We start from the raw sequence: 72,089 nt of genomic DNA on the forward strand, positions 1-72,089 counted from the left end.
GATGACACTCTTCTTTTCCTTAACGACGCTGGGGCGTCCCTGGAGGAGATGCTGAAGATAGTGGAATCCTTTGGGACCTTCTCTGGCCTACTCGTTAACTGGGGGAAATCCAGTATTCTCCTTTTATCCGGCAAGATTCCAGACAGACTGCCATACGCTTCCCTGCTCCAATGGGTCTGGATTACCCCTAAAATCTCTGAATTTGTACCCCTTAACATCGACGCGGTCACTAGGGAACTTAGAAATAAAATCCACCAATGGAAAAAACTCCCCCTAATTGTTACGGGCCGAATTAACCTTATCAAGATGACCATACTTCCCAAATATCTATACCTGCTCCAACACTCCCCGATCTACATACCTAAACACGTATTTATGTCCATTAATACCCTCCTCTCGTCCTTCATCTGGGCGAATAGACCATCTAGAATTGCATTTAAGACCCTAACCAAGCCCAGGGCAGACGGCGGACTGGGACTCCCGGACTTTCGAGTCTACTACCTGGCAGCCCAATTAATGCATCTCTCGGACTGGATACTGGGTAGATCTGGCTCTACATTTGAGTGCTCCTATGCCGAGTGTGTGGGGTCCCGCCTTCCTCCCCTTCAGTTTATTTTGTCCTCACCTGTTAACCCTACCCTCTCCCCTCTCTTTAGACAAGCACTACTGGTATGGCGTCAGGCACATAGGATTTGCTCCTGGGCTGGATTGAGAGACTCCTCTATGGCACAACAGGGAGTACCCTGAATTTAAACAGCTATCCTCAGATGGGTTCTGGTTGAGAATCGGTCTCGTGTCTGTTTTCCAGTTGTTCCTTGCGGGGACAATTAAAACTTTTCAGCAGCTCTCGGGAGAAATTCAAATCCCTAACAGATCCTTTTATCGCTACTTGCAGCTTAGACATGCGGCTCAGGCCCAGTTCAGGGAGACCCCCCCCCCTCTCCACCTCTGACTCCCCAATTAAAACTCTACTTCAAAACCTGGCCACTACGAAACAAGTATCCACCATATACAAAGCTGTTGTCAGCCGGATAGACACCCCAATAGCCTCGACCCCCTTAAGGCCAAATGGGAGCTCAACATTGGACCACTTGATGTGGAACAGTGGGCTGAGATCCTTGAATTGGTCAGATATGCCACCCCCTGTATGAAATACCAGCAAATCTCATACTATGTGTTGCACAGAGCCTACCGATCTCCGGTGTCCATGTTAAGAGCGGGTCTTAGAGCTGACGACACCTGCCCCAGATGCACCTCGCTCGGTGCTGACTTCTGGCATATGCTGTGGTGCTGGCCTTCTGGGAAGCAGTTTGGGCCGACATAATTGTTACTGAACCGTCTCTTCCCCCCTTTGACCCCAAGTATTGTATCTTTGCTCTCGGCCTTGAGGAGTCTCACTCGCCCCCAATATATAAATATGTTATCTGCCTGACAGCCATGGCTAAGGTCCTTATAGCCAGGAAGTGGTTTGATGTTTCCCACCCGAACATATATAACTGGAGGGCCCTTGTTAACGAGGTCACGGGGCACGAGAGATTCACCTACAGAACCAGAGGCTCACTTGCCCCCTACGTGGCCAAGTGGAGTAGATGGACATCCTCTAGGCTAGCCCTATCAGTAGATCCTCAGCGGGAATAGCCAGCACTTTAAACACCTACCTGCTGCAGCCCCGCCCGCGACTAACCACCCATTCTTTCCTAAGCATGGTCTAGCTAGACCCATCGTCTCCTATACATACAGTCTGGAAATAACACACACCTAAATGTGCTTTGCCCACATTGCATTGCGCCTTACAGCAACCACTACTGTTTATTTACTTATGTACTTATTAGCTCTCCAATTGCATGCTATTATATTTCTCTCTCTTTTCTCTTCCTTATTTTTTTTTATTTTTGTTTGTTTGTTGTATATGTTGGGGAGTGGGAGGGTGGTACTCCGTCTCGTGGGTACCAGGTTATGTTTACAAGGGAGAAAATTAACACAAAGTTATTCCATATGCATAATTGGTACTGCTGGCAAACCCATTTCAGTAAGCAATGCCAATGGACAAGCCAAGACACCGACACGGACATAACAGATTAACTCAAACTTGGTCGTTGTTAACAGATTTATTGTTTATTCTTGCTGTTAGAATGCTTAACATAATATGTGCCAAAATGTACAGTTGTGCATCAGTTTATTTTTTGTCAATAAAAATTACTCAATTTAAAAAAAAAAACTGATGGTGATCCGATGTTGGACCAATGGTAACCAATTGTCACTGGAGATTAGCTGGGAACCTAATAGGGAGCTCAGGAGGTTGACTGGAACCGATGGAGAGTTGAATTAAATGATGGTTATCCGCTGTTGGACCTATGGTGACTGATTGTCACTGGATATTAGCTAGGATAACACAGGTCCTTGGAAGGAGAAGAGTCTACTGGAGCAGTAAACCTGGAAGCAGCTCGAGACAGGGAGAGCACAATGCAGATAACAGGAGTGCTTGAAATCAGCTGGAACTGAACTGAACAGCAGGAAGCAATTAGCCAGAGTCTTGAGAGCAAATGCACAGATAGGAACTAGTCTGCAGACATCTCAGGAAACAGCTTAGCTGTAGACATTATTGAACTGGACCCTCTATGGTCTCAACCCAGTATACTTATAGCAACCAGTGGGCAGTGATTGGCTAGGCAATTAGCAGGCCAGGAGGATGTGCAGGATTAGCTGTAAACAAACAGGTGCCTGGAATGGACATGACTGCTCCCATGTCCAAGGAACAAGGGGAACAGTGTTTGTACAGCACATGGTTGTCACCTATGATAATTGCGGCAACATGGAAGGGTACTTGTTTCCTAGAACGGCGCCCACTAAGCAAATAGCTTAGTGGGCTATTCTGCGTAGGAAAATCACATCACATCGCGTACCATGTATATTGGTGTGCGATGCGATGTCCATGTTAAGTGCACAGGAGTGCTTATACAAATAAATATCGCATAGGATCGCATGGCACCAAATGGGATGCGATATTTGATTGTATAAGCACCCATGCCATGAGATGTGATGGGTGCTTACTATGCCATGTGATGCAATGAGATGTGATATGTGCATGGTATAGCATGTGATGGGTGCTTACAATTGTAATTGTAAGCACCACTGGCATTTTTTTGCATCACCCCCCAGTAATCATGCCACCCCGAAGCGTGGCGAGCGTCGGCAGAACGCGTACTCCGACCTTTTCATACCCCCACTATCCACGTTGGCGTGGAGTTGATTTTATATAGTGTGGCGAGCCACCGAGCCCGAAGCGTAGCTAGCGCATTATTCAGAGAAAGAAAAGAAATGTCTCTACGTGGTGCACCTAAAGATACAGAAATTTATTAAAAAGTAACTTTTATTTCATATTCATAAAAAACAAGGGTGCGAAATATTGACAGACAGATGACAAACATAAGACACGGACGGTGCAATAAAAAAGGATACATTTTTATCCTTACACAGTGTGGACCCAATTCCCCAAATGGCCCCTTGTAAATGTATATACGTGCTCCTATGGCACTGCTGGCAGACACAATGGGACACTTCACAAAAATGTGTGTGCAAAACACAATGGTTTCAAGTGTCTGTCAGCCACTGTTAGTGTGTTTCAATAGGCTTGTTCACTGCTGGCTCATAGTATCATGTGGGCTCCGCTCTAATGGTGCTGCTAATTTCCCCGGAGCAGGGTAACTGGGGACGTGGTGTGACTAGCCCTCCCTGATCCTGCCAGGGGGGAATATATACCAAAGTACACCCTATGAGTATAAATACAATCACAAATGTATGGTCACCCTTGCTGAAACATATATGGGGCTGAGCATTTACCCGGCTGGTGGAACCTGGCCAGAACTGCCACTTCTGAGCCAAGATTCTCACTGCTGCCGGGAGATGAGCCGAAGAATGAGCTGACAAGCAGCGGGGGAACGGCACGGGACTATATATAGACAGGCGGCGTGTATGTGTCACCGCCGTCTGTCTCCCGTCTGATCCCAGATAGGCGCACAGAGCTTCAGTAGGCAGCGGCGTGTACACGATAGCGCCGACTGTCTCACTGTGGCTCTGTGATTAGGGAGGCGGCGGTGCAGACGCCTAGCACCGCTGCTCCAGGTAGGCTTACGATCCCAGTGAAAACTGGCGTACGTGAGCCCTACCGTTAGGCAGCCAGAACACACAATAAATTTTCACAATGTCAATGGGGAGGGGAAGAGGGGAGTCAAACACACTGATTTAGGTCAGTGTACACTTCGCAAAACGGAGCTTCATCAGGACCAGCCTGGCAAGCCTCCGGAAGCTCCTTTTATACCTGTGGTAAGTAAGTGATCCAATTCAGGTGAGTATGAATGGGTGGGTCCAGGTACCTGCTCCCTGTCAATCACCCTTGGTATGTGGGCGTAAAAGGTCTGACTTAGTGCAAAAGTGAGCTAGGAAACTGAGTCCTATGTTTAAACATGAATTGGAGTACCACTATGGAAATGGTTTCAGGACAGATATATGTAAAAAGGAGAAGAACACCGTTATCTATACGTATGAAGAGAACCATCCTGCGATAGATCTATTTAAATCAATTACATAAAAAATATATGATAAAATATATATGAAGAAAGAAACATAAAATATATATGAAGAAAGAAAACATGTGTATATAGTGATCTATATGAATAGGGTACTACCAAATGGCGACATGAGCTCACGTGACCGCACTGTGGCCCTTATTCTGATCTGTGCGGAAATTCCCGCATTCTTACGGAGCGGTCCGCACGCCACGGTGTTTTTCCGCATGCGGCCATCGTCCGTAGAAACGCCCACGTGTCCTCCGCATTCGGACGGACTCACTCTTTAAGAACAGGGCGTGTTTACGGACGACATACAAATCATGCGTGTGCGGGAGAAACACTCCGATTCTGCACGGTATTACAGAGTATTACAGAGTATGCTCGGAAATACCGCATCCGAACGGGAGCCAAGCGGTGCTACCGCCCGTAAGCGGAGTATTTACGCCAAACAACCCACTATGAAGTATCTTCTGCAATACATCACATGACATGGTCATTGCATCACAGTGGCATTGACTGTGACATGAATATAAATAAATGTGTTTACTTTACCCAAAATGTGTGGTTTCATGAGTACATGTCGAATACACATGTGTATTGCTAGTATTAATATTCTGTCATGTCCATTGTTAGCAGTTTGAAAGTGTCTGACAAGTACAGCATATGTGGGGGACTAGTAAGGTTTCCTTGAAGCAGCAATGGTTTCAATTAAAGCACTGACAAGCGGCCTATTAGTGAGTAATGAGTAAAGGAGTAGATTCTATTGGGTTCAGGTGTTAATGGTTGTAGTCATTAGGCGTACGTTCGCCTACCGCATGAACGAGTGGTGTCCGCAAAGCAATAGTACACTTGTGGACACCGCACATTTCTGCCCTTTTTGATCGCGTGCATTCGGAGTGGTTTCCGAATGTACGCCCCCCAACATAAGTGTACTCCCCCGTGTCCGCCCATGTTTCCGCCCCGTTTTGCCCACTTTGAAACTACGCCCATGTGTCATTCCGCATGACGCCCATAATACGCCCCTATTTCCCGACTGATAGCGGCGAACAGTTTTGGACGGGATTTGGCCGAACTGGTACCGAGTCAAGGCGTGGCACATGCGCGTAGCGTTCTCCACGCATGCGCAGACGTCATAAAGACGCGATCCGTAAGTACGCGGTAAAGTCCGCATCAATCAGAATAAGGGCCTGTGTGTGGTACCCAAATGCACATATCTGGTCTGAGTTAGATGGGGTGTCATCATGTGTACCCGAAAGTACCATCGGTCTCATAAATATAATCGATCCTCATAAAAATAGAAATACATGATCTAATTTAATAGGAAATGTAAGCGTGCATTTTTATCTAGGCGTTTATATCATCTGTGTTCATGTCAGAAACTGGTGATGAAGTGATATGAAATAATAACACCACAAAGTGGTGAAGATTATGACCTGGACTATATTCCAGGACAAGTGAAAGACAGTGAAAAACATGTGAAAAAATGTGTGAAAAAGCAAACAGAATATATAAGTGCAAAAAAACAAAAGGGTGAAAGAAGGAGGGGACTGAGGAGCCTTGTGTCACGTATCCTAAGTGGGTTCTCTGATTTGAAGGGATGAGATCCCCAATAAAAAGTGCACCTAAGGGTTAATCTCAGGAAAGATTTTAGAATGAATAGTGTGAGTGCTGTGGTCAGGATGAAGTGAGAAATAAATATATAAATCAGCCGCAAACGGGTGAGTTTTTTAGTGTCTGGTTTCCTATACCTCATGAACACTATGTAGGAGGTAAAAATAGGCAGTGGATACTCTAATAGGATCACCCCAGTGTTGGAAATAGGATGATCTCCTCCCATGGGGGTACACCAACATATACGGAGTGTCTCAGATATGTGTGGAACCAAAAAGTACCCAGAAGGGGTGGCCGGCTAACAGATTATGAAGAAGGGTTTGTAAAATTATTATTATGTGACCCTTCCTGGATCACCTAGGATCATATATGGGTCACCCCAGGACTCCAAAAGATAATGATGGGAGAGCCAGAAAAATAAGAAAAATGGAATGGAAGTGACTTCCAATATGAATCAGGTACGTATAAAGTCAGACTGTGCATATAGGAAATAGGAATCTGATAGATAACATGGGTAAGTATATGTAAGAATATATAATTATATACAATTTTCAGAGTTCACTTGGACTCAAATACACACAAATCGCCTCTGCTTTCCCCAGATAAAAAAAGGGGGGGGGGGGGGAGGTTTACAGACGGCGCCAGAAAGAAGGAGGTATAATTAATGATAATACAATACATCGAAACCGGTTTAGGTGAGGCTGATACCCTCATCCATATGATTATGTGAAAAAAAGATTTATGAAGGAGATAAGGGAAAATGAGCAAGGACAACCGTGAATGGTGGAATCATAAGAACACCGTGAAATTGTTTTCCTCATTGAGTCCATGAGGTGTCATGGTATTCATTAGAAAGATGAGGCGGGTTTCCTGTTTCAAAAGTTCACGGTCCCAGTCACCTCTCCTGATCCCCATATCAATTCTTAGCATCCCAAAGGCTTTGAGACCATGGGGATTGCTGCCATGGTGTCTCAAAAAGTGCCTTGCGACTGGTGTCAAAGTTTTGAAAAGAGAGCTATCTCTAGGGGCATTCCTGATATTGAGATGGTGCTCTGACAGTCTCTTTTTCAGTGGTCGGCGGGTTTTGCCAATGTAGTGCTTTCCGCAGGGGCATTCCAAGTTATAGATAACCCCTGCGGTGTCACATGTGATGTATTGTCCTATTTTCCAATCCTTCCCATATCTGTCTATATAGGAGTGACATGTGGTCATCATGGGACACGTTTTACAGGTACCACATTTAAAAGAGCCCTTCTTGAAGATCAGTTTGCGGGTCTCTTTTTCAAGATGGCTGTGGACCAGGACGTCCCTCAAGTTATCGCTCCGTCTCCAACTGATATCGACCCTATCTCCCAAAACTCTTTCCAGATCTTTATCAGTTTTGAGGATATGAAGATGTTTATTAAGGACACTCTGAACTTCTCGCCATTCCCGGCAGAAGGTCCCAATGAACCTGATCTTTTCTGGTTGGTCATTCTTTTTGTTGCCCGGGACTAGGAGCTGTTCTCTTTTGTACCTGCAGACTTCTTTTCTGGCCTTGCGTATGGCCCTGTTGCTGTAACCCCTGTGGGTGAGTCTGCTTCCTAGCTGGTCAGCCCTTGTCTCATACGTGGTGGATTCCGAGCAGTTGCGCTTAGTTCGCAAGAATTCCCCTTTGGGAAGCCCCTTGATGACGGGAGGGAAGTGCGCACTGTTGCTGTGTAAGAGGGAATTGGTAGCCGTGCTCTTCCGAAAGATATCGGTGGTCAGGGATCCATCCCTTTCAATAGTGATACGGAGGTCCAGGTACTCCACCTCTTTCTGGCTGGTTTGGAAGGTGAGTTTGAGGTTAAGCTCGTTGGTATTGAGCTTACCAATGAATTCCATGAAGAGACCGATGTCCCCTTCCCACACAATCAGCAGATCGTCAATATAGCGTAGCCATAGTAGTATGTGTTCGGTGTAGGTCTCATGGTCCTCAATAAATACACACTCCCGTTCCCACCACCCCAGGTACAGGTTTGCATATGTGGGGGCACATGTGCTCCCCATAGCAGTCCCCTGCACCTGGAGGTAGAATCTGTCTTCACATACAAAGTAGTTTTTTGAGAGGACAAACCACAATAGTTTAATCAAAAACTCATTGAGTGGGGTGTCACGATCCATGCTCAAGAAGTACCTGGCAGCCTGTATACCGTAAGTGTGGATAATACTGGTATACAGGCTCTCTACATCGCATGTGATCAACCAGGCATTGGTGTCAAGGGTGATTCCCTGTATCTTGTTCAAGACATCCATTGTGTCTTGAACATACGAGGGGAGTGTGGTGACGTACTTTCTTAGATGGTGATCCACAAATTGTGAGGCTTTTTCAGTAAGGCCCCCCATCCCGGATACGATAGGTCTACCGGGAGGGTTCCTCTCACATTTGTGGATTTTTGGCAAAAGGTATAGTGTAGGGATTTTAACACTCTTGACTTGTAAAAAGTCATATTGTGTTTTAACGAGTGTTCCTTCTCTATATGCCTGATCTATTAATCTTTGGTATCCTTGTAGAAAGTCATCAGTGGGGTTGAAGGTGAGCCTCTTATAACATGAGGTGTCACCGAGTTGGCGTGCCAATTCTGCAGTATACTTGTCTCTACCCCACAGTACCACATTACCCCCTTTGTCAGAAGGCTTGACAATGGTATCCTTCCACCCCCTGATCTCCTTCAATGCTTCTCTCTCCGTGGGGCTGAGGTTGTCCTCATAATGATGAAAGTTTTTCTGGATCTCCAGTTGATCTAGATCTCTGCTAACCACCTCTAAAAAGATTTTGGCCTGTGGGCATATGGAATAATCTGGTGTAAAAGTGGACTTCTTTTTGAGTGTCTTATTTCCAGTGTCACTGGAGGATGTGATAGGGGTATCTGACTCCTCATTCCCATTTAATTCATCAAGAATCCGTATCATCCTAATGTCCTGGCTATCAAAAACCTGGTCAATGGATGGTTGTAATGGGTCATTGTTCAGAAGGTCATGTACCAGGGTTTCTTGGGAGCTGGAAAGATTCTCAGTTCTTTTTTGAAAGAATTTTTTGAGAAGTATTTTTCTTATATAGAGATGAAGATCTTTCTCATACTCAAAACGGTTCAGATTTTTAGAAGGTGAGAAGCTGAGGCCTTTATTGAGAAGGGAGATTTGTGCCTCATTGAGAGTGTGGTCCGTGAGGTTGATGATTTTGAGGGAGTCATTCGTTATCTCCTGTGTCTCCTCACCTCTCTGGGATCCTCTCTCCATTCCCTGTACTCTCTCTTTCCTCTTTTTCTTTCCCCGCCTGGTCCTCCTATGTCGCGTCCCAGGTTCTCTCTTAGATCCCTGGGACTGACCCCTAAAAAATCCCGCCTGGGTCTGGCTGTCTGGGATGAGCCTGGTGCATCATTCTCTGAGGAATCCACATCAGAGGTGGTGTACCCTGTGTGATTACCGCTGGTCGGTTTTTGACGGTTATTCGCTCCCCATCTATACACCCTATTCATTCTGAAGTCATTCTGGTCTCTTAAAATTTTGTTCTTTTTCCGACTTACTGTCTCCTTTTCAATGTTATCTAATTCTTGTTTTATACGGTGATACATTTTCTGGAATTTCTCCAGGGATTCAAACTTTTTCAGTTTCTCACTCAGAGTAACAATTTCTTGAGTGTGTCTAGTGAGCATTATCTCATCATGCTTTATTAGAATATTCATTAAATTCAAGGAGCAGGTTGTGAGTGTTCTCTCCCATTCTATTTTCAAAGACTCATCTGCAAGTTCAAATGACGGAAATACCCTAGGCCTGAGGCCTCTAGGGGTGATTTGTTGCTTTATATAATTTTCAAAAGTTGCCTTATTCCAGAAAGTTTTGGTTTGTCTGGCCATGGCTGATTTAAGGCTATGCATGTCATTCTGCCAATCTTCTTGTGCAGTGTCAATATGTGTAATGTCCTTATCAAACATGTTGTCAAGACATCTTTGAAAATTAGTTTGCCTATTCGTCAGCTCTTGGCTGAGGCTAAAGGCAGATGGTGTTGCCACATTAGGTGGGAGAGACATGATAATGGTATCCGGAGCTAACCGGGGGGTTGCCAGGATTATAGATATAGTAAAATATTTCTAGGTATTTAAAGTTAATGTCACAATTGTGCCGTGCTGACCAACCTGAGAAGATGACAAAGTGTCATCAAATTAAGATGCAAAAAACAGGGTGGGGGGTATGGGGGAAGGTCAGTCGCACAGGATTTATGAATTTCACACAGTCATGTGGTATTAGAGGACCCTCAGGACTTCATATAATGAGTTTTTCGTATACTAAAGTAGTATGAGGGTGTGCTACCACTGGACACAGAAGTAGGACTTTATTCAGAGAAAGAAAAGAAATGTCTCTACGTGGTGCACCCTTCTGGGTACTTTTTGGTTCCACACATATCTGAGACACTCCGTATATGTTGGTGTACCCCCATGGGAGGAGATCATCCTATTTCCAACACTGGGGTGATCCTATTAGAGTATCCACTGCCTATTTTTACCTCCTACATAGTGTTCATGAGGTATAGAAAACCAGACACTAAAAAACTCACCCGTTTGCGGCTGATTTATATATTTATTTCTCACTTCATCCTGACCACAGCACTCACACTATTCATTCTAAAATCTTTCCTGAGATTAACCCTTAGGTGCACTTTTTATTGGGGATCTCATCCCTTCAAATCAGAGAACCCACTTAGGATACGTGACACAAGGCTCCTCAGTCCCCTCCTTCTTTCACCCTTTTGTTTTTTTGCACTTATATATTCTGTTTGCTTTTTCACACATTTTTTCACATGTTTTTCACTGTCTTTCACTTGTCCTGGAATATAGTCCAGGTCATAATCTTCACCACTTTGTGGTGTTATTATTTCATATCACTTCATCACCAGTTTCTGACATGAACACGGATGGATGTCTTGAACAAGATACAGGGAATCACCCTTGACACCAATGCCTGGTTGATCACATGCGATGTAGAGAGCCTGTATACCAGTATTATCCACACTTACGGTATACAGGCTGCCAGGTACTTCTTGAGCATGGATCGTGACACCCCACTCAATGAGTTTTTGATTAAACTATTGTGGTTTGTCCTCTCAAAAAACTACTTTGTATGTGAAGACAGATTCTACCTCCAGGTGCAGGGGACTGCTATGGGGAGCACATGTGCCCCCACATATGCAAACCTGTACCTGGGGTGGTGGGAACGGGAGTGTGTATTTATTGAGGACCATGAGACCTACACCGAACACATACTACTATGGCTACGCTATATTGACGATCTGCTGATTGTGTGGGAAGGGGACATCGGTCTCTTCATGGAATTCATTGGTAAGCTCAATACCAACGAGCTTAACCTCAAACTCACCTTCCAAACCAGCCAGAAAGAGGTGGAGTACCTGGACCTCCGTATCACTATTGAAAGGGATGGATCCCTGACCACCGATATCTTTCGGAAGAGCACGGCCACCAATTCCCTCTTACACAGCAACAGTGCGCACTTCCCTCCCGTCATCAAGGGGCTTCCCAAAGGGGAATTCTTGCGAACTAAGCGCAACTGCTCGGAATCCACCACGTATGAGACAAGGGCTGACCAGCTAGGAAGCAGACTCACCCACAGGGGTTACAGCAACAGGGCCATACGCAAGGCCAGAAAAGAAGTCTGCAGGTACAAAAGAGAACAGCTCCTAGTCCCGGGCAACAAAAAGAATGACCAACCAGAAAAGATCAGGTTCATTGGGACCTTCTGCCGGGAATGGCGAGAAGTTCAGAGTGTCCTTAATAAACATCTTCATATCCTCAAAACTGATAAAGATCTGGAAAGAGTTTTGGGAGATAGGGTCGATATCAGTTGGAGACGGAGCGATAACTTGAGGGACGTCCTGGTCCACAGCCATCTTGAAAAAGAGACCCGCAAACTGATCTTCAAGAAGGGCTCTTTTAAATGTGGTACCTGTAAAACGTGTCCCATGATGACCACATGTCACTCCTATATAGACAGATATGGGAAGGATTGGAAAATAGGACAATACATCACATGTGACACCGCAGGGGTTATCTATAACTTGGAATGCCCCTGCGGAAAGCACTACATTGGCAAAACCCGCCGACCACTGAAAAAGAGACTGTCAGAGCACCATCTCAATATCAGGAATGCCCCTAGAGATAGCTCTCTTTTCAAAACTTTGACACCAGTCGCAAGGCACTTTTTGAGACACCATGGCAGCAATCCCCATGGTCTCAAAGCCTTTGGGATGCTGAAAATTGATATGGGGATCAGGAGAGGTGACTGGGACCGTGAACTTTTGAAACAGGAAACCCGCCTCATCTTTCTAATGAATACCATGACACCTCATGGACTCAATGAGGAAAACAATTTCACGGTGTTCTTATGATTCCACCATTCACGGTTGTCCTTGCTCATTTTCCCTTATCTCCTTCATAAATCTTTTTTTCACATAATCATATGGATGAGGGTATCAGCCTCACCTAAACCGGTTTCGATGTATTGTATTATCATTAATTATACCTCCTTCTTTCTGGCGCCGTCTGTAAACCTCCCCCCCCCCCTTTTTTTTATCTGGGGAAAGCAGAGTCGATTTGTGTGTATTTGAGTCCAAGTGAACTCTGAAAATTGTATATAATTATATATTCTTACATATACTTACCCATGTTATCTATCAGATTCCTATTTCCTATATGCACAGTCTGACTTTATACGTACCTGATTCATATTGGAAGTCACTTCCATTCCATTTTTCTCATTTTTCTGGCTCTCCCATCATTATCTTTTGGAGTCCAGGGGTGACCCATATATGATCCTAGGTGATCCAGGAAGGGTCACATAATAATAATTTTACAAACCCTTCTTCATAATCTGTTAGCCGGCCACCCCTTCTGGGTACTTTTTGGTTCCACACATATCTGAGACACTCCGTATATGTTGGTGTACCCCCATGGGAGGAGATCATCCTATTTCCAACACTGGGGTGATCCTATTAGAGTATCCACTGCCTATTTTTACCTCCTACATAGTGTTCATGAGGTATAGGAAACCAGACACTAAAAAACTCACCCGTTTGCGGCTGATTTATATATTCATTTCTCACTTCATCCTGACCACAGCACTCACACTATTCATTCTAAAATCTTTCCTGAGATTAACCCTTAGGTGCACTTTTTATTGGGGATCTCATCCCTTCAAATCAGAGAACCCACTTAGGATACGTGACACAAGGCTCCTCAGTCCCCTCCTTCTTTCACCCTTTTGTTTTTTTGCACTTATATATTCTGTTTGCTTTTTCACACATTTTTTCACATGTTTTTCACTGTCTTTCACTTGTCCTGGAATATAGTCCAGGTCATAATCTTCACCACTTTGTGGTGTTATTATTTCATATCACTTCATCACCAGTTTCTGACATGAACACAGATGATATAAACGCCTAGATAAAAATGCACGCTTACATTTCCTATTAAATTAGATCATGTATTTCTATTTTTATGAGGATCGATTATATTTATGAGACCGATGGTACTTTCGGGTACACATGATGACACCCCATCTAACTCAGACCAGATATGTGCATTTGGGTACCACACACAGTGTGGTCACGTGAGCTCATGTCGCCATTTGGTAGTACCCTATTCATATAGATCACTATATACACATGTTTTCTTTCTTCATATATATTTTATGTTTCTTTCTTCATATATATTTTATCATATATTTTTTATGTAATTGATTTAAATAGATCTATCGCAGGATGGTTCTCTTCATACGTATAGATAACGGTGTTCTTCTCCTTTTTACATATATCTATCCTGAAACCATTTCCATAGTGGTACTCCAATTCATGTTTAAACATAGGACTCAGTTTCCTAGCTCACTTTTGCACTAAGTCAGACCTTTTACGCCCACATACCAAGGGTGATTGACAGGGAGCAGGTACCTGGACCCACCCATTCATACTCACCTGAATTGGATCACTTACTTACCACAGGTATAAAAGGAGCTTCCGGAGGCTTGCCAGGCTGGTCCTGATGAAGCTCCGTTTTGCGAAGTGTACACTGACCTAAATCAGTGTGTTTGACTCCCCTCTTCCCCTCCCCATTGACATTGTGAAAATTTATTGTGTGTTCTGGCTGCCTAACGGTAGGGCTCACGTACGCCAGTTTTCACTGGGATCGTAAGCCTACCTGGAGCAGCGGTGCTAGGCGTCTGCACCGCCGCCTCCCTAATCACAGAGCCACAGTGAGACAGTCGGCGCTATCGTGTACACGCCGCTGCCTACTGAAGCTCTGTGCGCCTATCTGGGATCAGACGGGAGACAGACGGCGGTGACACATACACGCCGCCTGTCTATATATAGTCCCGTGCCGTTCCCCCGCTGCTTGTCAGCTCATTCTTCGGCTCATCTCCCGGCAGCAGTGAGAATCTTGGCTCAGAAGTGGCAGTTCTGGCCAGGTTCCACCAGCCGGGTAAATGCTCAGCCCCATATATGTTTCAGCAAGGGTGACCATACATTTGTGATTGTATTTATACTCATAGGGTGTACTTTGGTATATATTCCCCCCTGGCAGGATCAGGGAGGGCTAGTCACACCACGTCCCCAGTTACCCTGCTCCGGGGAAATTAGCAGCACCATTAGAGCGGAGCCCACATGATACTATGAGCCAGCAGTGAACAAGCCTATTGAAACACACTAACAGTGGCTGACAGACACTTGAAACCATTGTGTTTTGCACACACATTTTTGTGAAGTGTCCCATTGTGTCTGCCAGCAGTGCCATAGGAGCACGTATATACATTTACAAGGGGCCATTTGGGGAATTGGGTCCACACTGTGTAAGGATAAAAATTTATCCTTTTTTATTGCACCGTCCGTGTCTTATGTTTGTCATCTGTCTGTCAATATTTCGCACCCTTGTTTTTTATGAATATGAAATAAAAGTTACTTTTTAATAAATTTCTGTATCTTTAGGTGCACCACGTAGAGACATTTCTTTTCTTTCTCTGAATAAAGTCCTACTTCTGTGTCCAGTGGTAGCACACCCTCATACTACTTTAGTATACGAAAAACTCATTATATGAAGTCCTGAGGGTCCTCTAATACCACATGACTGTGTGAAATTCATAAATCCTGTGCGACTGACCTTCCCCCATACCCCCCACCCTGTTTTTTGCATCTTAATTTGATGACACTTTGTCATCTTCTCAGGTTGGTCAGCACGGCACAATTGTGACATTAACTTTAAATACCTAGAAATATTTTACTATATCTATAATCCTGGCAACCCCCCGGTTAGCTCCGGATACCATTATCATGTCTCTCCCACCTAATGTGGCAACACCATCTGCCTTTAGCCTCAGCCAAGAGCTGACGAATAGGCAAACTAATTTTCAAAGATGTCTTGACAACATGTTTGATAAGGACATTACACATATTGACACTGCACAAGAAGATTGGCAGAATGACATGCATAGCCTTAAATCAGCCATGGCCAGACAAACCAGAACTTTCTGGAATAAGGCAACTTTTGAAAATTATATAAAGCAACAAATCACCCCTAGAGGCCTCAGGCCTAGGGTATTTCCGTCATTTGAACTTGCAGATGAGTCTTTGAAAATAGAATGGGAGAGAACACTCACAACCTGCTCCTTGAATTTAATGAATATTCTAATAAAGCATGATGAGATAATGCTCACTAGACACACTCAAGAAATTGTTACTCTGAGTGAGAAACTGAAAAAGTTTGAATCCCTGGAGAAATTCCAGAAAATGTATCACCGTATAAAACAAGAATTAGATAACATTGAAAAGGAGACAGTAAGTCGGAAAAAGAACAAAATTTTAAGAGACCAGAATGACTTCAGAATGAATAGGGTGTATAGATGGGGAGCGAATAACCGTCAAAAACCGACCAGCGGTAATCACACAGGGTACACCACCTCTGATGTGGATTCCTCAGAGAATGATGCACCAGGCTCATCCCAGACAGCCAGACCCAGGCGGGATTTTTTAGGGGTCAGTCCCAGGGATCTAAGAGAGAACCTGGGACGCGACATAGGAGGACCAGGCGGGGAAAGAAAAAGAGGAAAGAGAGAGTACAGGGAATGGAGAGAGGATCCCAGAGAGGTGAGGAGACACAGGAGATAACGAATGACTCCCTCAAAATCATCAACCTCACGGACCACACTCTCAATGAGGCACAAATCTCCCTTCTCAATAAAGGCCTCAGCTTCTCACCTTCTAAAAATCTGAACCGTTTTGAGTATGAGAAAGATCTTCATCTCTATATAAGAAAAATACTTCTCAAAAAATTCTTTCAAAAAAGAACTGAGAATCTTTCCAGCTCCCAAGAAACCCTGGTACATGACCTTCTGAACAATGACCCATTACAACCATCCATTGACCAGGTTTTTGATAGCCAGGACATTAGGATGATACGGATTCTTGATGAATTAAATGGGAATGAGGAGTCAGATACCCCTATCACATCCTCCAGTGACACTGGAAATAAGACACTCAAAAAGAAGTCCACTTTTACACCAGATTATTCCATATGCCCACAGGCCAAAATCTTTTTAGAGGTGGTTAGCAGAGATCTAGATCAACTGGAGATCCAGAAAAACTTTCATCATTATGAGGACAACCTCAGCCCCACGGAGAGAGAAGCATTGAAGGAGATCAGGGGGTGGAAGGATACCATTGTCAAGCCTTCTGACAAAGGGGGTAATGTGGTACTGTGGGGTAGAGACAAGTATACTGCAGAATTGGCACGCCAACTCGGTGACACCTCATGTTATAAGAGGCTCACCTTCAACCCCACTGACGACTTTCTACAAGGATACCAAAGATTAATAGATCAGGCATATAGAGAAGGAACACTCGTTAAAACACAATATGACTTTTTACAAGTCAAGAGTGTTAAAATCCCTACACTATACCTTTTACCAAAAATCCACAAATGTGAGAGGAACCCTCCCGGTAGACCTATCGTATCCGGGATGGGGGGCCTTACTGAAAAAGCCTCACAATTTGTGGATCACCATCTAAGAAAGTACGTCACCACACTCCCCTCGTATGTTCAAGACACCATGGATGTCTTGAACAAGATACAGGGAATCACCCTTGACACCAATGCCTGGTTGATCACATGCGATGTAGAGAGCCTGTATACCAGTATTATCCACACTTACGGTATACAGGCTGCCAGGTACTTCTTGAGCATGGATCGTGACACCCCACTCAATGAGTTTTTGATTAAACTATTGTGGTTTGTCCTCTCAAAAAACTACTTTGTATGTGAAGACAGATTCTACCTCCAGGTGCAGGGGACTGCTATGGGGAGCACATGTGCCCCCACATATGCAAACCTGTACCTGGGGTGGTGGGAACGGGAGTGTGTATTTATTGAGGACCATGAGACCTACACCGAACACATACTACTATGGCTACGCTATATTGACGATCTGCTGATTGTGTGGGAAGGGGACATCGGTCTCTTCATGGAATTCATTGGTAAGCTCAATACCAACGAGCTTAACCTCAAACTCACCTTCCAAACCAGCCAGAAAGAGGTGGAGTACCTGGACCTCCGTATCACTATTGAAAGGGATGGATCCCTGACCACCGATATCTTTCGGAAGAGCACGGCCACCAATTCCCTCTTACACAGCAACAGTGCGCACTTCCCTCCCGTCATCAAGGGGCTTCCCAAAGGGGAATTCTTGCGAACTAAGCGCAACTGCTCGGAATCCACCACGTATGAGACAAGGGCTGACCAGCTAGGAAGCAGACTCACCCACAGGGGTTACAGCAACAGGGCCATACGCAAGGCCAGAAAAGAAGTCTGCAGGTACAAAAGAGAACAGCTCCTAGTCCCGGGCAACAAAAAGAATGACCAACCAGAAAAGATCAGGTTCATTGGGACCTTCTGCCGGGAATGGCGAGAAGTTCAGAGTGTCCTTAATAAACATCTTCATATCCTCAAAACTGATAAAGATCTGGAAAGAGTTTTGGGAGATAGGGTCGATATCAGTTGGAGACGGAGCGATAACTTGAGGGACGTCCTGGTCCACAGCCATCTTGAAAAAGAGACCCGCAAACTGATCTTCAAGAAGGGCTCTTTTAAATGTGGTACCTGTAAAACGTGTCCCATGATGACCACATGTCACTCCTATATAGACAGATATGGGAAGGATTGGAAAATAGGACAATACATCACATGTGACACCGCAGGGGTTATCTATAACTTGGAATGCCCCTGCGGAAAGCACTACATTGGCAAAACCCGCCGACCACTGAAAAAGAGACTGTCAGAGCACCATCTCAATATCAGGAATGCCCCTAGAGATAGCTCTCTTTTCAAAACTTTGACACCAGTCGCAAGGCACTTTTTGAGACACCATGGCAGCAATCCCCATGGTCTCAAAGCCTTTGGGATGCTGAAAATTGATATGGGGATCAGGAGAGGTGACTGGGACCGTGAACTTTTGAAACAGGAAACCCGCCTCATCTTTCTAATGAATACCATGACACCTCATGGACTCAATGAGGAAAACAATTTCACGGTGTTCTTATGATTCCACCATTCACGGTTGTCCTTGCTCATTTTCCCTTATCTCCTTCATAAATCTTTTTTTCACATAATCATATGGATGAGGGTATCAGCCTCACCTAAACCGGTTTCGATGTATTGTATTATCATTAATTATACCTCCTTCTTTCTGGCGCCGTCTGTAAACCTCCCCCCCCCCCCTTTTTTTATCTGGGGAAAGCAGAGTCGATTTGTGTGTATTTGAGTCCAAGTGAACTCTGAAAATTGTATATAATTATATATTCTTACATATACTTACCCATGTTATCTATCAGATTCCTATTTCCTATATGCACAGTCTGACTTTATACGTACCTGATTCATATTGGAAGTCACTTCCATTCCATTTTTCTCATTTTTCTGGCTCTCCCATCATTATCTTTTGGAGTCCAGGGGTGACCCATATATGATCCTAGGTGATCCAGGAAGGGTCACATAATAATAATTTTACAAACCCTTCTTCATAATCTGTTAGCCGGCCACCCCTTCTGGGTACTTTTTGGTTCCACACATATCTGAGACACTCCGTATATGTTGGTGTACCCCCATGGGAGGAGATCATCCTATTTCCAACACTGGGGTGATCCTATTAGAGTATCCACTGCCTATTTTTACCTCCTACATAGTGTTCATGAGGTATAGGAAACCAGACACTAAAAAACTCACCCGTTTGCGGCTGATTTATATATTCATTTCTCACTTCATCCTGACCACAGCACTCACACTATTCATTCTAAAATCTTTCCTGAGATTAACCCTTAGGTGCACTTTTTATTGGGGATCTCATCCCTTCAAATCAGAGAACCCACTTAGGATACGTGACACAAGGCTCCTCAGTCCCCTCCTTCTTTCACCCTTTTGTTTTTTTGCACTTATATATTCTGTTTGCTTTTTCACACATTTTTTCACATGTTTTTCACTGTCTTTCACTTGTCCTGGAATATAGTCCAGGTCATAATCTTCACCACTTTGTGGTGTTATTATTTCATATCACTTCATCACCAGTTTCTGACATGAACACAGATGATATAAACGCCTAGATAAAAATGCACGCTTACATTTCCTATTAAATTAGATCATGTATTTCTATTTTTATGAGGATCGATTATATTTATGAGACCGATGGTACTTTCGGGTACACATGATGACACCCCATCTAACTCAGACCAGATATGTGCATTTGGGTACCACACACAGTGCGGTCACGTGAGCTCATGTCGCCATTTGGTAGTACCCTATTCAAATAGATCACTATATACACATGTTTTCTTTCTTCATATATATTTTATGTTTCTTTCTTCATATATATTTTATCATATATTTTTTATGTAATTGATTTAAATAGATCTATCGCAGGATGGTTCTCTTCATACGTATAGATAACGGTGTTCTTCTCCTTTTTACATATATCTATCCTGAAACCATTTCCATAGTGGTACTCCAATTCATGTTTAAACATAGGACTCAGTTTCCTAGCTCACTTTTGCACTAAGTCAGACCTTTTACGCCCACATACCAAGGGTGATTGACAGGGAGCAGGTACCTGGACCCACCCATTCATACTCACCTGAATTGGATCACTTACTTACCACAGGTATAAAAGGAGCTTCCGGAGGCTTGCCAGGCTGGTCCTGATGAAGCTCCGTTTTGCGAAGTGTACACTGACCTAAATCAGTGTGTTTGACTCCCCTCTTCCCCTCCCCATTGACATTGTGAAAAATTATTGTGTGTTCTGGCTGCCTAACGGTAGGGCTCACGTACGCCAGTTTTCACTGGGATCGTAAGCCTACCTGGAGCAGCGGTGCTAGGCGTCTGCACCGCCGCCTCCCTAATCACAGAGCCACAGTGAGACAGTCGGCGCTATCGTGTACACGCCGCTGCCTACTGAAGCTCTGTGCGCCTATCTGGGATCAGACGGGAGACAGACGGCGGTGACACATACACGCCGCCTGTCTATATATAGTCCCGTGCCGTTCCCCCGCTGCTTGTCAGCTCATTCTTCGGCTCATCTCCCGGCAGCAGTGAGAATCTTGGCTCAGAAGTGGCAGTTCTGGCCAGGTTCCACCAGCCGGGTAAATGCTCAGCCCCATATATGTTTCAGCAAGGGTGACCATACATTTGTGATTGTATTTATACTCATAGGGTGTACTTTGGTATATATTCCCCCCTGGCAGGATCAGGGAGGGCTAGTCACACCACGTCCCCAGTTACCCTGCTCCGGGGAAATTAGCAGCACCATTAGAGCGGAGCCCACATGATACTATGAGCCAGCAGTGAACAAGCCTATTGAAACACACTAACAGTGGCTGACAGACACTTGAAACCATTGTGTTTTGCACACACATTTTTGTGAAGTGTCCCATTGTGTCTGCCAGCAGTGCCATAGGAGCACGTATATACATTTACAAGGGGCCATTTGGGGAATTGGGTCCACACTGTGTAAGGATAAAAATTTATCCTTTTTTATTGCACCGTCCGTGTCTTATGTTTGTCATCTGTCTGTCAATATTTCGCACCCTTGTTTTTTATGAATATGAAATAAAAGTTACTTTTTAATAAATTTCTGTATCTTTAGGTGCACCACGTAGAGACATTTCTTTTCTTTCTCTGAATAAAGTCCTACTTCTGTGTCCAGTGGTAGCACACCCTCATACTACTTTAGTATACGAAAAACTCATTATATGAAGTCCTGAGGGTCCTCTAATACCACATGACTGTGTGAAATTCATAAATCCTGTGCGACTGACCTTCCCCCATACCCCCCACCCTGTTTTTTGCATCTTAATTTGATGACACTTTGTCATCTTCTCAGGTTGGTCAGCACGGCACAATTGTGACATTAACTTTAAATACCTAGAAATATTTTACTATATCTATAATCCTGGCAACCCCCCGGTTAGCTCCGGATACCATTATCATGTCTCTCCCACCTAATGTGGCAACACCATCTGCCTTTAGCCTCAGCCAAGAGCTGACGAATAGGCAAACTAATTTTCAAAGATGTCTTGACAACATGTTTGATAAGGACATTACACATATTGACACTGCACAAGAAGATTGGCAGAATGACATGCATAGCCTTAAATCAGCCATGGCCAGACAAACCAGAACTTTCTGGAATAAGGCAACTTTTGAAAATTATATAAAGCAACAAATCACCCCTAGAGGCCTCAGGCCTAGGGTATTTCCGTCATTTGAACTTGCAGATGAGTCTTTGAAAATAGAATGGGAGAGAACACTCACAACCTGCTCCTTGAATTTAATGAATATTCTAATAAAGCATGATGAGATAATGCTCACTAGACACACTCAAGAAATTGTTACTCTGAGTGAGAAACTGAAAAAGTTTGAATCCCTGGAGAAATTCCAGAAAATGTATCACCGTATAAAACAAGAATTAGATAACATTGAAAAGGAGACAGTAAGTCGGAAAAAGAACAAAATTTTAAGAGACCAGAATGACTTCAGAATGAATAGGGTGTATAGATGGGGAGCGAATAACCGTCAAAAACCGACCAGCGGTAATCACACAGGGTACACCACCTCTGATGTGGATTCCTCAGAGAATGATGCACCAGGCTCATCCCAGACAGCCAGACCCAGGCGGGATTTTTTAGGGGTCAGTCCCAGGGATCTAAGAGAGAACCTGGGACGCGACATAGGAGGACCAGGCGGGGAAAGAAAAAGAGGAAAGAGAGAGTACAGGGAATGGAGAGAGGATCCCAGAGAGGTGAGGAGACACAGGAGATAACGAATGACTCCCTCAAAATCATCAACCTCACGGACCACACTCTCAATGAGGCACAAATCTCCCTTCTCAATAAAGGCCTCAGCTTCTCACCTTCTAAAAATCTGAACCGTTTTGAGTATGAGAAAGATCTTCATCTCTATATAAGAAAAATACTTCTCAAAAAATTCTTTCAAAAAAGAACTGAGAATCTTTCCAGCTCCCAAGAAACCCTGGTACATGACCTTCTGAACAATGACCCATTACAACCATCCATTGACCAGGTTTTTGATAGCCAGGACATTAGGATGATACGGATTCTTGATGAATTAAATGGGAATGAGGAGTCAGATACCCCTATCACATCCTCCAGTGACACTGGAAATAAGACACTCAAAAAGAAGTCCACTTTTACACCAGATTATTCCATATGCCCACAGGCCAAAATCTTTTTAGAGGTGGTTAGCAGAGATCTAGATCAACTGGAGATCCAGAAAAACTTTCATCATTATGAGGACAACCTCAGCCCCACGGAGAGAGAAGCATTGAAGGAGATCAGGGGGTGGAAGGATACCATTGTCAAGCCTTCTGACAAAGGGGGTAATGTGGTACTGTGGGGTAGAGACAAGTATACTGCAGAATTGGCACGCCAACTCGGTGACACCTCATGTTATAAGAGGCTCACCTTCAACCCCACTGACGACTTTCTACAAGGATACCAAAGATTAATAGATCAGGCATATAGAGAAGGAACACTCGTTAAAACACAATATGACTTTTTACAAGTCAAGAGTGTTAAAATCCCTACACTATACCTTTTACCAAAAATCCACAAATGTGAGAGGAACCCTCCCGGTAGACCTATCGTATCCGGGATGGGGGGCCTTACTGAAAAAGCCTCACAATTTGTGGATCACCATCTTAGAAAGTACGTCACCACACTCCCCTCGTATGTTCAAGACACCATGGATGTCTTGAACAAGATACAGGGAATCACCCTTGACACCAATGCCTGGTTGATCACATGCGATGTAGAGAGCCTGTATACCAGTATTATCCACACTTACGGTATACAGGCTGCCAGGTACTTCTTGAGCATGGATCGTGACACCCCACTCAATGAGTTTTTGATTAAACTATTGTGGTTTGTCCTCTCAAAAAACTACTTTGTATGTGAAGACAGATTCTACCTCCAGGTGCAGGGGACTGCTATGGGGAGCACATGTGCCCCCACATATGCAAACCTGTACCTGGGGTGGTGGGAACGGGAGTGTGTATTTATTGAGGACCATGAGACCTACACCGAACACATACTACTATGGCTACGCTATATTGACGATCTGCTGATTGTGTGGGAAGGGGACATCGGTCTCTTCATGGAATTCATTGGTAAGCTCAATACCAACGAGCTTAACCTCAAACTCACCTTCCAAACCAGCCAGAAAGAGGTGGAGTACCTGGACCTCCGTATCACTATTGAAAGGGATGGATCCCTGACCACCGATATCTTTCGGAAGAGCACGGCCACCAATTCCCTCTTACACAGCAACAGTGCGCACTTCCCTCCCGTCATCAAGGGGCTTCCCAAAGGGGAATTCTTGCGAACTAAGCGCAACTGCTCGGAATCCACCACGTATGAGACAAGGGCTGACCAGCTAGGAAGCAGACTCACCCACAGGGGTTACAGCAACAGGGCCATACGCAAGGCCAGAAAAGAAGTCTGCAGGTACAAAAGAGAACAGCTCCTAGTCCCGGGCAACAAAAAGAATGACCAACCAGAAAAGATCAGGTTCATTGGGACCTTCTGCCGGGAATGGCGAGAAGTTCAGAGTGTCCTTAATAAACATCTTCATATCCTCAAAACTGATAAAGATCTGGAAAGAGTTTTGGGAGATAGGGTCGATATCAGTTGGAGACGGAGCGATAACTTGAGGGACGTCCTGGTCCACAGCCATCTTGAAAAAGAGACCCGCAAACTGATCTTCAAGAAGGGCTCTTTTAAATGTGGTACCTGTAAAACGTGTCCCATGATGACCACATGTCACTCCTATATAGACAGATATGGGAAGGATTGGAAAATAGGACAATACATCACATGTGACACCGCAGGGGTTATCTATAACTTGGAATGCCCCTGCGGAAAGCACTACATTGGCAAAACCCGCCGACCACTGAAAAAGAGACTGTCAGAGCACCATCTCAATATCAGGAATGCCCCTAGAGATAGCTCTCTTTTCAAAACTTTGACACCAGTCGCAAGGCACTTTTTGAGACACCATGGCAGCAATCCCCATGGTCTCAAAGCCTTTGGGATGCTGAAAATTGATATGGGGATCAGGAGAGGTGACTGGGACCGTGAACTTTTGAAACAGGAAACCCGCCTCATCTTTCTAATGAATACCATGACACCTCATGGACTCAATGAGGAAAACAATTTCACGGTGTTCTTATGATTCCACCATTCACGGTTGTCCTTGCTCATTTTCCCTTATCTCCTTCATAAATCTTTTTTTCACATAATCATATGGATGAGGGTATCAGCCTCACCTAAACCGGTTTCGATGTATTGTATTATCATTAATTATACCTCCTTCTTTCTGGCGCCGTCTGTAAACCTCCCCCCCCCCCCCCTTTTTTTATCTGGGGAAAGCAGAGTCGATTTGTGTGTATTTGAGTCCAAGTGAACTCTGAAAATTGTATATAATTATATATTCTTACATATACTTACCCATGTTATCTATCAGATTCCTATTTCCTATATGCACAGTCTGACTTTATACGTACCTGATTCATATTGGAAGTCACTTCCATTCCATTTTTCTCATTTTTCTGGCTCTCCCATCATTATCTTTTGGAGTCCAGGGGTGACCCATATATGATCCTAGGTGATCCAGGAAGGGTCACATAATAATAATTTTACAAACCCTTCTTCATAATCTGTTAGCCGGCCACCCCTTCTGGGTACTTTTTGGTTCCACACATATCTGAGACACTCCGTATATGTTGGTGTACCCCCATGGGAGGAGATCATCCTATTTCCAACACTGGGGTGATCCTATTAGAGTATCCACTGCCTATTTTTACCTCCTACATAGTGTTCATGAGGTATAGGAAACCAGACACTAAAAAACTCACCCGTTTGCGGCTGATTTATATATTCATTTCTCACTTCATCCTGACCACAGCACTCACACTATTCATTCTAAAATCTTTCCTGAGATTAACCCTTAGGTGCACTTTTTATTGGGGATCTCATCCCTTCAAATCAGAGAACCCACTTAGGATACGTGACACAAGGCTCCTCAGTCCCCTCCTTCTTTCACCCTTTTGTTTTTTTGCACTTATATATTCTGTTTGCTTTTTCACACATTTTTTCACATGTTTTTCACTGTCTTTCACTTGTCCTGGAATATAGTCCAGGTCATAATCTTCACCACTTTGTGGTGTTATTATTTCATATCACTTCATCACCAGTTTCTGACATGAACACAGATGATATAAACGCCTAGATAAAAATGCACGCTTACATTTCCTATTAAATTAGATCATGTATTTCTATTTTTATGAGGATCGATTATATTTATGAGACCGATGGTACTTTCGGGTACACATGATGACACCCCATCTAACTCAGACCAGATATGTGCATTTGGGTACCACACACAGTGCGGTCACGTGAGCTCATGTCGCCATTTGGTAGTACCCTATTCATATAGATCACTATATACACATGTTTTCTTTCTTCATATATATTTTATGTTTCTTTCTTCATATATATTTTATCATATATTTTTTATGTAATTGATTTAAATAGATCTATCGCAGGATGGTTCTCTTCATACGTATAGATAACGGTGTTCTTCTCCTTTTTACATATATCTATCCTGAAACCATTTCCATAGTGGTACTCCAATTCATGTTTAAACATAGGACTCAGTTTCCTAGCTCACTTTTGCACTAAGTCAGACCTTTTACGCCCACATACCAAGGGTGATTGACAGGGAGCAGGTACCTGGACCCACCCATTCATACTCACCTGAATTGGATCACTTACTTACCACAGGTATAAAAGGAGCTTCCGGAGGCTTGCCAGGCTGGTCCTGATGAAGCTCCGTTTTGCGAAGTGTACACTGACCTAAATCAGTGTGTTTGACTCCCCTCTTCCCCTCCCCATTGACATTGTGAAAATTTATTGTGTGTTCTGGCTGCCTAACGGTAGGGCTCACGTACGCCAGTTTTCACTGGGATCGTAAGCCTACCTGGAGCAGCGGTGCTAGGCGTCTGCACCGCCGCCTCCCTAATCACAGAGCCACAGTGAGACAGTCGGCGCTATCGTGTACACGCCGCTGCCTACTGAAGCTCTGTGCGCCTATCTGGGATCAGACGGGAGACAGACGGCGGTGACACATACACGCCGCCTGTCTATATATAGTCCCGTGCCGTTCCCCCGCTGCTTGTCAGCTCATTCTTCGGCTCATCTCCCGGCAGCAGTGAGAATCTTGGCTCAGAAGTGGCAGTTCTGGCCAGGTTCCACCAGCCGGGTAAATGCTCAGCCCCATATATGTTTCAGCAAGGGTGACCATACATTTGTGATTGTATTTATACTCATAGGGTGTACTTTGGTATATATTCCCCCCTGGCAGGATCAGGGAGGGCTAGTCACACCACGTCCCCAGTTACCCTGCTCCGGGGAAATTAGCAGCACCATTAGAGCGGAGCCCACATGATACTATGAGCCAGCAGTGAACAAGCCTATTGAAACACACTAACAGTGGCTGACAGACACTTGAAACCATTGTGTTTTGCACACACATTTTTGTGAAGTGTCCCATTGTGTCTGCCAGCAGTGCCATAGGAGCACGTATATACATTTACAAGGGGCCATTTGGGGAATTGGGTCCACACTGTGTAAGGATAAAAATGTATCCTTTTTTATTGCACCGTCCGTGTCTTATGTTTGTCATCTGTCTGTCAATATTTCGCACCCTTGTTTTTTATGAATATGAAATAAAAGTTACTTTTTAATAAATTTCTGTATCTTTAGGTGCACCACGTAGAGACATTTCTTTTCTTTCTCTGAATAAAGTCCTACTTCTGTGTCCAGTGGTAGCACACCCTCATACTACTTTAGTATACGAAAAACTCATTATATGAAGTCCTGAGGGTCCTCTAATACCACATGACTGTGTGAAATTCATAAATCCTGTGCGACTGACCTTCCCCCATACCCCCCACCCTGTTTTTTGCATCTTAATTTGATGACACTTTGTCATCTTCTCAGGTTGGTCAGCACGGCACAATTGTGACATTAACTTTAAATACCTAGAAATATTTTACTATATCTATAATCCTGGCAACCCCCCGGTTAGCTCCGGATACCATTATCATGTCTCTCCCACCTAATGTGGCAACACCATCTGCCTTTAGCCTCAGCCAAGAGCTGACGAATAGGCAAACTAATTTTCAAAGATGTCTTGACAACATGTTTGATAAGGACATTACACATATTGACACTGCACAAGAAGATTGGCAGAATGACATGCATAGCCTTAAATCAGCCATGGCCAGACAAACCAGAACTTTCTGGAATAAGGCAACTTTTGAAAATTATATAAAGCAACAAATCACCCCTAGAGGCCTCAGGCCTAGGGTATTTCCGTCATTTGAACTTGCAGATGAGTCTTTGAAAATAGAATGGGAGAGAACACTCACAACCTGCTCCTTGAATTTAATGAATATTCTAATAAAGCATGATGAGATAATGCTCACTAGACACACTCAAGAAATTGTTACTCTGAGTGAGAAACTGAAAAAGTTTGAATCCCTGGAGAAATTCCAGAAAATGTATCACCGTATAAAACAAGAATTAGATAACATTGAAAAGGAGACAGTAAGTCGGAAAAAGAACAAAATTTTAAGAGACCAGAATGACTTCAGAATGAATAGGGTGTATAGATGGGGAGCGAATAACCGTCAAAAACCGACCAGCGGTAATCACACAGGGTACACCACCTCTGATGTGGATTCCTCAGAGAATGATGCACCAGGCTCATCCCAGACAGCCAGACCCAGGCGGGATTTTTTAGGGGTCAGTCCCAGGGATCTAAGAGAGAACCTGGGACGCGACATAGGAGGACCAGGCGGGGAAAGAAAAAGAGGAAAGAGAGAGTACAGGGAATGGAGAGAGGATCCCAGAGAGGTGAGGAGACACAGGAGATAACGAATGACTCCCTCAAAATCATCAACCTCACGGACCACACTCTCAATGAGGCACAAATCTCCCTTCTCAATAAAGGCCTCAGCTTCTCACCTTCTAAAAATCTGAACCGTTTTGAGTATGAGAAAGATCTTCATCTCTATATAAGAAAAATACTTCTCAAAAAATTCTTTCAAAAAAGAACTGAGAATCTTTCCAGCTCCCAAGAAACCCTGGTACATGACCTTCTGAACAATGACCCATTACAACCATCCATTGACCAGGTTTTTGATAGCCAGGACATTAGGATGATACGGATTCTTGATGAATTAAATGGGAATGAGGAGTCAGATACCCCTATCACATCCTCCAGTGACACTGGAAATAAGACACTCAAAAAGAAGTCCACTTTTACACCAGATTATTCCATATGCCCACAGGCCAAAATCTTTTTAGAGGTGGTTAGCAGAGATCTAGATCAACTGGAGATCCAGAAAAACTTTCATCATTATGAGGACAACCTCAGCCCCACGGAGAGAGAAGCATTGAAGGAGATCAGGGGGTGGAAGGATACCATTGTCAAGCCTTCTGACAAAGGGGGTAATGTGGTACTGTGGGGTAGAGACAAGTATACTGCAGAATTGGCACGCCAACTCGGTGACACCTCATGTTATAAGAGGCTCACCTTCAACCCCACTGACGACTTTCTACAAGGATACCAAAGATTAATAGATCAGGCATATAGAGAAGGAACACTCGTTAAAACACAATATGACTTTTTACAAGTCAAGAGTGTTAAAATCCCTACACTATACCTTTTACCAAAAATCCACAAATGTGAGAGGAACCCTCCCGGTAGACCTATCGTATCCGGGATGGGGGGCCTTACTGAAAAAGCCTCACAATTTGTGGATCACCATCTAAGAAAGTACGTCACCACACTCCCCTCGTATGTTCAAGACACCATGGATGTCTTGAACAAGATACAGGGAATCACCCTTGACACCAATGCCTGGTTGATCACATGCGATGTAGAGAGCCTGTATACCAGTATTATCCACACTTACGGTATACAGGCTGCCAGGTACTTCTTGAGCATGGATCGTGACACCCCACTCAATGAGTTTTTGATTAAACTATTGTGGTTTGTCCTCTCAAAAAACTACTTTGTATGTGAAGACAGATTCTACCTCCAGGTGCAGGGGACTGCTATGGGGAGCACATGTGCCCCCACATATGCAAACCTGTACCTGGGGTGGTGGGAACGGGAGTGTGTATTTATTGAGGACCATGAGACCTACACCGAACACATACTACTATGGCTACGCTATATTGACGATCTGCTGATTGTGTGGGAAGGGGACATCGGTCTCTTCATGGAATTCATTGGTAAGCTCAATACCAACGAGCTTAACCTCAAACTCACCTTCCAAACCAGCCAGAAAGAGGTGGAGTACCTGGACCTCCGTATCACTATTGAAAGGGATGGATCCCTGACCACCGATATCTTTCGGAAGAGCACGGCCACCAATTCCCTCTTACACAGCAACAGTGCGCACTTCCCTCCCGTCATCAAGGGGCTTCCCAAAGGGGAATTCTTGCGAACTAAGCGCAACTGCTCGGAATCCACCACGTATGAGACAAGGGCTGACCAGCTAGGAAGCAGACTCACCCACAGGGGTTACAGCAACAGGGCCATACGCAAGGCCAGAAAAGAAGTCTGCAGGTACAAAAGAGAACAGCTCCTAGTCCCGGGCAACAAAAAGAATGACCAACCAGAAAAGATCAGGTTCATTGGGACCTTCTGCCGGGAATGGCGAGAAGTTCAGAGTGTCCTTAATAAACATCTTCATATCCTCAAAACTGATAAAGATCTGGAAAGAGTTTTGGGAGATAGGGTCGATATCAGTTGGAGACGGAGCGATAACTTGAGGGACGTCCTGGTCCACAGCCATCTTGAAAAAGAGACCCGCAAACTGATCTTCAAGAAGGGCTCTTTTAAATGTGGTACCTGTAAAACGTGTCCCATGATGACCACATGTCACTCCTATATAGACAGATATGGGAAGGATTGGAAAATAGGACAATACATCACATGTGACACCGCAGGGGTTATCTATAACTTGGAATGCCCCTGCGGAAAGCACTACATTGGCAAAACCCGCCGACCACTGAAAAAGAGACTGTCAGAGCACCATCTCAATATCAGGAATGCCCCTAGAGATAGCTCTCTTTTCAAAACTTTGACACCAGTCGCAAGGCACTTTTTGAGACACCATGGCAGCAATCCCCATGGTCTCAAAGCCTTTGGGATGCTGAAAATTGATATGGGGATCAGGAGAGGTGACTGGGACCGTGAACTTTTGAAACAGGAAACCCGCCTCATCTTTCTAATGAATACCATGACACCTCATGGACTCAATGAGGAAAACAATTTCACGGTGTTCTTATGATTCCACCATTCACGGTTGTCCTTGCTCATTTTCCCTTATCTCCTTCATAAATCTTTTTTTCACATAATCATATGGATGAGGGTATCAGCCTCACCTAAACCGGTTTCGATGTATTGTATTATCATTAATTATACCTCCTTCTTTCTGGCGCCGTCTGTAAACCTCCCCCCCCCCCTTTTTTTATCTGGGGAAAGCAGAGTCGATTTGTGTGTATTTGAGTCCAAGTGAACTCTGAAAATTGTATATAATTATATATTCTTACATATACTTACCCATGTTATCTATCAGATTCCTATTTCCTATATGCACAGTCTGACTTTATACGTACCTGATTCATATTGGAAGTCACTTCCATTCCATTTTTCTCATTTTTCTGGCTCTCCCATCATTATCTTTTGGAGTCCAGGGGTGACCCATATATGATCCTAGGTGATCCAGGAAGGGTCACATAATAATAATTTTACAAACCCTTCTTCATAATCTGTTAGCCGGCCACCCCTTCTGGGTACTTTTTGGTTCCACACATATCTGAGACACTCCGTATATGTTGGTGTACCCCCATGGGAGGAGATCATCCTATTTCCAACACTGGGGTGATCCTATTAGAGTATCCACTGCCTATTTTTACCTCCTACATAGTGTTCATGAGGTATAGGAAACCAGACACTAAAAAACTCACCCGTTTGCGGCTGATTTATATATTCATTTCTCACTTCATCCTGACCACAGCACTCACACTATTCATTCTAAAATCTTTCCTGAGATTAACCCTTAGGTGCACTTTTTATTGGGGATCTCATCCCTTCAAATCAGAGAACCCACTTAGGATACGTGACACAAGGCTCCTCAGTCCCCTCCTTCTTTCACCCTTTTGTTTTTTTGCACTTATATATTCTGTTTGCTTTTTCACACATTTTTTCACATGTTTTTCACTGTCTTTCACTTGTCCTGGAATATAGTCCAGGTCATAATCTTCACCACTTTGTGGTGTTATTATTTCATATCACTTCATCACCAGTTTCTGACATGAACACAGATGATATAAACGCCTAGATAAAAATGCACGCTTACATTTCCTATTAAATTAGATCATGTATTTCTATTTTTATGAGGATCGATTATATTTATGAGACCGATGGTACTTTCGGGTACACATGATGACACCCCATCTAACTCAGACCAGATATGTGCATTTGGGTACCACACACAGTGCGGTCACGTGAGCTCATGTCGCCATTTGGTAGTACCCTATTCATATAGATCACTATATACACATGTTTTCTTTCTTCATATATATTTTATGTTTCTTTCTTCATATATATTTTATCATATATTTTTTATGTAATTGATTTAAATAGATCTATCGCAGGATGGTTCTCTTCATACGTATAGATAACGGTGTTCTTCTCCTTTTTACATATATCTATCCTGAAACCATTTCCATAGTGGTACTCCAATTCATGTTTAAACATAGGACTCAGTTTCCTAGCTCACTTTTGCACTAAGTCAGACCTTTTACGCCCACATACCAAGGGTGATTGACAGGGAGCAGGTACCTGGACCCACCCATTCATACTCACCTGAATTGGATCACTTACTTACCACAGGTATAAAAGGAGCTTCCGGAGGCTTGCCAGGCTGGTCCTGATGAAGCTCCGTTTTGCGAAGTGTACACTGACCTAAATCAGTGTGTTTGACTCCCCTCTTCCCCTCCCCATTGACATTGTGAAAAATTATTGTGTGTTCTGGCTGCCTAACGGTAGGGCTCACGTACGCCAGTTTTCACTGGGATCGTAAGCCTACCTGGAGCAGCGGTGCTAGGCGTCTGCACCGCCGCCTCCCTAATCACAGAGCCACAGTGAGACAGTCGGCGCTATCGTGTACACGCCGCTGCCTACTGAAGCTCTGTGCGCCTATCTGGGATCAGACGGGAGACAGACGGCGGTGACACATACACGCCGCCTGTCTATATATAGTCCCGTGCCGTTCCCCCGCTGCTTGTCAGCTCATTCTTCGGCTCATCTCTCGGCAGCAGTGAGAATCTTGGCTCAGAAGTGGCAGTTCTGGCCAGGTTCCACCAGCCGGGTAAATGCTCAGCCCCATATATGTTTCAGCAAGGGTGACCATACATTTGTGATTGTATTTATACTCATAGGGTGTACTTTGGTATATATTCCCCCCTGGCAGGATCAGGGAGGGCTAGTCACACCACGTCCCCAGTTACCCTGCTCCGGGGAAATTAGCAGCACCATTAGAGCGGAGCCCACATGATACTATGAGCCAGCAGTGAACAAGCCTATTGAAACACACTAACAGTGGCTGACAGACACTTGAAACCATTGTGTTTTGCACACACATTTTTGTGAAGTGTCCCATTGTGTCTGCCAGCAGTGCCATAGGAGCACGTATATACATTTACAAGGGGCCATTTGGGGAATTGGGTCCACACTGTGTAAGGATAAAAATTTATCCTTTTTTATTGCACCGTCCGTGTCTTATGTTTGTCATCTGTCTGTCAATATTTCGCACCCTTGTTTTTTATGAATATGAAATAAAAGTTACTTTTTAATAAATTTCTGTATCTTTAGGTGCACCACGTAGAGACATTTCTTTTCTTTCTCTGAATAAAGTCCTACTTCTGTGTCCAGTGGTAGCACACCCTCATACTACTTTAGTATACGAAAAACTCATTATATGAAGTCCTGAGGGTCCTCTAATACCACATGACTGTGTGAAATTCATAAATCCTGTGCGACTGACCTTCCCCCATACCCCCCACCCTGTTTTTTGCATCTTAATTTGATGACACTTTGTCATCTTCTCAGGTTGGTCAGCACGGCACAATTGTGACATTAACTTTAAATACCTAGAAATATTTTACTATATCTATAATCCTGGCAACCCCCCGGTTAGCTCCGGATACCATTATCATGTCTCTCCCACCTAATGTGGCAACACCATCTGCCTTTAGCCTCAGCCAAGAGCTGACGAATAGGCAAACTAATTTTCAAAGATGTCTTGACAACATGTTTGATAAGGACATTACACATATTGACACTGCACAAGAAGATTGGCAGAATGACATGCATAGCCTTAAATCAGCCATGGCCAGACAAACCAGAACTTTCTGGAATAAGGCAACTTTTGAAAATTATATAAAGCAACAAATCACCCCTAGAGGCCTCAGGCCTAGGGTATTTCCGTCATTTGAACTTGCAGATGAGTCTTTGAAAATAGAATGGGAGAGAACACTCACAACCTGCTCCTTGAATTTAATGAATATTCTAATAAAGCATGATGAGATAATGCTCACTAGACACACTCAAGAAATTGTTACTCTGAGTGAGAAACTGAAAAAGTTTGAATCCCTGGAGAAATTCCAGAAAATGTATCACCGTATAAAACAAGAATTAGATAACATTGAAAAGGAGACAGTAAGTCGGAAAAAGAACAAAATTTTAAGAGACCAGAATGACTTCAGAATGAATAGGGTGTATAGATGGGGAGCGAATAACCGTCAAAAACCGACCAGCGGTAATCACACAGGGTACACCACCTCTGATGTGGATTCCTCAGAGAATGATGCACCAGGCTCATCCCAGACAGCCAGACCCAGGCGGGATTTTTTAGGGGTCAGTCCCAGGGATCTAAGAGAGAACCTGGGACGCGACATAGGAGGACCAGGCGGGGAAAGAAAAAGAGGAAAGAGAGAGTACAGGGAATGGAGAGAGGATCCCAGAGAGGTGAGGAGACACAGGAGATAACGAATGACTCCCTCAAAATCATCAACCTCACGGACCACACTCTCAATGAGGCACAAATCTCCCTTCTCAATAAAGGCCTCAGCTTCTCACCTTCTAAAAATCTGAACCGTTTTGAGTATGAGAAAGATCTTCATCTCTATATAAGAAAAATACTTCTCAAAAAATTCTTTCAAAAAAGAACTGAGAATCTTTCCAGCTCCCAAGAAACCCTGGTACATGACCTTCTGAACAATGACCCATTACAACCATCCATTGACCAGGTTTTTGATAGCCAGGACATTAGGATGATACGGATTCTTGATGAATTAAATGGGAATGAGGAGTCAGATACCCCTATCACATCCTCCAGTGACACTGGAAATAAGACACTCAAAAAGAAGTCCACTTTTACACCAGATTATTCCATATGCCCACAGGCCAAAATCTTTTTAGAGGTGGTTAGCAGAGATCTAGATCAACTGGAGATCCAGAAAAACTTTCATCATTATGAGGACAACCTCAGCCCCACGGAGAGAGAAGCATTGAAGGAGATCAGGGGGTGGAAGGATACCATTGTCAAGCCTTCTGACAAAGGGGGTAATGTGGTACTGTGGGGTAGAGACAAGTATACTGCAGAATTGGCACGCCAACTCGGTGACACCTCATGTTATAAGAGGCTCACCTTCAACCCCACTGACGACTTTCTACAAGGATACCAAAGATTAATAGATCAGGCATATAGAGAAGGAACACTCGTTAAAACACAATATGACTTTTTACAAGTCAAGAGTGTTAAAATCCCTACACTATACCTTTTACCAAAAATCCACAAATGTGAGAGGAACCCTCCCGGTAGACCTATCGTATCCGGGATGGGGGGCCTTACTGAAAAAGCCTCACAATTTGTGGATCACCATCTTAGAAAGTACGTCACCACACTCCCCTCGTATGTTCAAGACACCATGGATGTCTTGAACAAGATACAGGGAATCACCCTTGACACCAATGCCTGGTTGATCACATGCGATGTAGAGAGCCTGTATACCAGTATTATCCACACTTACGGTATACAGGCTGCCAGGTACTTCTTGAGCATGGATCGTGACACCCCACTCAATGAGTTTTTGATTAAACTATTGTGGTTTGTCCTCTCAAAAAACTACTTTGTATGTGAAGACAGATTCTACCTCCAGGTGCAGGGGACTGCTATGGGGAGCACATGTGCCCCCACATATGCAAACCTGTACCTGGGGTGGTGGGAACGGGAGTGTGTATTTATTGAGGACCATGAGACCTACACCGAACACATACTACTATGGCTACGCTATATTGACGATCTGCTGATTGTGTGGGAAGGGGACATCGGTCTCTTCATGGAATTCATTGGTAAGCTCAATACCAACGAGCTTAACCTCAAACTCACCTTCCAAACCAGCCAGAAAGAGGTGGAGTACCTGGACCTCCGTATCACTATTGAAAGGGATGGATCCCTGACCACCGATATCTTTCGGAAGAGCACGGCCACCAATTCCCTCTTACACAGCAACAGTGCGCACTTCCCTCCCGTCATCAAGGGGCTTCCCAAAGGGGAATTCTTGCGAACTAAGCGCAACTGCTCGGAATCCACCACGTATGAGACAAGGGCTGACCAGCTAGGAAGCAGACTCACCCACAGGGGTTACAGCAACAGGGCCATACGCAAGGCCAGAAAAGAAGTCTGCAGGTACAAAAGAGAACAGCTCCTAGTCCCGGGCAACAAAAAGAATGACCAACCAGAAAAGATCAGGTTCATTGGGACCTTCTGCCGGGAATGGCGAGAAGTTCAGAGTGTCCTTAATAAACATCTTCATATCCTCAAAACTGATAAAGATCTGGAAAGAGTTTTGGGAGATAGGGTCGATATCAGTTGGAGACGGAGCGATAACTTGAGGGACGTCCTGGTCCACAGCCATCTTGAAAAAGAGACCCGCAAACTGATCTTCAAGAAGGGCTCTTTTAAATGTGGTACCTGTAAAACGTGTCCCATGATGACCACATGTCACTCCTATATAGACAGATATGGGAAGGATTGGAAAATAGGACAATACATCACATGTGACACCGCAGGGGTTATCTATAACTTGGAATGCCCCTGCGGAAAGCACTACATTGGCAAAACCCGCCGACCACTGAAAAAGAGACTGTCAGAGCACCATCTCAATATCAGGAATGCCCCTAGAGATAGCTCTCTTTTCAAAACTTTGACACCAGTCGCAAGGCACTTTTTGAGACACCATGGCAGCAATCCCCATGGTCTCAAAGCCTTTGGGATGCTGAAAATTGATATGGGGATCAGGAGAGGTGACTGGGACCGTGAACTTTTGAAACAGGAAACCCGCCTCATCTTTCTAATGAATACCATGACACCTCATGGACTCAATGAGGAAAACAATTTCACGGTGTTCTTATGATTCCACCATTCACGGTTGTCCTTGCTCATTTTCCCTTATCTCCTTCATAAATCTTTTTTTCACATAATCATATGGATGAGGGTATCAGCCTCACCTAAACCGGTTTCGATGTATTGTATTATCATTAATTATACCTCCTTCTTTCTGGCGCCGTCTGTAAACCTCCCCCCCCCCCCTTTTTTTATCTGGGGAAAGCAGAGTCGATTTGTGTGTATTTGAGTCCAAGTGAACTCTGAAAATTGTATATAATTATATATTCTTACATATACTTACCCATGTTATCTATCAGATTCCTATTTCCTATATGCACAGTCTGACTTTATACGTACCTGATTCATATTGGAAGTCACTTCCATTCCATTTTTCTCATTTTTCTGGCTCTCCCATCATTATCTTTTGGAGTCCAGGGGTGACCCATATATGATCCTAGGTGATCCAGGAAGGGTCACATAATAATAATTTTACAAACCCTTCTTCATAATCTGTTAGCCGGCCACCCCTTCTGGGTACTTTTTGGTTCCACACATATCTGAGACACTCCGTATATGTTGGTGTACCCCCATGGGAGGAGATCATCCTATTTCCAACACTGGGGTGATCCTATTAGAGTATCCACTGCCTATTTTTACCTCCTACATAGTGTTCATGAGGTATAGGAAACCAGACACTAAAAAACTCACCCGTTTGCGGCTGATTTATATATTCATTTCTCACTTCATCCTGACCACAGCACTCACACTATTCATTCTAAAATCTTTCCTGAGATTAACCCTTAGGTGCACTTTTTATTGGGGATCTCATCCCTTCAAATCAGAGAACCCACTTAGGATACGTGACACAAGGCTCCTCAGTCCCCTCCTTCTTTCACCCTTTTGTTTTTTTGCACTTATATATTCTGTTTGCTTTTTCACACATTTTTTCACATGTTTTTCACTGTCTTTCACTTGTCCTGGAATATAGTCCAGGTCATAATCTTCACCACTTTGTGGTGTTATTATTTCATATCACTTCATCACCAGTTTCTGACATGAACACAGATGATATAAACGCCTAGATAAAAATGCACGCTTACATTTCCTATTAAATTAGATCATGTATTTCTATTTTTATGAGGATCGATTATATTTATGAGACCGATGGTACTTTCGGGTACACATGATGACACCCCATCTAACTCAGACCAGATATGTGCATTTGGGTACCACACACAGTGCGGTCACGTGAGCTCATGTCGCCATTTGGTAGTACCCTATTCATATAGATCACTATATACACATGTTTTCTTTCTTCATATATATTTTATGTTTCTTTCTTCATATATATTTTATCATATATTTTTTATGTAATTGATTTAAATAGATCTATCGCAGGATGGTTCTCTTCATACGTATAGATAACGGTGTTCTTCTCCTTTTTACATATATCTATCCTGAAACCATTTCCATAGTGGTACTCCAATTCATGTTTAAACATAGGACTCAGTTTCCTAGCTCACTTTTGCACTAAGTCAGACCTTTTACGCCCACATACCAAGGGTGATTGACAGGGAGCAGGTACCTGGACCCACCCATTCATACTCACCTGAATTGGATCACTTACTTACCACAGGTATAAAAGGAGCTTCCGGAGGCTTGCCAGGCTGGTCCTGATGAAGCTCCGTTTTGCGAAGTGTACACTGACCTAAATCAGTGTGTTTGACTCCCCTCTTCCCCTCCCCATTGACATTGTGAAAATTTATTGTGTGTTCTGGCTGCCTAACGGTAGGGCTCACGTACGCCAGTTTTCACTGGGATCGTAAGCCTACCTGGAGCAGCGGTGCTAGGCGTCTGCACCGCCGCCTCCCTAATCACAGAGCCACAGTGAGACAGTCGGCGCTATCGTGTACACGCCGCTGCCTACTGAAGCTCTGTGCGCCTATCTGGGATCAGACGGGAGACAGACGGCGGTGACACATACACGCCGCCTGTCTATATATAGTCCCGTGCCGTTCCCCCGCTGCTTGTCAGCTCATTCTTCGGCTCATCTCCCGGCAGCAGTGAGAATCTTGGCTCAGAAGTGGCAGTTCTGGCCAGGTTCCACCAGCCGGGTAAATGCTCAGCCCCATATATGTTTCAGCAAGGGTGACCATACATTTGTGATTGTATTTATACTCATAGGGTGTACTTTGGTATATATTCCCCCCTGGCAGGATCAGGGAGGGCTAGTCACACCACGTCCCCAGTTACCCTGCTCCGGGGAAATTAGCAGCACCATTAGAGCGGAGCCCACATGATACTATGAGCCAGCAGTGAACAAGCCTATTGAAACACACTAACAGTGGCTGACAGACACTTGAAACCATTGTGTTTTGCACACACATTTTTGTGAAGTGTCCCATTGTGTCTGCCAGCAGTGCCATAGGAGCACGTATATACATTTACAAGGGGCCATTTGGGGAATTGGGTCCACACTGTGTAAGGATAAAAATGTATCCTTTTTTATTGCACCGTCCGTGTCTTATGTTTGTCATCTGTCTGTCAATATTTCGCACCCTTGTTTTTTATGAATATGAAATAAAAGTTACTTTTTAATAAATTTCTGTATCTTTAGGTGCACCACGTAGAGACATTTCTTTTCTTTCTCTGAATAAAGTCCTACTTCTGTGTCCAGTGGTAGCACACCCTCATACTACTTTAGTATACGAAAAACTCATTATATGAAGTCCTGAGGGTCCTCTAATACCACATGACTGTGTGAAATTCATAAATCCTGTGCGACTGACCTTCCCCCATACCCCCCACCCTGTTTTTTGCATCTTAATTTGATGACACTTTGTCATCTTCTCAGGTTGGTCAGCACGGCACAATTGTGACATTAACTTTAAATACCTAGAAATATTTTACTATATCTATAATCCTGGCAACCCCCCGGTTAGCTCCGGATACCATTATCATGTCTCTCCCACCTAATGTGGCAACACCATCTGCCTTTAGCCTCAGCCAAGAGCTGACGAATAGGCAAACTAATTTTCAAAGATGTCTTGACAACATGTTTGATAAGGACATTACACATATTGACACTGCACAAGAAGATTGGCAGAATGACATGCATAGCCTTAAATCAGCCATGGCCAGACAAACCAGAACTTTCTGGAATAAGGCAACTTTTGAAAATTATATAAAGCAACAAATCACCCCTAGAGGCCTCAGGCCTAGGGTATTTCCGTCATTTGAACTTGCAGATGAGTCTTTGAAAATAGAATGGGAGAGAACACTCACAACCTGCTCCTTGAATTTAATGAATATTCTAATAAAGCATGATGAGATAATGCTCACTAGACACACTCAAGAAATTGTTACTCTGAGTGAGAAACTGAAAAAGTTTGAATCCCTGGAGAAATTCCAGAAAATGTATCACCGTATAAAACAAGAATTAGATAACATTGAAAAGGAGACAGTAAGTCGGAAAAAGAACAAAATTTTAAGAGACCAGAATGACTTCAGAATGAATAGGGTGTATAGATGGGGAGCGAATAACCGTCAAAAACCGACCAGCGGTAATCACACAGGGTACACCACCTCTGATGTGGATTCCTCAGAGAATGATGCACCAGGCTCATCCCAGACAGCCAGACCCAGGCGGGATTTTTTAGGGGTCAGTCCCAGGGATCTAAGAGAGAACCTGGGACGCGACATAGGAGGACCAGGCGGGGAAAGAAAAAGAGGAAAGAGAGAGTACAGGGAATGGAGAGAGGATCCCAGAGAGGTGAGGAGACACAGGAGATAACGAATGACTCCCTCAAAATCATCAACCTCACGGACCACACTCTCAATGAGGCACAAATCTCCCTTCTCAATAAAGGCCTCAGCTTCTCACCTTCTAAAAATCTGAACCGTTTTGAGTATGAGAAAGATCTTCATCTCTATATAAGAAAAATACTTCTCAAAAAATTCTTTCAAAAAAGAACTGAGAATCTTTCCAGCTCCCAAGAAACCCTGGTACATGACCTTCTGAACAATGACCCATTACAACCATCCATTGACCAGGTTTTTGATAGCCAGGACATTAGGATGATACGGATTCTTGATGAATTAAATGGGAATGAGGAGTCAGATACCCCTATCACATCCTCCAGTGACACTGGAAATAAGACACTCAAAAAGAAGTCCACTTTTACACCAGATTATTCCATATGCCCACAGGCCAAAATCTTTTTAGAGGTGGTTAGCAGAGATCTAGATCAACTGGAGATCCAGAAAAACTTTCATCATTATGAGGACAACCTCAGCCCCACGGAGAGAGAAGCATTGAAGGAGATCAGGGGGTGGAAGGATACCATTGTCAAGCCTTCTGACAAAGGGGGTAATGTGGTACTGTGGGGTAGAGACAAGTATACTGCAGAATTGGCACGCCAACTCGGTGACACCTCATGTTATAAGAGGCTCACCTTCAACCCCACTGACGACTTTCTACAAGGATACCAAAGATTAATAGATCAGGCATATAGAGAAGGAACACTCGTTAAAACACAATATGACTTTTTACAAGTCAAGAGTGTTAAAATCCCTACACTATACCTTTTACCAAAAATCCACAAATGTGAGAGGAACCCTCCCGGTAGACCTATCGTATCCGGGATGGGGGGCCTTACTGAAAAAGCCTCACAATTTGTGGATCACCATCTAAGAAAGTACGTCACCACACTCCCCTCGTATGTTCAAGACACCATGGATGTCTTGAACAAGATACAGGGAATCACCCTTGACACCAATGCCTGGTTGATCACATGCGATGTAGAGAGCCTGTATACCAGTATTATCCACACTTACGGTATACAGGCTGCCAGGTACTTCTTGAGCATGGATCGTGACACCCCACTCAATGAGTTTTTGATTAAACTATTGTGGTTTGTCCTCTCAAAAAACTACTTTGTATGTGAAGACAGATTCTACCTCCAGGTGCAGGGGACTGCTATGGGGAGCACATGTGCCCCCACATATGCAAACCTGTACCTGGGGTGGTGGGAACGGGAGTGTGTATTTATTGAGGACCATGAGACCTACACCGAACACATACTACTATGGCTACGCTATATTGACGATCTGCTGATTGTGTGGGAAGGGGACATCGGTCTCTTCATGGAATTCATTGGTAAGCTCAATACCAACGAGCTTAACCTCAAACTCACCTTCCAAACCAGCCAGAAAGAGGTGGAGTACCTGGACCTCCGTATCACTATTGAAAGGGATGGATCCCTGACCACCGATATCTTTCGGAAGAGCACGGCCACCAATTCCCTCTTACACAGCAACAGTGCGCACTTCCCTCCCGTCATCAAGGGGCTTCCCAAAGGGGAATTCTTGCGAACTAAGCGCAACTGCTCGGAATCCACCACGTATGAGACAAGGGCTGACCAGCTAGGAAGCAGACTCACCCACAGGGGTTACAGCAACAGGGCCATACGCAAGGCCAGAAAAGAAGTCTGCAGGTACAAAAGAGAACAGCTCCTAGTCCCGGGCAACAAAAAGAATGACCAACCAGAAAAGATCAGGTTCATTGGGACCTTCTGCCGGGAATGGCGAGAAGTTCAGAGTGTCCTTAATAAACATCTTCATATCCTCAAAACTGATAAAGATCTGGAAAGAGTTTTGGGAGATAGGGTCGATATCAGTTGGAGACGGAGCGATAACTTGAGGGACGTCCTGGTCCACAGCCATCTTGAAAAAGAGACCCGCAAACTGATCTTCAAGAAGGGCTCTTTTAAATGTGGTACCTGTAAAACGTGTCCCATGATGACCACATGTCACTCCTATATAGACAGATATGGGAAGGATTGGAAAATAGGACAATACATCACATGTGACACCGCAGGGGTTATCTATAACTTGGAATGCCCCTGCGGAAAGCACTACATTGGCAAAACCCGCCGACCACTGAAAAAGAGACTGTCAGAGCACCATCTCAATATCAGGAATGCCCCTAGAGATAGCTCTCTTTTCAAAACTTTGACACCAGTCGCAAGGCACTTTTTGAGACACCATGGCAGCAATCCCCATGGTCTCAAAGCCTTTGGGATGCTGAAAATTGATATGGGGATCAGGAGAGGTGACTGGGACCGTGAACTTTTGAAACAGGAAACCCGCCTCATCTTTCTAATGAATACCATGACACCTCATGGACTCAATGAGGAAAACAATTTCACGGTGTTCTTATGATTCCACCATTCACGGTTGTCCTTGCTCATTTTCCCTTATCTCCTTCATAAATCTTTTTTTCACATAATCATATGGATGAGGGTATCAGCCTCACCTAAACCGGTTTCGATGTATTGTATTATCATTAATTATACCTCCTTCTTTCTGGCGCCGTCTGTAAACCTCCCCCCCCCCCCCCCTTTTTTTATCTGGGGAAAGCAGAGGCGATTTGTGTGTATTTGAGTCCAAGTGAACTCTGAAAATTGTATATAATTATATATTCTTACATATACTTACCCATGTTATCTATCAGATTCCTATTTCCTATATGCACAGTCTGACTTTATACGTACCTGATTCATATTGGAAGTCACTTCCATTCCATTTTTCTCATTTTTCTGGCTCTCCCATCATTATCTTTTGGAGTCCAGGGGTGACCCATATATGATCCTAGGTGATCCAGGAAGGGTCACATAATAATAATTTTACAAACCCTTCTTCATAATCTGTTAGCCGGCCACCCCTTCTGGGTACTTTTTGGTTCCACACATATCTGAGACACTCCGTATATGTTGGTGTACCCCCATGGGAGGAGATCATCCTATTTCCAACACTGGGGTGATCCTATTAGAGTATCCACTGCCTATTTTTACCTCCTACATAGTGTTCATGAGGTATAGGAAACCAGACACTAAAAAACTCACCCGTTTGCGGCTGATTTATATATTCATTTCTCACTTCATCCTGACCACAGCACTCACACTATTCATTCTAAAATCTTTCCTGAGATTAACCCTTAGGTGCACTTTTTATTGGGGATCTCATCCCTTCAAATCAGAGAACCCACTTAGGATACGTGACACAAGGCTCCTCAGTCCCCTCCTTCTTTCACCCTTTTGTTTTTTTGCACTTATATATTCTGTTTGCTTTTTCACACATTTTTTCACATGTTTTTCACTGTCTTTCACTTGTCCTGGAATATAGTCCAGGTCATAATCTTCACCACTTTGTGGTGTTATTATTTCATATCACTTCATCACCAGTTTCTGACATGAACACAGATGATATAAATGCCTAGATAAAAATGCACGCTTACATTTCCTATTAAATTAGATCATGTATTTCTATTTTTATGAGGATCGATTATATTTATGAGACCGATGGTACTTTCGGGTACACATGATGACACCCCATCTAACTCAGACCAGATATGTGCATTTGGGTACCACACACAGTGCGGTCACGTGAGCTCATGTCGCCATTTGGTAGTACCCTATTCATATAGATCACTATATACACATGTTTTCTTTCTTCATATATATTTTATGTTTCTTTCTTCATATATATTTTATCATATATTTTTTATGTAATTGATTTAAATAGATCTATCGCAGGATGGTTCTCTTCATACGTATAGATAACGGTGTTCTTCTCCTTTTTACATATATCTATCCTGAAACCATTTCCATAGTGGTACTCCAATTCATGTTTAAACATAGGACTCAGTTTCCTAGCTCACTTTTGCACTAAGTCAGACCTTTTACGCCCACATACCAAGGGTGATTGACAGGGAGCAGGTACCTGGACCCACCCATTCATACTCACCTGAATTGGATCACTTACTTACCACAGGTATAAAAGGAGCTTCCGGAGGCTTGCCAGGCTGGTCCTGATGAAGCTCCGTTTTGCGAAGTGTACACTGACCTAAATCAGTGTGTTTGACTCCCCTCTTCCCCTCCCCATTGACATTGTGAAAATTTATTGTGTGTTCTGGCTGCCTAACGGTAGGGCTCACGTACGCCAGTTTTCACTGGGATCGTAAGCCTACCTGGAGCAGCGGTGCTAGGCGTCTGCACCGCCGCCTCCCTAATCACAGAGCCACAGTGAGACAGTCGGCGCTATCGTGTACACGCCGCTGCCTACTGAAGCTCTGTGCGCCTATCTGGGATCAGACGGGAGACAGACGGCGGTGACACATACACGCCGCCTGTCTATATATAGTCCCGTGCCGTTCCCCCGCTGCTTGTCAGCTCATTCTTCGGCTCATCTCCCGGCAGCAGTGAGAATCTTGGCTCAGAAGTGGCAGTTCTGGCCAGGTTCCACCAGCCGGGTAAATGCTCAGCCCCATATATGTTTCAGCAAGGGTGACCATACATTTGTGATTGTATTTATACTCATAGGGTGTACTTTGGTATATATTCCCCCCTGGCAGGATCAGGGAGGGCTAGTCACACCACGTCCCCAGTTACCCTGCTCCGGGGAAATTAGCAGCACCATTAGAGCGGAGCCCACATGATACTATGAGCCAGCAGTGAACAAGCCTATTGAAACACACTAACAGTGGCTGACAGACACTTGAAACCATTGTGTTTTGCACACACATTTTTGTGAAGTGTCCCATTGTGTCTGCCAGCAGTGCCATAGGAGCACGTATATACATTTACAAGGGGCCATTTGGGGAATTGGGTCCACACTGTGTAAGGATAAAAATTTATCCTTTTTTATTGCACCGTCCGTGTCTTATGTTTGTCATCTGTCTGTCAATATTTCGCACCCTTGTTTTTTATGAATATGAAATAAAAGTTACTTTTTAATAAATTTCTGTATCTTTAGGTGCACCACGTAGAGACATTTCTTTTCTTTCTCTGAATAAAGTCCTACTTCTGTGTCCAGTGGTAGCACACCCTCATACTACTTTAGTATACGAAAAACTCATTATATGAAGTCCTGAGGGTCCTCTAATACCACATGACTGTGTGAAATTCATAAATCCTGTGCGACTGACCTTCCCCCATACCCCCCACCCTGTTTTTTGCATCTTAATTTGATGACACTTTGTCATCTTCTCAGGTTGGTCAGCACGGCACAATTGTGACATTAACTTTAAATACCTAGAAATATTTTACTATATCTATAATCCTGGCAACCCCCCGGTTAGCTCCGGATACCATTATCATGTCTCTCCCACCTAATGTGGCAACACCATCTGCCTTTAGCCTCAGCCAAGAGCTGACGAATAGGCAAACTAATTTTCAAAGATGTCTTGACAACATGTTTGATAAGGACATTACACATATTGACACTGCACAAGAAGATTGGCAGAATGACATGCATAGCCTTAAATCAGCCATGGCCAGACAAACCAGAACTTTCTGGAATAAGGCAACTTTTGAAAATTATATAAAGCAACAAATCACCCCTAGAGGCCTCAGGCCTAGGGTATTTCCGTCATTTGAACTTGCAGATGAGTCTTTGAAAATAGAATGGGAGAGAACACTCACAACCTGCTCCTTGAATTTAATGAATATTCTAATAAAGCATGATGAGATAATGCTCACTAGACACACTCAAGAAATTGTTACTCTGAGTGAGAAACTGAAAAAGTTTGAATCCCTGGAGAAATTCCAGAAAATGTATCACCGTATAAAACAAGAATTAGATAACATTGAAAAGGAGACAGTAAGTCGGAAAAAGAACAAAATTTTAAGAGACCAGAATGACTTCAGAATGAATAGGGTGTATAGATGGGGAGCGAATAACCGTCAAAAACCGACCAGCGGTAATCACACAGGGTACACCACCTCTGATGTGGATTCCTCAGAGAATGATGCACCAGGCTCATCCCAGACAGCCAGACCCAGGCGGGATTTTTTAGGGGTCAGTCCCAGGGATCTAAGAGAGAACCTGGGACGCGACATAGGAGGACCAGGCGGGGAAAGAAAAAGAGGAAAGAGAGAGTACAGGGAATGGAGAGAGGATCCCAGAGAGGTGAGGAGACACAGGAGATAACGAATGACTCCCTCAAAATCATCAACCTCACGGACCACACTCTCAATGAGGCACAAATCTCCCTTCTCAATAAAGGCCTCAGCTTCTCACCTTCTAAAAATCTGAACCGTTTTGAGTATGAGAAAGATCTTCATCTCTATATAAGAAAAATACTTCTCAAAAAATTCTTTCAAAAAAGAACTGAGAATCTTTCCAGCTCCCAAGAAACCCTGGTACATGACCTTCTGAACAATGACCCATTACAACCATCCATTGACCAGGTTTTTGATAGCCAGGACATTAGGATGATACGGATTCTTGATGAATTAAATGGGAATGAGGAGTCAGATACCCCTATCACATCCTCCAGTGACACTGGAAATAAGACACTCAAAAAGAAGTCCACTTTTACACCAGATTATTCCATATGCCCACAGGCCAAAATCTTTTTAGAGGTGGTTAGCAGAGATCTAGATCAACTGGAGATCCAGAAAAACTTTCATCATTATGAGGACAACCTCAGCCCCACGGAGAGAGAAGCATTGAAGGAGATCAGGGGGTGGAAGGATACCATTGTCAAGCCTTCTGACAAAGGGGGTAATGTGGTACTGTGGGGTAGAGACAAGTATACTGCAGAATTGGCACGCCAACTCGGTGACACCTCATGTTATAAGAGGCTCACCTTCAACCCCACTGACGACTTTCTACAAGGATACCAAAGATTAATAGATCAGGCATATAGAGAAGGAACACTCGTTAAAACACAATATGACTTTTTACAAGTCAAGAGTGTTAAAATCCCTACACTATACCTTTTACCAAAAATCCACAAATGTGAGAGGAACCCTCCCGGTAGACCTATCGTATCCGGGATGGGGGGCCTTACTGAAAAAGCCTCACAATTTGTGGATCACCATCTAAGAAAGTACGTCACCACACTCCCCTCGTATGTTCAAGACACCATGGATGTCTTGAACAAGATACAGGGAATCACCCTTGACACCAATGCCTGGTTGATCACATGCGATGTAGAGAGCCTGTATACCAGTATTATCCACACTTACGGTATACAGGCTGCCAGGTACTTCTTGAGCATGGATCGTGACACCCCACTCAATGAGTTTTTGATTAAACTATTGTGGTTTGTCCTCTCAAAAAACTACTTTGTATGTGAAGACAGATTCTACCTCCAGGTGCAGGGGACTGCTATGGGGAGCACATGTGCCCCCACATATGCAAACCTGTACCTGGGGTGGTGGGAACGGGAGTGTGTATTTATTGAGGACCATGAGACCTACACCGAACACATACTACTATGGCTACGCTATATTGACGATCTGCTGATTGTGTGGGAAGGGGACATCGGTCTCTTCATGGAATTCATTGGTAAGCTCAATACCAACGAGCTTAACCTCAAACTCACCTTCCAAACCAGCCAGAAAGAGGTGGAGTACCTGGACCTCCGTATCACTATTGAAAGGGATGGATCCCTGACCACCGATATCTTTCGGAAGAGCACGGCCACCAATTCCCTCTTACACAGCAACAGTGCGCACTTCCCTCCCGTCATTAAGGGGCTTCCCAAAGGGGAATTCTTGCGAACTAAGCGCAACTGCTCGGAATCCACCACGTATGAGACAAGGGCTGACCAGCTAGGAAGCAGACTCACCCACAGGGGTTACAGCAACAGGGCCATACGCAAGGCCAGAAAAGAAGTCTGCAGGTACAAAAGAGAACAGCTCCTAGTCCCGGGCAACAAAAAGAATGACCAACCAGAAAAGATCAGGTTCATTGGGACCTTCTGCCGGGAATGGCGAGAAGTTCAGAGTGTCCTTAATAAACATCTTCATATCCTCAAAACTGATAAAGATCTGGAAAGAGTTTTGGGAGATAGGGTCGATATCAGTTGGAGACGGAGCGATAACTTGAGGGACGTCCTGGTCCACAGCCATCTTGAAAAAGAGACCCGCAAACTGATCTTCAAGAAGGGCTCTTTTAAATGTGGTACCTGTAAAACGTGTCCCATGATGACCACATGTCACTCCTATATAGACAGATATGGGAAGGATTGGAAAATAGGACAATACATCACATGTGACACCGCAGGGGTTATCTATAACTTGGAATGCCCCTGCGGAAAGCACTACATTGGCAAAACCCGCCGACCACTGAAAAAGAGACTGTCAGAGCACCATCTCAATATCAGGAATGCCCCTAGAGATAGCTCTCTTTTCAAAACTTTGACACCAGTCGCAAGGCACTTTTTGAGACACCATGGCAGCAATCCCCATGGTCTCAAAGCCTTTGGGATGCTGAAAATTGATATGGGGATCAGGAGAGGTGACTGGGACCGTGAACTTTTGAAACAGGAAACCCGCCTCATCTTTCTAATGAATACCATGACACCTCATGGACTCAATGAGGAAAACAATTTCACGGTGTTCTTATGATTCCACCATTCACGGTTGTCCTTGCTCATTTTCCCTTATCTCCTTCATAAATCTTTTTTTCACATAATCATATGGATGAGGGTATCAGCCTCACCTAAACCGGTTTCGATGTATTGTATTATCATTAATTATACCTCCTTCTTTCTGGCGCCGTCTGTAAACCTCCCCCCCCCCCCCTTTTTTTATCTGGGGAAAGCAGAGTCGATTTGTGTGTATTTGAGTCCAAGTGAACTCTGAAAATTGTATATAATTATATATTCTTACATATACTTACCCATGTTATCTATCAGATTCCTATTTCCTATATGCACAGTCTGACTTTATACGTACCTGATTCATATTGGAAGTCACTTCCATTCCATTTTTCTCATTTTTCTGGCTCTCCCATCATTATCTTTTGGAGTCCAGGGGTGACCCATATATGATCCTAGGTGATCCAGGAAGGGTCACATAATAATAATTTTACAAACCCTTCTTCATAATCTGTTAGCCGGCCACCCCTTCTGGGTACTTTTTGGTTCCACACATATCTGAGACACTCCGTATATGTTGGTGTACCCCCATGGGAGGAGATCATCCTATTTCCAACACTGGGGTGATCCTATTAGAGTATCCACTGCCTATTTTTACCTCCTACATAGTGTTCATGAGGTATAGGAAACCAGACACTAAAAAACTCACCCGTTTGCGGCTGATTTATATATTCATTTCTCACTTCATCCTGACCACAGCACTCACACTATTCATTCTAAAATCTTTCCTGAGATTAACCCTTAGGTGCACTTTTTATTGGGGATCTCATCCCTTCAAATCAGAGAACCCACTTAGGATACGTGACACAAGGCTCCTCAGTCCCCTCCTTCTTTCACCCTTTTGTTTTTTTGCACTTATATATTCTGTTTGCTTTTTCACACATTTTTTCACATGTTTTTCACTGTCTTTCACTTGTCCTGGAATATAGTCCAGGTCATAATCTTCACCACTTTGTGGTGTTATTATTTCATATCACTTCATCACCAGTTTCTGACATGAACACAGATGATATAAACGCCTAGATAAAAATGCACGCTTACATTTCCTATTAAATTAGATCATGTATTTCTATTTTTATGAGGATCGATTATATTTATGAGACCGATGGTACTTTCGGGTACACATGATGACACCCCATCTAACTCAGACCAGATATGTGCATTTGGGTACCACACACAGTGCGGTCACGTGAGCTCATGTCGCCATTTGGTAGTACCCTATTCATATAGATCACTATATACACATGTTTTCTTTCTTCATATATATTTTATGTTTCTTTCTTCATATATATTTTATCATATATTTTTTATGTAATTGATTTAAATAGATCTATCGCAGGATGGTTCTCTTCATACGTATAGATAACGGTGTTCTTCTCCTTTTTACATATATCTATCCTGAAACCATTTCCATAGTGGTACTCCAATTCATGTTTAAACATAGGACTCAGTTTCCTAGCTCACTTTTGCACTAAGTCAGACCTTTTACGCCCACATACCAAGGGTGATTGACAGGGAGCAGGTACCTGGACCCACCCATTCATACTCACCTGAATTGGATCACTTACTTACCACAGGTATAAAAGGAGCTTCCGGAGGCTTGCCAGGCTGGTCCTGATGAAGCTCCGTTTTGCGAAGTGTACACTGACCTAAATCAGTGTGTTTGACTCCCCTCTTCCCCTCCCCATTGACATTGTGAAAAATTATTGTGTGTTCTGGCTGCCTAACGGTAGGGCTCACGTACGCCAGTTTTCACTGGGATCGTAAGCCTACCTGGAGCAGCGGTGCTAGGCGTCTGCACCGCCGCCTCCCTAATCACAGAGCCACAGTGAGACAGTCGGCGCTATCGTGTACACGCCGCTGCCTACTGAAGCTCTGTGCGCCTATCTGGGATCAGACGGGAGACAGACGGCGGTGACACATACACGCCGCCTGTCTATATATAGTCCCGTGCCGTTCCCCCGCTGCTTGTCAGCTCATTCTTCGGCTCATCTCCCGGCAGCAGTGAGAATCTTGGCTCAGAAGTGGCAGTTCTGGCCAGGTTCCACCAGCCGGGTAAATGCTCAGCCCCATATATGTTTCAGCAAGGGTGACCATACATTTGTGATTGTATTTATACTCATAGGGTGTACTTTGGTATATATTCCCCCCTGGCAGGATCAGGGAGGGCTAGTCACACCACGTCCCCAGTTACCCTGCTCCGGGGAAATTAGCAGCACCATTAGAGCGGAGCCCACATGATACTATGAGCCAGCAGTGAACAAGCCTATTGAAACACACTAACAGTGGCTGACAGACACTTGAAACCATTGTGTTTTGCACACACATTTTTGTGAAGTGTCCCATTGTGTCTGCCAGCAGTGCCATAGGAGCACGTATATACATTTACAAGGGGCCATTTGGGGAATTGGGTCCACACTGTGTAAGGATAAAAATTTATCCTTTTTTATTGCACCGTCCGTGTCTTATGTTTGTCATCTGTCTGTCAATATTTCGCACCCTTGTTTTTTATGAATATGAAATAAAAGTTACTTTTTAATAAATTTCTGTATCTTTAGGTGCACCACGTAGAGACATTTCTTTTCTTTCTCTGAATAAAGTCCTACTTCTGTGTCCAGTGGTAGCACACCCTCATACTACTTTAGTATACGAAAAACTCATTATATGAAGTCCTGAGGGTCCTCTAATACCACATGACTGTGTGAAATTCATAAATCCTGTGCGACTGACCTTCCCCCATACCCCCCACCCTGTTTTTTGCATCTTAATTTGATGACACTTTGTCATCTTCTCAGGTTGGTCAGCACGGCACAATTGTGACATTAACTTTAAATACCTAGAAATATTTTACTATATCTATAATCCTGGCAACCCCCCGGTTAGCTCCGGATACCATTATCATGTCTCTCCCACCTAATGTGGCAACACCATCTGCCTTTAGCCTCAGCCAAGAGCTGACGAATAGGCAAACTAATTTTCAAAGATGTCTTGACAACATGTTTGATAAGGACATTACACATATTGACACTGCACAAGAAGATTGGCAGAATGACATGCATAGCCTTAAATCAGCCATGGCCAGACAAACCAGAACTTTCTGGAATAAGGCAACTTTTGAAAATTATATAAAGCAACAAATCACCCCTAGAGGCCTCAGGCCTAGGGTATTTCCGTCATTTGAACTTGCAGATGAGTCTTTGAAAATAGAATGGGAGAGAACACTCACAACCTGCTCCTTGAATTTAATGAATATTCTAATAAAGCATGATGAGATAATGCTCACTAGACACACTTAAGAAATTGTTACTCTGAGTGAGAAACTGAAAAAGTTTGAATCCCTGGAGAAATTCCAGAAAATGTATCACCGTATAAAACAAGAATTAGATAACATTGAAAAGGAGACAGTAAGTCGGAAAAAGAACAAAATTTTAAGAGACCAGAATGACTTCAGAATGAATAGGGTGTATAGATGGGGAGCGAATAACCGTCAAAAACCGACCAGCGGTAATCACACAGGGTACACCACCTCTGATGTGGATTCCTCAGAGAATGATGCACCAGGCTCATCCCAGACAGCCAGACCCAGGCGGGATTTTTTAGGGGTCAGTCCCAGGGATCTAAGAGAGAACCTGGGACGCGACATAGGAGGACCAGGCGGGGAAAGAAAAAGAGGAAAGAGAGAGTACAGGGAATGGAGAGAGGATCCCAGAGAGGTGAGGAGACACAGGAGATAACGAATGACTCCCTCAAAATCATCAACCTCACGGACCACACTCTCAATGAGGCACAAATCTCCCTTCTCAATAAAGGCCTCAGCTTCTCACCTTCTAAAAATCTGAACCGTTTTGAGTATGAGAAAGATCTTCATCTCTATATAAGAAAAATACTTCTCAAAAAATTCTTTCAAAAAAGAACTGAGAATCTTTCCAGCTCCCAAGAAACCCTGGTACATGACCTTCTGAACAATGACCCATTACAACCATCCATTGACCAGGTTTTTGATAGCCAGGACATTAGGATGATACGGATTCTTGATGAATTAAATGGGAATGAGGAGTCAGATACCCCTATCACATCCTCCAGTGACACTGGAAATAAGACACTCAAAAAGAAGTCCACTTTTACACCAGATTATTCCATATGCCCACAGGCCAAAATCTTTTTAGAGGTGGTTAGCAGAGATCTAGATCAACTGGAGATCCAGAAAAACTTTCATCATTATGAGGACAACCTCAGCCCCACGGAGAGAGAAGCATTGAAGGAGATCAGGGGGTGGAAGGATACCATTGTCAAGCCTTCTGACAAAGGGGGTAATGTGGTACTGTGGGGTAGAGACAAGTATACTGCAGAATTGGCACGCCAACTCGGTGACACCTCATGTTATAAGAGGCTCACCTTCAACCCCACTGACGACTTTCTACAAGGATACCAAAGATTAATAGATCAGGCATATAGAGAAGGAACACTCGTTAAAACACAATATGACTTTTTACAAGTCAAGAGTGTTACAATCCCTACACTATACCTTTTACCAAAAATCCACAAATGTGAGAGGAACCCTCCCGGTAGACCTATCGTATCCGGGATGGGGGGCCTTACTGAAAAAGCCTCACAATTTGTGGATCACCATCTTAGAAAGTACGTCACCACACTCCCCTCGTATGTTCAAGACACCATGGATGTCTTGAACAAGATACAGGGAATCACCCTTGACACCAATGCCTGGTTGATCACATGCGATGTAGAGAGCCTGTATACCAGTATTATCCACACTTACGGTATACAGGCTGCCAGGTACTTCTTGAGCATGGATCGTGACACCCCACTCAATGAGTTTTTGATTAAACTATTGTGGTTTGTCCTCTCAAAAAACTACTTTGTATGTGAAGACAGATTCTACCTCCAGGTGCAGGGGACTGCTATGGGGAGCACATGTGCCCCCACATATGCAAACCTGTACCTGGGGTGGTGGGAACGGGAGTGTGTATTTATTGAGGACCATGAGACCTACACCGAACACATACTACTATGGCTACGCTATATTGACGATCTGCTGATTGTGTGGGAAGGGGACATCGGTCTCTTCATGGAATTCATTGGTAAGCTCAATACCAACGAGCTTAACCTCAAACTCACCTTCCAAACCAGCCAGAAAGAGGTGGAGTACCTGGACCTCCGTATCACTATTGAAAGGGATGGATCCCTGACCACCGATATCTTTCGGAAGAGCACGGCCACCAATTCCCTCTTACACAGCAACGGTGCGCACTTCCCTCCCGTCATCAAGGGGCTTCCCAAAGGGGAATTCTTGCGAACTAAGCGCAACTGCTCGGAATCCACCACGTATGAGACAAGGGCTGACCAGCTAGGAAGCAGACTCACCCACAGGGGTTACAGCAACAGGGCCATACGCAAGGCCAGAAAAGAAGTCTGCAGGTACAAAAGAGAACAGCTCCTAGTCCCGGGCAACAAAAAGAATGACCAACCAGAAAAGATCAGGTTCATTGGGACCTTCTGCCGGGAATGGCGAGAAGTTCAGAGTGTCCTTAATAAACATCTTCATATCCTCAAAACTGATAAAGATCTGGAAAGAGTTTTGGGAGATAGGGTCGATATCAGTTGGAGACGGAGCGATAACTTGAGGGACGTCCTGGTCCACAGCCATCTTGAAAAAGAGACCCGCAAACTGATCTTCAAGAAGGGCTCTTTTAAATGTGGTACCTGTAAAACGTGTCCCATGATGACCACATGTCACTCCTATATAGACAGATATGGGAAGGATTGGAAAATAGGACAATACATCACATGTGACACCGCAGGGGTTATCTATAACTTGGAATGCCCCTGCGGAAAGCACTACATTGGCAAAACCCGCCGACCACTGAAAAAGAGACTGTCAGAGCACCATCTCAATATCAGGAATGCCCCTAGAGATAGCTCTCTTTTCAAAACTTTGACACCAGTCGCAAGGCACTTTTTGAGACACCATGGCAGCAATCCCCATGGTCTCAAAGCCTTTGGGATGCTGAAAATTGATATGGGGATCAGGAGAGGTGACTGGGACCGTGAACTTTTGAAACAGGAAACCCGCCTCATCTTTCTAATGAATACCATGACACCTCATGGACTCAATGAGGAAAACAATTTCACGGTGTTCTTATGATTCCACCATTCACGGTTGTCCTTGCTCATTTTCCCTTATCTCCTTCATAAATCTTTTTTTCACATAATCATATGGATGAGGGTATCAGCCTCACCTAAACCGGTTTCGATGTATTGTATTATCATTAATTATACCTCCTTCTTTCTGGCGCCGTCTGTAAACCTCCCCCCCCCCCCTTTTTTTATCTGGGGAAAGCAGAGTCGATTTGTGTGTATTTGAGTCCAAGTGAACTCTGAAAATTGTATATAATTATATATTCTTACATATACTTACCCATGTTATCTATCAGATTCCTATTTCCTATATGCACAGTCTGACTTTATACGTACCTGATTCATATTGGAAGTCACTTCCATTCCATTTTTCTCATTTTTCTGGCTCTCCCATCATTATCTTTTGGAGTCCAGGGGTGACCCATATATGATCCTAGGTGATCCAGGAAGGGTCACATAATAATAATTTTACAAACCCTTCTTCATAATCTGTTAGCCGGCCACCCCTTCTGGGTACTTTTTGGTTCCACACATATCTGAGACACTCCGTATATGTTGGTGTACCCCCATGGGAGGAGATCATCCTATTTCCAACACTGGGGTGATCCTATTAGAGTATCCACTGCCTATTTTTACCTCCTACATAGTGTTCATGAGGTATAGGAAACCAGACACTAAAAAACTCACCCGTTTGCGGCTGATTTATATATTCATTTCTCACTTCATCCTGACCACAGCACTCACACTATTCATTCTAAAATCTTTCCTGAGATTAACCCTTAGGTGCACTTTTTATTGGGGATCTCATCCCTTCAAATCAGAGAACCCACTTAGGATACGTGACACAAGGCTCCTCAGTCCCCTCCTTCTTTCACCCTTTTGTTTTTTTGCACTTATATATTCTGTTTGCTTTTTCACACATTTTTTCACATGTTTTTCACTGTCTTTCACTTGTCCTGGAATATAGTCCAGGTCATAATCTTCACCACTTTGTGGTGTTATTATTTCATATCACTTCATCACCAGTTTCTGACATGAACACAGATGATATAAACGCCTAGATAAAAATGCACGCTTACATTTCCTATTAAATTAGATCATGTATTTCTATTTTTATGAGGATCGATTATATTTATGAGACCGATGGTACTTTCGGGTACACATGATGACACCCCATCTAACTCAGACCAGATATGTGCATTTGGGTACCACACACAGTGCGGTCACGTGAGCTCATGTAGCCATTTGGTAGTACCCTATTCATATAGATCACTATATACACATGTTTTCTTTCTTCATATATATTTTATGTTTCTTTCTTCATATATATTTTATCATATATTTTTTATGTAATTGATTTAAATAGATCTATCGCAGGATGGTTCTCTTCATACGTATAGATAACGGTGTTCTTCTCCTTTTTACATATATCTATCCTGAAACCATTTCCATAGTGGTACTCCAATTCATGTTTAAACATAGGACTCAGTTTCCTAGCTCACTTTTGCACTAAGTCAGACCTTTTACGCCCACATACCAAGGGTGATTGACAGGGAGCAGGTACCTGGACCCACCCATTCATACTCACCTGAATTGGATCACTTACTTACCACAGGTATAAAAGGAGCTTCCGGAGGCTTGCCAGGCTGGTCCTGATGAAGCTCCGTTTTGCGAAGTGTACACTGACCTAAATCAGTGTGTTTGACTCCCCTCTTCCCCTCCCCATTGACATTGTGAAAATTTATTGTGTGTTCTGGCTGCCTAACGGTAGGGCTCACGTACGCCAGTTTTCACTGGGATCGTAAGCCTACCTGGAGCAGCGGTGCTAGGCGTCTGCACCGCCGCCTCCCTAATCACAGAGCCACAGTGAGACAGTCGGCGCTATCGTGTACACGCCGCTGCCTACTGAAGCTCTGTGCGCCTATCTGGGATCAGACGGGAGACAGACGGCGGTGACACATACACGCCGCCTGTCTATATATAGTCCCGTGCCGTTCCCCCGCTGCTTGTCAGCTCATTCTTCGGCTCATCTCCCGGCAGCAGTGAGAATCTTGGCTCAGAAGTGGCAGTTCTGGCCAGGTTCCACCAGCCGGGTAAATGCTCAGCCCCATATATGTTTCAGCAAGGGTGACCATACATTTGTGATTGTATTTATACTCATAGGGTGTACTTTGGTATATATTCCCCCCTGGCAGGATCAGGGAGGGCTAGTCACACCACGTCCCCAGTTACCCTGCTCCGGGGAAATTAGCAGCACCATTAGAGCGGAGCCCACATGATACTATGAGCCAGCAGTGAACAAGCCTATTGAAACACACTAACAGTGGCTGACAGACACTTGAAACCATTGTGTTTTGCACACACATTTTTGTGAAGTGTCCCATTGTGTCTGCCAGCAGTGCCATAGGAGCACGTATATACATTTACAAGGGGCCATTTGGGGAATTGGGTCCACACTGTGTAAGGATAAAAATGTATCCTTTTTTATTGCACCGTCCGTGTCTTATGTTTGTCATCTGTCTGTCAATATTTCGCACCCTTGTTTTTTATGAATATGAAATAAAAGTTACTTTTTAATAAATTTCTGTATCTTTAGGTGCACCACGTAGAGACATTTCTTTTCTTTCTCTGAATAAAGTCCTACTTCTGTGTCCAGTGGTAGCACACCCTCATACTACTTTAGTATACGAAAAACTCATTATATGAAGTCCTGAGGGTCCTCTAATACCACATGACTGTGTGAAATTCATAAATCCTGTGCGACTGACCTTCCCCCATACCCCCCACCCTGTTTTTTGCATCTTAATTTGATGACACTTTGTCATCTTCTCAGGTTGGTCAGCACGGCACAATTGTGACATTAACTTTAAATACCTAGAAATATTTTACTATATCTATAATCCTGGCAACCCCCCGGTTAGCTCCGGATACCATTATCATGTCTCTCCCACCTAATGTGGCAACACCATCTGCCTTTAGCCTCAGCCAAGAGCTGACGAATAGGCAAACTAATTTTCAAAGATGTCTTGACAACATGTTTGATAAGGACATTACACATATTGACACTGCACAAGAAGATTGGCAGAATGACATGCATAGCCTTAAATCAGCCATGGCCAGACAAACCAGAACTTTCTGGAATAAGGCAACTTTTGAAAATTATATAAAGCAACAAATCACCCCTAGAGGCCTCAGGCCTAGGGTATTTCCGTCATTTGAACTTGCAGATGAGTCTTTGAAAATAGAATGGGAGAGAACACTCACAACCTGCTCCTTGAATTTAATGAATATTCTAATAAAGCATGATGAGATAATGCTCACTAGACACACTCAAGAAATTGTTACTCTGAGTGAGAAACTGAAAAAGTTTGAATCCCTGGAGAAATTCCAGAAAATGTATCACCGTATAAAACAAGAATTAGATAACATTGAAAAGGAGACAGTAAGTCGGAAAAAGAACAAAATTTTAAGAGACCAGAATGACTTCAGAATGAATAGGGTGTATAGATGGGGAGCGAATAACCGTCAAAAACCGACCAGCGGTAATCACACAGGGTACACCACCTCTGATGTGGATTCCTCAGAGAATGATGCACCAGGCTCATCCCAGACAGCCAGACCCAGGCGGGATTTTTTAGGGGTCAGTCCCAGGGATCTAAGAGAGAACCTGGGACGCGACATAGGAGGACCAGGCGGGGAAAGAAAAAGAGGAAAGAGAGAGTACAGGGAATGGAGAGAGGATCCCAGAGAGGTGAGGAGACACAGGAGATAACGAATGACTCCCTCAAAATCATCAACCTCACGGACCACACTCTCAATGAGGCACAAATCTCCCTTCTCAATAAAGGCCTCAGCTTCTCACCTTCTAAAAATCTGAACCGTTTTGAGTATGAGAAAGATCTTCATCTCTATATAAGAAAAATACTTCTCAAAAAATTCTTTCAAAAAAGAACTGAGAATCTTTCCAGCTCCCAAGAAACCCTGGTACATGACCTTCTGAACAATGACCCATTACAACCATCCATTGACCAGGTTTTTGATAGCCAGGACATTAGGATGATACGGATTCTTGATGAATTAAATGGGAATGAGGAGTCAGATACCCCTATCACATCCTCCAGTGACACTGGAAATAAGACACTCAAAAAGAAGTCCACTTTTACACCAGATTATTCCATATGCCCACAGGCCAAAATCTTTTTAGAGGTGGTTAGCAGAGATCTAGATCAACTGGAGATCCAGAAAAACTTTCATCATTATGAGGACAACCTCAGCCCCACGGAGAGAGAAGCATTGAAGGAGATCAGGGGGTGGAAGGATACCATTGTCAAGCCTTCTGACAAAGGGGGTAATGTGGTACTGTGGGGTAGAGACAAGTATACTGCAGAATTGGCACGCCAACTCGGTGACACCTCATGTTATAAGAGGCTCACCTTCAACCCCACTGACGACTTTCTACAAGGATACCAAAGATTAATAGATCAGGCATATAGAGAAGGAACACTCGTTAAAACACAATATGACTTTTTACAAGTCAAGAGTGTTAAAATCCCTACACTATACCTTTTACCAAAAATCCACAAATGTGAGAGGAACCCTCCCGGTAGACCTATCGTATCCGGGATGGGGGGCCTTACTGAAAAAGCCTCACAATTTGTGGATCACCATCTAAGAAAGTACGTCACCACACTCCCCTCGTATGTTCAAGACACCATGGATGTCTTGAACAAGATACAGGGAATCACCCTTGACACCAATGCCTGGTTGATCACATGCGATGTAGAGAGCCTGTATACCAGTATTATCCACACTTACGGTATACAGGCTGCCAGGTACTTCTTGAGCATGGATCGTGACACCCCACTCAATGAGTTTTTGATTAAACTATTGTGGTTTGTCCTCTCAAAAAACTACTTTGTATGTGAAGACAGATTCTACCTCCAGGTGCAGGGGACTGCTATGGGGAGCACATGTGCCCCCACATATGCAAACCTGTACCTGGGGTGGTGGGAACGGGAGTGTGTATTTATTGAGGACCATGAGACCTACACCGAACACATACTACTATGGCTACGCTATATTGACGATCTGCTGATTGTGTGGGAAGGGGACATCGGTCTCTTCATGGAATTCATTGGTAAGCTCAATACCAACGAGCTTAACCTCAAACTCACCTTCCAAACCAGCCAGAAAGAGGTGGAGTACCTGGACCTCCGTATCACTATTGAAAGGGATGGATCCCTGACCACCGATATCTTTCGGAAGAGCACGGCCACCAATTCCCTCTTACACAGCAACAGTGCGCACTTCCCTCCCGTCATCAAGGGGCTTCCCAAAGGGGAATTCTTGCGAACTAAGCGCAACTGCTCGGAATCCACCACGTATGAGACAAGGGCTGACCAGCTAGGAAGCAGACTCACCCACAGGGGTTACAGCAACAGGGCCATACGCAAGGCCAGAAAAGAAGTCTGCAGGTACAAAAGAGAACAGCTCCTAGTCCCGGGCAACAAAAAGAATGACCAACCAGAAAAGATCAGGTTCATTGGGACCTTCTGCCGGGAATGGCGAGAAGTTCAGAGTGTCCTTAATAAACATCTTCATATCCTCAAAACTGATAAAGATCTGGAAAGAGTTTTGGGAGATAGGGTCGATATCAGTTGGAGACGGAGCGATAACTTGAGGGACGTCCTGGTCCACAGCCATCTTGAAAAAGAGACCCGCAAACTGATCTTCAAGAAGGGCTCTTTTAAATGTGGTACCTGTAAAACGTGTCCCATGATGACCACATGTCACTCCTATATAGACAGATATGGGAAGGATTGGAAAATAGGACAATACATCACATGTGACACCGCAGGGGTTATCTATAACTTGGAATGCCCCTGCGGAAAGCACTACATTGGCAAAACCCGCCGACCACTGAAAAAGAGACTGTCAGAGCACCATCTCAATATCAGGAATGCCCCTAGAGATAGCTCTCTTTTCAAAACTTTGACACCAGTCGCAAGGCACTTTTTGAGACACCATGGCAGCAATCCCCATGGTCTCAAAGCCTTTGGGATGCTGAAAATTGATATGGGGATCAGGAGAGGTGACTGGGACCGTGAACTTTTGAAACAGGAAACCCGCCTCATCTTTCTAATGAATACCATGACACCTCATGGACTCAATGAGGAAAACAATTTCACGGTGTTCTTATGATTCCACCATTCACGGTTGTCCTTGCTCATTTTCCCTTATCTCCTTCATAAATCTTTTTTTCACATAATCATATGGATGAGGGTATCAGCCTCACCTAAACCGGTTTCGATGTATTGTATTATCATTAATTATACCTCCTTCTTTCTGGCGCCGTCTGTAAACCTCCCCCCCCCCCCCCTTTTTTTATCTGGGGAAAGCAGAGGCGATTTGTGTGTATTTGAGTCCAAGTGAACTCTGAAAATTGTATATAATTATATATTCTTACATATACTTACCCATGTTATCTATCAGATTCCTATTTCCTATATGCACAGTCTGACTTTATACGTACCTGATTCATATTGGAAGTCACTTCCATTCCATTTTTCTCATTTTTCTGGCTCTCCCATCATTATCTTTTGGAGTCCAGGGGTGACCCATATATGATCCTAGGTGATCCAGGAAGGGTCACATAATAATAATTTTACAAACCCTTCTTCATAATCTGTTAGCCGGCCACCCCTTCTGGGTACTTTTTGGTTCCACACATATCTGAGACACTCCGTATATGTTGGTGTACCCCCATGGGAGGAGATCATCCTATTTCCAACACTGGGGTGATCCTATTAGAGTATCCACTGCCTATTTTTACCTCCTACATAGTGTTCATGAGGTATAGGAAACCAGACACTAAAAAACTCACCCGTTTGCGGCTGATTTATATATTTATTTCTCACTTCATCCTGACCACAGCACTCACACTATTCATTCTAAAATCTTTCCTGAGATTAACCCTTAGGTGCACTTTTTATTGGGGATCTCATCCCTTCAAATCAGAGAACCCACTTAGGATACGTGACACAAGGCTCCTCAGTCCCCTCCTTCTTTCACCCTTTTGTTTTTTTGCACTTATATATTCTGTTTGCTTTTTCACACATTTTTTCACATGTTTTTCACTGTCTTTCACTTGTCCTGGAATATAGTCCAGGTCATAATCTTCACCACTTTGTGGTGTTATTATTTCATATCACTTCATCACCAGTTTCTGACATGAACACAGATGATATAAACGCCTAGATAAAAATGCACGCTTACATTTCCTATTAAATTAGATCATGTATTTCTATTTTTATGAGGATCGATTATATTTATGAGACCGATGGTACTTTCGGGTACACATGATGACACCCCATCTAACTCAGACCAGATATGTGCATTTGGGTACCACACACAGTGCGGTCACGTGAGCTCATGTCGCCATTTGGTAGTACCCTATTCATATAGATCACTATATACACATGTTTTCTTTCTTCATATATATTTTATGTTTCTTTCTTCATATATATTTTATCATATATTTTTTATGTAATTGATTTAAATAGATCTATCGCAGGATGGTTCTCTTCATACGTATAGATAACGGTGTTCTTCTCCTTTTTACATATATCTGTCCTGAAACCATTTCCATAGTGGTACTCCAATTCATGTTTAAACATAGGACTCAGTTTCCTAGCTCACTTTTGCACTAAGTCAGACCTTTTACGCCCACATACCAAGGGTGATTGACAGGGAGCAGGTACCTGGACCCACCCATTCATACTCACCTGAATTGGATCACTTACTTACCACAGGTATAAAAGGAGCTTCCGGAGGCTTGCCAGGCTGGTCCTGATGAAGCTCCGTTTTGCGAAGTGTACACTGACCTAAATCAGTGTGTTTGACTCCCCTCTTCCCCTCCCCATTGACATTGTGAAAATTTATTGTGTGTTCTGGCTGCCTAACGGTAGGGCTCACGTACGCCAGTTTTCACTGGGATCGTAAGCCTACCTGGAGCAGCGGTGCTAGGCGTCTGCACCGCCGCCTCCCTAATCACAGAGCCACAGTGAGACAGTCGGCGCTATCGTGTACACGCCGCTGCCTACTGAAGCTCTGTGCGCCTATCTGGGATCAGACGGGAGACAGACGGCGGTGACACATACACGCCGCCTGTCTATATATAGTCCCGTGCCGTTCCCCCGCTGCTTGTCAGCTCATTCTTCGGCTCATCTCCCGGCAGCAGTGAGAATCTTGGCTCAGAAGTGGCAGTTCTGGCCAGGTTCCACCAGCCGGGTAAATGCTCAGCCCCATATATGTTTCAGCAAGGGTGACCATACATTTGTGATTGTATTTATACTCATAGGGTGTACTTTGGTATATATTCCCCCCTGGCAGGATCAGGGAGGGCTAGTCACACCACGTCCCCAGTTACCCTGCTCCGGGGAAATTAGCAGCACCATTAGAGCGGAGCCCACATGATACTATGAGCCAGCAGTGAACAAGCCTATTGAAACACACTAACAGTGGCTGACAGACACTTGAAACCATTGTGTTTTGCACACACATTTTTGTGAAGTGTCCCATTGTGTCTGCCAGCAGTGCCATAGGAGCACGTATATACATTTACAAGGGGCCATTTGGGGAATTGGGTCCACACTGTGTAAGGATAAAAATTTATCCTTTTTTATTGCACCGTCCGTGTCTTATGTTTGTCATCTGTCTGTCAATATTTCGCACCCTTGTTTTTTATGAATATGAAATAAAAGTTACTTTTTAATAAATTTCTGTATCTTTAGGTGCACCACGTAGAGACATTTCTTTTCTTTCTCTGAATAAAGTCCTACTTCTGTGTCCAGTGGTAGCACACCCTCATACTACTTTAGTATACGAAAAACTCATTATATGAAGTCCTGAGGGTCCTCTAATACCACATGACTGTGTGAAATTCATAAATCCTGTGCGACTGACCTTCCCCCATACCCCCCACCCTGTTTTTCGTAGCTAGCGCATGCAGCTTCGGGCTTTGTGGCTCGCTGCGCTTGCCACACTATATAATATTAACTCCATGCCAATGTGGATAGTGGGGGTATGAAAAGGTTGGAGGACGCGTTCCGCCGCCGCTTTCCACGCTTCATACTGGCGTGGATAGTGGGGGTGGTTTAGGAACACATTCACACCAGCCATATCATACATCTGAGACATTAATGACGACATGTGTTAACAAAGAACTGTAATTTTTACTGAAATATATGAAAAAGAATGATAAAGATAATAATAATGATTCAATAACAATAAAGATAAGAAAGATAAAAGATACTATAATAAATCACGAATAATTTACAATAAAAAGATAATAATTAAAACACCAGTCCTCTTTAGGAAGGAGGGTCAGTGCGAAGAGGGCTCTTTCAAAAGGGTTCTCAGCACCCAATGTTTGCCTCCAAATAAATTCTTGGAGGTACGACTGCAACATGTGGGGTGCCGTACCCCTCTGACGCTTGTTGCGCCACTTGCACGCTCCCCACATGTGCTCAATGTTTTGCGTATGCATACCTGTTGTAGGATCTAAAAAATTTACCTATGGTTCATTTGTGCATGGTAATACCCTGCACCAGGGGCGGATCCAGGATAAAATGACAGGGGGGGCACCATGATAAAAGAAGGTTTAGGTGGGGGAGGGTCGGTGTTAGTAATGCCAGTGTACATGCTAAGAGAGCAGCAGAGAGAGGGTGGGAATGGGATTAAAAATAGGCCCTGGCATTTAAAGTATGCAGGCTCCCCATGGCGACAAAATTGAAGGATGCAGTTGTGCTCGCGCCGAAGGCGCGCTCCGGAAAAGGGGGTGTGGCCACTCAACAAGGGGCATGTCCTTGAGTGTAGTGTACAACACCATATACAACTTCTACATATTATGCAACAAAATACTAGACCCCAGTATACTTGCCCCTACACATGATGCCAAATGGAATGAGCAAAAATTCACATAATGCCACATGGATTGAGCCAAAATACACATAATGCCACACGGAATGAGTCAAAATTCACATAATAACACATGGATTGAGCCAAAATTCACATAATGCCAAATGGATTGAGCCAAAATTCACATAATGCCACATGGATTGTGTCAAAATTCACATAATGCCACACAGATTGAGCCAAATTCAAAAAATGCCACACGGATTGAGCAAAAATTCACATAATGCCACTAGGATTGAGCCAAAATTCACATAATGCCACACGCATTGAGCCAGACTTCACATAATGCCACACGCATTGAGCCAGAATTCACATAATGCCACGCAGATTAAGCCAAAATTCCCAATACGCTTCATAAACAGGGACATTGTCCATCAAAGGCGCGCATTAAACATTTACACCATAATGTCCATTACAGGTTAAATTATGCTACATAAGTGCTGCTTATCTACATGCTCATTGCCAAGGGTTCCATGCTCATTGCCAGAGGTTCCATGTTAGTTGCCATGTGGGATTACATGCTCATTGCCAAGGTAGAATACATGCTCGCGGTAAATGGGGGACAGCCGCTGCCAGGCAGAAGTGATAGCCACTGATAGTGGCAGAGCCTGGCTGTATTCATAGCACTGCAGGTCCCGGCTATTTGAAATAATACCCCTTTCACACCAGAAAATGCATTCCCAGGTTGGCCCCCTTTACACCAGCCTAGTCCCTGCATTTTCTGGTGTGAGGGGGAGAGAAAACCACCCCTCCCCCTCTTTAACCAGTTATCTCATTTAACCGGCTATATCTTCGGAACCAACTGACCCATTTACATGAGACAAGTATCATATTGATTTGAGTGGGCTTTGAATGATTTTGGTCCAGTGAAACTGAAACGTTTGGTTCCAGAGTAATCTGCCATCAAAGAACATGAACAGCCATGAAATTACATTACAAAAATAAAAAAATCGGTTTACATGCAATATCTCTGGAACCGATTGACCGATATGGACCAGCCTGGTATCATATTGAAGGCCCAGCGATTTGGAATTGAATGAAATCAACCACAAGCTTCTGTGATGCCAGAGAGGGAACTGGCAGCCGTCTGAACTAGGTGGGGGTCGGAATTGCCGGGTCCCATATTATCCTATGGGGAAAAAACGTTACAGCTTTGCCAGGCGATATCTTTGGTTTCCGAGGGGCTAGAGACACAGGGCTAGGCTCGTTGGAAAGCCCTGGTCCTCAGCTACAAAATGAAATGACAGGGGGGGCACGTGCCTAGGTGCCCCCCCCTGAATTCGCCACTGCCCTGCACGTTGCAGTTCCTCTGTGGTGTAACCCCTCCAACAGTCACTATAAATAGTGGTGCCTGTCTCGATGTTGTCCACAATCGCCGCCATCAATGTGGCAGCATCTCTCCAAGGCACCATACACAGAAAGCACTGGCCCATCTCACGGCAGATACCACCAAAAACCAACTGCTGTGGGAGCATGCAGCCAACATTATATTTCCTGTGGACAAACATGGATTTGTTGACCTCCACGATCTTCCCAGGCCCGCCAATCTGGCGCTGCGGCTGCGCCAGGAGGTCACACATGCAGGCCTCTCTCATCCATCTGTTATATAAGATGGCAGTCTTTTTCGACATATCCAGCTCGTCCTGGCAAAAATAGATTGAGGTCAGCTCCTGGGCCCAGGCATAAATGAAGCACACAGCACTAGGAACTATGAGCTATGATTGGCAGGTTTGTACAGGTCCAGATGCCTTAAGAAGGCCTCAGGTAATCAAGGCAGCTGTGCACCATCCAGCCTAGCAGGACTAATGAGGTCAGACTTGAGCATAAATTATCCACAGAGGACTGGGCTGAAATGGCTCAGATTCACCAGTGGAGTCCACAAGAGAGTCAATTACCAACATAGACTGAAATTAACCCATGACAGACAAGACAGATAGGAGTCATAAATGACCAGCTCAACTCCAGACTGCAAAAACTCCATCTCTCAAACCCTCAGAGGTGTCCTTGATGATGTTGGGTTATATGTAGGTGAGTTTCTGAATATAGTAGGGGACACCCAGGGCCGGATTTGTGCCTAGGCCCGTGAGGCACGGGCCTCAGGGTGGCACCAATCAAGGGCGGCACAGTGGGCTGCCATTCTTTTAAATAGCAACATGGCAGAGCGGGTGGGAAGCGGGAAGTGACAAGCGGCGCCGTCGCTGACATGATTCATCATATGTCAGCGGCAGTGTCGCTCGTTACCCGCCGCTACCCTCCCGCTCTGCCATGCACACAGTACATTGTTCGCACCCGGGCCGACTGACAGCTGCCAGCGCCAAGGGAGGCTATAAAACAGTACCTGTGTCAGCTGGGCGGGCGGTGTGTCAGTAGAGCAGCCTGGGCGCTTCCCGTGATCTGCCTCCCCGGGATCATAGCAGCTTCTTACTGCTTCTGTCCCAGCCAGGGCCGTACGTAGTCTTCCAGCAGCTGCTGCAGTGTGGCCTGAGCGGCTGCGGCTCCGGTTCCCAGCACGGGCACTGGGATGTATGTAAGGACAGTGGCATCAGAACAGGGGAGGTAAGGGGGCAGCTTAGTTGCAGAAGTGGCACTTGCAGACAGGGACAGCGCAAGCAGCACGGCTGTCCTGTGACTGTCTGTTCATCGGCAGCGTGTCTTCCGATTCCTGGCTCCAGCATGACTCTACTGACAGCCTGTCTCTGTGCCAGCACCAAAGTAAGGGCCTTGCTAAGGCTTACTTTCTTAAAACAAGGATGTTGTACATGTAATGTGTATGTGTATATATGTGTGTGTGTGTGTGTATATATATATATATATATATATATATATCTCTTATATATTTAGCCACATGTGTCAATCATGTGTGTGTGTATTTAACGCTGGGCGGAGTTACACCCCACCCAGCGTTATACACACTAGCTAAATATATATAAGTGTGTGTGTAAGTGTGTGTATAACGCCAAGCCCCTTGCACAGAGCCGCCCACCTCACCCCCGTCACACTGCTGCGCTGCCACACAGCAGGATTTGGCTGTGCGCCGTGCTGTGGCAGGCGCACGCGTATGGAGGGAGCCGCCGGGGGATAGGATAACCGCCCTCCCTTCCGTCCATCCCGATCTCCTTCCCTCCCTTCCGTCTGTCCACTATGTAGCCGCCTGCCCTCCCTCCCTTCTGTCCACTATGTAGCTGTCCACCCTCCCTCCCTTCTGTCCACTATGTAGCCGCCCGCCCTCCCTCCCTTCTGTCCACTATGTATTTGCCTGCCCGCCCTCCCTCCCTTTTGTCCACTATGTAGCTGCCCGCCCTCCCTCCGTTCTGTCCACTATGTCGCTGCCCGCCCTCCCTTCTGTCTGTGCACTATGTAGCCACCCTCCCTCCCTTCCTTCCATCCACTATGTAGCCGCCCTCCCTCCCATCCATACACTATGTGGCCGCCCTCCCTCCCTTTCGTCCGTCCACTATGTAGCCGTCCTCCCTCCATTCTGTCCGTCCACTATGTAGCCGCCCTCCCTCCCTTCCATCCATCCACTATGTAGCCCGCCCTCCCTCCCTTCTGTCCACTATGTAGCCGCCCGCCCTCCCTCCCTTCTGTCCACTATGTAGCCACCCGCCCTCCCTACCTTCTGTCCACTATGTAGCCGCCCGACCTCCATCCCTTCTCTCCACTTTGTAGCCGCCCGCCCTCCCTCCCTTCTGTCCACTATGTAGCTGCCCGCCCTCCCTCCCTTCTGTCCACTATGTAGCTGCCCGCCCTCTCGTCTTTCTGTGCACTATGTAGCCGCCCTCCCTCCCTTCCTTCCATCCACTATGTAGCCGCCCTCCCTCCCTCCCATCCATCCACTATGTGGCTGCTCCCTTCTGTCTGTCCACTATGTAGCCGCCCTCCCTCCCTTCCGTCCGTCCACTATGTAGCCGCCCTCCCTCCCTTCTGTCCACTATGTAGCCGCCCTCCCTCCCTTCCATCCATCCACTATGTAGCCGCCCGCCTTCCCTCCCTTCCACTATGTAGCCGCCCTCCCTCCCAATGTCTAAACCTAACCCTCCCTCACTGTCAACCCTAACCCTCCCTCCCTCATCGTCAACCCTCCCTCCCTCATTGTCAACCCTGACCCTCCCTCAGCGTCTACCCTGCCCATTAAGCATTTACATATTAAGGGGGCGGAGCCCCTTACGACGGTGTGAAGAGCGCCCGTAGGGCGCGATGAATCACCTAGTATGTGTATATATTATATATATATTTATATACATATGTATATATATATATATATATTATAAGGGCACGGTAGTGCCCTTATATTAAGGCTGAATCCAACGAACGGATTTTTCCCATAGGGAACTTTTCGGATGGGGGCATGGTGTTTGAGGGACTGCACCTCAAAAGTGACTGGGCATACTGAACTGAAATTTGGCATGTACGCATAGAATCGTCAACCGGTGCTGCGTGCCAAATTTCAGGTTGAAATATAAAAAAATGACCAATTGGGAGCGATCTAAACTTCCAACTGCCAGTTTTTTCCTGACACTCGCGAAATGACACTTTGTCACCCATGTTAGTCTATGAGGGTTTTTTTGGGAAGGCATAACTCGGGGTAGAGGAACAATTGAGACTTGGGGTTTGTTTTATTAGGTAGATATTGTCCCAGTGGAGTGCCTTTTGGGGTTGAGGATTTTCAGATAGGTACAGTTTTTTTATAATTTAGTGAAACATGCCCCATTATAGAGATAGGAGCTCCAACTTGTTGCGCAGCCGCAGGAGCCATCAGCTGGGGGAGTACACAGAGTGGCTTCACTTGGGTGTACCAAGATGGCCGACTCCTGCTCGCAAACATAAATTATTTTGTGTAAGTGGAATATGCGGTGTTTATGTTATACATGGGAGTGTGGGTGGGGGTAAGGATGGGTGCTGGGTGATCATTAGCCCTGACATGGCTGTAATTATATAGTTTAGTACATCCGTGCTGTGCCAGAGATGACTGTAAGCTGAGTGAGTGACGTCATTAATTTATTCACTGCACTGCCGGGAAGTTCAAAATTTACAGTGCTGCTCTATGTGGAAGCCAGCGGGATGTGTTGCTCTGGCAGAGCTGGCCTTAGCCCATTGGCAGATTGGGCAGTTGCCTAAGCTCTAGGGCATCTGAATGGGCTTAGGGCATCTGGAGAGTACGCTTGCTATGGGACCCGGACACTCAGTGAGGTATCCCCATAGACTCATGTGTGGATCTGTGACTAGGATTGGCAGGCGTACAGAGGCTGGGTATAATTATTACAAGGTGCTAGTGACACCCATCTATGCCCCCACCAACCCCCTGCTGCCGAGGAAAATCAATTGGTGACACCACTCGGTAGCATCATCTCTAATATCCGCACGGGAAAAGCTGAAAGCAGCAGCCTCATCCCTTATTTTTAGAAGTAACTGGACACTCCAGGCACATTACACTAACGGGCACATTTATCAATAAACCGCGATGTTTTTGCGATAATATCGATGAACATCGCATTAACATCGCATTGCGATGTTGTGCTACATCACCTGGATTTATGAAGGGAGGTGGGCAGGGAGAGCAGGTGCGAAAGCGAGCTGTTCCTGCGATATTAGCTCCCTGCAGAGGCGAAGAGAGAACACTCCCCTGGACACTCCCCCTTTCCCCCCAGGCCAATCATTGTTCGTGCAGAAAGGAAGGGGCGTTGCCAGCTACAACACAGGCACTTCCTGTACACTGCAGACCTGCTGGGAGCACAGAGAGAAGCCCCGTGGAACCTGCCTCCCAGTCTTCCTAAACTGTAAGTATTGTAATATGGTGGGTCAGAATGGGGGCTGAGGGCAAGGGGTGCTTGTTTCCCCAAGGGAGGCAGGGAATGGCTGCTCCTGGCTTCTCTTCCGGAGGACAGCTAACCACAGAGGTATTCAGCATGGGGGAGCTTGTATAACTGTGCAGCAAGGCAGCGTCTGCACATGGAGCTGGGGTCAGATATTCTGCGTGCAGTCCAGTGTATGGTGACAGAGTTCAGCAGTGTGTGTGTGTGTGTGTGTGTGTGTGTGTTAGTGTGTCAGTCAGTGTGCCCCTGGTCACCATACAATGTGTGTGTCAGTCAGTCAGTGTGCCCCTGGTCCCCATACAATGTGTGTGTCAGTCAGTGTGCCCCTGGTCCCCATACAATGTG

At 44.5% G+C, this 72,089-nt stretch overlaps 1 long non-coding RNA gene across 2 annotated transcripts in view; it reads left to right on the plus strand.

The window, feature by feature from the left end:
- Positions 1-71,009: 71,009 nt before the first annotated feature.
- The window catches only part of LOC146058920 (uncharacterized), a 7,737-nt gene continuing 6,657 nt past the window's right edge, over positions 71,010-72,089 (plus strand). Inside the window, exon 1 of one of the 2 annotated variants that reach the window (XR_014470039.1) lies at positions 71,010-71,708. This is a non-coding gene — a long non-coding RNA (uncharacterized LOC146058920). The remainder of the gene's footprint in view (positions 71,709-72,089) is intronic. The other variant, XR_014470040.1, reaches the window with a different exon arrangement.

Source organism: Crinia signifera, chromosome 2, assembly GCF_055691185.1.
Source record: "Crinia signifera chromosome 2, ASM5569118v1, whole genome shotgun sequence".
Taxonomy (NCBI): domain Eukaryota; kingdom Metazoa; phylum Chordata; class Amphibia; order Anura; family Myobatrachidae; genus Crinia; species Crinia signifera.